Source organism: Sorex araneus, chromosome X (assembly GCF_027595985.1).
Source record: "Sorex araneus isolate mSorAra2 chromosome X, mSorAra2.pri, whole genome shotgun sequence".
NCBI classification, from domain to species: Eukaryota; Metazoa; Chordata; class Mammalia; order Eulipotyphla; family Soricidae; genus Sorex; species Sorex araneus.
The window spans coordinates 175,653,741-175,725,829 of NC_073313.1; the positions used below are offsets into that span (position 1 = coordinate 175,653,741).

At 38.8% G+C, this 72,089-nt stretch overlaps 1 protein-coding gene across 2 annotated transcripts; it reads right to left on the reverse strand.

Annotated features, from left to right (window-relative positions):
* Nucleotides 1-5,117: 5,117 nt before the first annotated feature.
* On the reverse strand, nt 5,118-59,218 carry SLC35F5 (solute carrier family 35 member F5). Of its 2 annotated transcripts, XM_055122487.1 has the most exons (16): nt 58,255-59,214; nt 56,570-56,660; nt 56,293-56,434; nt 50,044-50,187; nt 44,875-44,937; nt 41,160-41,241; nt 39,395-39,585; nt 32,417-32,498; nt 31,601-31,688; nt 26,028-26,092; nt 22,083-22,187; nt 17,487-17,646; nt 13,467-13,557; nt 9,911-10,065; nt 8,766-8,862; nt 5,118-5,937 (listed from the first exon to the last, which is right to left on the reverse strand). In XM_055122487.1, exons 1-15 carry the CDS (start codon nt 58,622-58,624, stop codon nt 8,787-8,789), a joined length of 1,905 nt encoding a protein of 634 aa, XP_054978462.1. In that variant the 5' UTR covers nt 58,625-59,214; the 3' UTR covers nt 5,118-5,937; nt 8,766-8,786. The 2 variants fall into 2 exon arrangements, with proteins under 2 accessions (XP_054978462.1, XP_054978463.1); XM_055122488.1 differs by lacking the exon at nt 22,083-22,187 and having other exon boundaries at nt 58,255-59,218.
* Between the last annotated feature and the right edge of the window lie 12,871 nt (nt 59,219-72,089).

Genomic DNA, 72,089 nt, shown 5'->3' on the forward strand with positions numbered 1-72,089 from the left:
GATGCTGTTCAGGTGCTATGGTCTGTGGATTACCCCATCACACCAGTGGTGCTTGGGGTCTCCAAGCCACATCTGGCAATGCTTGGTGGACCATGTAGTACCCAGGATTGAACTGGGGTCAGCTGCACGGAAGATCTGTGCTTAAACCACTAAATTCCCGCTCCAGCTCTGGCTTCCATTTTATAGCTAAAAGGCGAGATAGGCTCTCCGCTGAGATGCAACCCGGGTGGTCACACGTTTGTGTGGCCGCTCTGCTGCTGATTGACCATGAGTCCAGCTAGACTACTTTTGGTACCAGCAGCTGCTTGTAGCAATGTCTCTAAGCTGTGAACTAAGCCATAGCCTCATGCTGCCCCAGGAAGGGAAATGATGCAATTTCTAACAGAAATCTCCCTTGACTTAGTTACTAAAATACTAAAATCTAGAACTCCCAAACCTTCATATCTCTTCATTCTCAGCAATGGAAAACTATCAAATGCTTCCTTGTCAGCAGGGCTGTTTTTGGGAGGGAAACTCCAACAACAATAACGAGTTTTGTGTTGGAATATGGAATGTAATCAAGGTAAAGAGAAAGTGAAGTGAAATTTATCAGCTACGCGGGGGGTGGGTGGGAGGTATATTGAGGTTTTTGGTGGTGGAATATGTGCACTGGTGAAGGTGTTCGAGCATTGTGTAACTAAGACTTAAACCTGAAAGCTTTGTAACTTTCCACATGGTGATTCAATAAAATAAATTAATTAAAAATAAAAATAAAAGGCAAGATAGATAGCTCAACAGGCTAGGCACACGGCTGCATGCTAGAGGCAAAGGCCCCCCAACACCTGGTCTGTACCCACTCCTCTTCTCTAGCCCCAAACACATAAGGGACCTCTGGAAGTGACCCCTTAGCAGAGAGCTGGGGGAATAGCCTCTGAGAACCCCCATGGTAGACTCATCTATATTAAAAACACACCCCAAATAAAAATTTCCAGTGGGGTAAGGGGAAGTTTAATGTCAAAGTTAGTGGTTTCAGTTCAGGGTAATGATTCATAAAGTGCGTTCCTGAGATTAGCAGCAGGGCATTACCTGGAAACATGTTAGAAATGCAAACCCATCTCTCCTCTCCCTACTCAATCAGAAACTGAAGTGCCCTCAACAATTTGTCGTTTAATAAAGTCTTCCATGTAATACTAATGTATGATCAAGTTTAGAAGTCCCTGCTCTAACATACTATCTGACATTACAAGCATTTATATTTAAAAAAAAAAAGAGACAATTTTACACTATATAAAAAGGTCACAGTAACTTGGTGTCTTATACTTTAAAGCAGAAATGAAAAATACTTCAACAAAATTTTGCTTTGAACGTTTCATGGCCCAACACTAGATTTTCACATTAGGTCAAGAATGTGAAAGCTGTTCTAAATAAGCAAATACTGGTAGTAAGATTCTGAAGAATTGTTTTCACCTCATGTCAACGACTCTTGGAGAACAGAAATCTTCTGCATGCCTTGCAAGGACATGCTAACATTAATGAATTTTCCCGCATGAATAACTTTATTATTACTTGCCATAATTAAAACGGATATTTGAAAAACCAAGTAGAGAAATTCTGAATGCTTAGCATGCAAGATCTCAGTCATAGTTAATAAAAGGTCTTAAGAAAGAAATCATATGTAAAATTAAATTAAAACCTAAAAATTTCATCAAGTGCCTTGTTAAAAAGTTTCAATTTGGAAGCTTTAAAACTTTTATATTAGAATATGAAAGCTTTACTTTTACTATTTTAAAAACTACATAACTTAATCTTCATCTGAGTGTTTCTTTACCTCAGACCTCCAATTTAAAAATAACTCACTTGCATATTACCAAAAATTCAATATGCTCTATTGGAAATTTTTTCACCTTAACTTTTTGCTTGTTTGTTGGGGGCCACACCTGGCAGAGTTCAGGGTGTACTTCTGGCTCAATGCTCAACGGTGAAGGCTGGAAGTGTTCAGAGGATCATATGAAATGCCAGGCATTGAACCAGGCTTGACTGTGCATAAGGCAAGCACCTTAACCCTGTACTAACTCTCCAATCACTCACACTGGTATTTTGGCAAATATACCTAACACACACACACACACACACACACACACACACACACACACACACACACACACACACACACACACACACACACACATACCCCTACTTATATTCACTGCAGCACTACTTACAATAGCCAAGATCTGGAAACAGCCCATGTACCCCACAACAAATGAGTTAAAACATGATATATATACACAATGGAATACTCCGCAGCTATAAGAAAACAGAGCCTTTTCTTTTTACTAAAATGTAAATGGAAATAGTGAGTGTCCTGCTAAGCAAATCAGGAGAAAGGCAAGACTGGATGATCTCAATTACACGTGGGTACAAAAAAACAAAGTAAGAGAATAGAAACCTCCAGTGAAAACAGATACTCAAGATTCTGAAAACAGAACCAAGGTCCTGAGAGCAGTGGAGGTCTGCCTGAGAGTGGAAGGGAATTGTTCTATGAGCTATGGCTGGGTCTTCAGGGGAAATATAATATAATAACATCACTCTGATGTTAAGCATGGTATCCCTAAAATATAAAAATACATATACTCTTATAAATGCTTATACATAACCATTAATGTCGCCTCAATAATTAAAAATTTTTAAAAGTCAAAAAAATTAAGTAAAACTTTGCCATGATACACTAAATAGAAACAAACTTCAAAATCCATAAACTTGAAAACTGCAAAAGAGCCAGAATAATCATCAAATTTTAACTATATGTTAAATATGAAGGTGTAACAAATAATATTTATCTCAATTCTGTGATATCTTCCTAAATTGTGGTTCAGTTATATAGTTCAAAAGGACAGAGAAATGAAGCAGAATTATAACAACAAAAATATTTAATTTTAAGTGAAAAAAAATTTCATTTATTTACTAATCTGGCTCTGGGAAAATGTTTTCTAATTTTAATTTCATTCCTCTTTAAAGAATAAAAGATAATCAGCATACAGGGTTAATGCTATACAGACCTCACCTAGTGCTATATTGGTTTCCAGAAGGAGTCATACCTTGCAACCCCAAATTGGTTCTGTTCTGCATGACTGATTTTAAAGCAGGCATTAGCATTCTTCCTGAAACAAGGCTATTTATATATATTTGAGAACATTCACATTTAACATTGTAAGCTCACTTCTACAGAAGTATTGAACTTAATTCATTAGTTGCCAAGGGGAAAACCAGTTTAATGTAAGGAATTATGTCATGTTGATGTAGGCCATTGTATCATATTTTAAAAATCAAAATTTATATAAATATAGGTGCTTTATATATACTTATGGCTTTTCTAAGCTCGAAATAGCATTCATCTAAGCACTTTTAAGGCTGCCTCATTTTTCAGTTCTATTTTAATAGCATCTAAGAGAAAGTTTCTGAGAAAAAAAATAGACTTCCTTCAATCAAGGTCATAATAAAGGATATTAGTCAATGTGGGACTTAAATTACTTATGGGAAGAAAAGTAGAAGACTGAAAACAAGCTACTAGAAAGCCCTACTTACATTTTCAGATTCAGAGAAACATAATCACAGGCCAACACTGTTCCAAAAGAAAAGGCGAAAGCAGATCCTTGAAGGTAACTTCTGTCCAACACTGCGCTAGCCCTGTAACATGGTTGCTGTGATCCTTGGGTATCAATGTTTGTATTTCTGGGTTGTCACAAAGTGCAAGTAATCCACCACAACTTTATTTCCTGAGAATATGAATTCTTCATTACGAGAGTGCAAAAAGGAAGTCCTCAATTCTTCTCTTGAGTATCAGTGAGATAAGTAAAGCCTGAGAGAAAAGATACTGTGTGGAAAATAAAGGAGCAGTAACTCAAAATTTTCAGTCAGTTTAATAATGCTTCTTTCTTTTTTTTTTTGCTTTTTGGGTCACACCCAGTGATGCACAGGGGTTACTCCTGGCTCTGCACTCAGGAATCACCCCTGGCGGTGCTCAGGGGACCATATGGGGTGCTGGGAATCGAACCTGGGTCGGCCGCGTCCAAGGCAAACGCCCTACCCATTGTGCTACTGCTCCAGGCCTCTAATAATGCTTCTTTCTAAGCGGCAGTTCTTCAAGAAAGAACAGCCGTAGTGGAAGGTGTCCTGCTCAAGAACTATACAGTATGTCTACGGTTTACTTCTTCCAGAGTACCAAAGGACACCATATGTAAGTCAGTGGAAACAGGATATAAGAAAAAAAAAAGCACATAAATTCTTAAGTTTGCCCTCCTACCTACCAAAACTTACAAAATAATTTAAAATTATTTTAAATAAAGATGAATTTCACTTCTATTATTTTTAGATAACCTTATAAACTATTAAAGGTACTGGTGAATTGTGAAACAGCACAAACAAAGCAGAGATAGCTAAGTGGTAGCATTCAACCAAAATTAGTCTTCATAAGTAAATTAAATGTCACTTCATTAAGTTCTTTTAAAGAGAAAATTCCTCAGAAGCCCACATTGTTCACATGTCTTTTCCTTGCATCAAGCAACAAAATCGATATTATTTTTCTTTAGCTAAACAAGAATTAATGTGGCATCAGTGAATTTTTTAACTGGTTTTTAACTTGATAATCATGGTCAGACTTCATTTTAGACCATAGAAATACCAAAGAAATTTTAGAACAAGAACATGACAAACTGAAGCTAGAAAGCAGGAAAAGCTGGAAAATAAAATTTGTTAAGTTTTGAAGAAAAATGAAATAGTTTGATATCTTGAAAAAAAAAAAAGAAGTCCAATTAATCAATATCTGGGTGAATCCTGAGACATTCATTCACAGAATGATTTCAATGACAGTTCAGGGGCAAGTGTACAGTAAATATATGTAGGACTTAAGCCTAGGAGTTGCAATTAGGAGTATTTTATATTGAAGTTTGGTAGGGGAAAATTTCAACTTTAAGTTTTAAGAGCAATCTTTCCTTCCTTCTTTAGTACTATGTTTGGTCATTAAACATTTGGAGAAATGAAATTATTTAAAGAAACATTTTGGTTCTAGAGTAATTTGGCACACACACATGAAGAAAAAAGCCAGAAATCAATTGATAGATTTCTAATACACAAATATATACATATAAACATTTTATTTTAATGATCCATTTATGACTTCAATTAAAATCATTCCATTATGAAAATTTCTTAATTGAAGAGAGAATATTTATTTAAAACTCTAAAGAAAACAGAGCTTTTTATCAATTAAATTTACAGTAATACAGCCTTAGAAATACATAATTTCTCACTTTATAATACTTCCCCTTTAAAAATGGTTTGTCACAGATTTAAAATACAAGGCACCTAATGCTATGAAGGGATAATACAATAAATGTAGTACAAGTGAACCAATCTTTTTCTCAAATATTGATTCTTTTAAAAATTTCACTAAAGTTTTGCATGAACATACTTGATATAAATTAAATTTTTTTGCATTAATTTTCAATATTCTACAAAACTCAAAATATAATCTGCACCTATTATAGGCATATTATTTAGCATTTTGCCTGTAAGAAACATGGATCTATTTACTTAAATGATTTCTGGAAAATATTTTCATAATATAATCGAGAATTTAACAAATATATGTGCAAGATAAAGTCACCAGACATTAGGATTTTATTCCTTGATTAACTCAAATTATTTTACCAGTTGAATTTCTTGAGATGTGTAAGGCAGGTTGGTCCTGTGGACAGGAACTTCTTATAACTGTAGTGATATATATATATACAGCTACATAACAAAGTTCTTCATTTTGAAAATGAAGAAAACAGATACACGGAAAATATACTTTTAGAGTTCCAAAGAACTGAAACTGTTATTTTCAGACTAGGCACTGAAACATTTTTCTAAAAATCTTGCCAGAGATTGTCTCTTCGCTTTATAATGTTCCATTCTCTAAAACAAACAAACAAACAAAAACCACGGTTACATTGCAATTGTCGTAGCTCTCATTTTCTATAATTTATATTTTAAAAAGCAAATTATCATAGCATTGAAACAAATATAAAGTAATAACCGTATACTTGAATCTGAGGTGGGTCTAAGAATACATGAAAGTGAGTGTTATAATAATATCACTGTAGATGGCTTAGTAAGTTTATTCATGGTCTGTTTTACCATTATTTTCAATGAGTTAAGGACTCTTGCTCTATCTATTCCATTTTCACTCTACTGCAATCCTTCCTCTTCACGATCTTCATTACTACATTGACCATTTCCCACCCCCCTTCATACAGTTCTCATTTCCCAAACTCAGAGTTAAATAGGAGTGGGTATGAGTGTGAGTAAAGAATATGCACTAGTAAAGAACTGCACAAACTGCCACTTTAAACACTTTACAGATTACAATGTGTCTTTCTGGAAACTGAAAGGTGGCAAACTAATATATTTAGTATTACTCTGTCCCCCAACCTCAGTAAAAACAGTAAAGGGATTTTCTTTTAAAGAAATGAATCACACAAAGTAAACAGAAAAAAAAATAGCAGTTTATTCATTACTCTTAGTAATGAATAAATACCACCAGACAGCTCTGTAAGGAGAGGTAAATAAACAAATCAAAACAGGAAAATGGTACACAATTTATAGAAAATGCAACTAAGACATTCAAAAGCTCCCAACTTTTCAGCTGGTCAAGAATCTCTTAACCTAAAAGCTCTGGGATTATTCTCTAACATGGTTAGGAAAAATATTTCACACTGGGAAAATGTCAGGCATAAATCCTAATAACTCAGGTAAAAATAACATTTCTACAATGTAATAAAGTCATAACAATGCAAACTTGGATCAATCCAAAATCTTGCAATAACTCTCCTGAGATGAAGAGGAGGTGGAAACTATACAGGGTTAGAAGGCAGGTAATGAGTGGGAACAGAAAAGAGAAAAACCTGAAAGTAATTTTTCCTCAACAATCAAATGAGGAAAATCAACTGAAGATTCTTACTCTAAGAAATCAAGAAAGAAAAGTATAAGACTGATACTTAGAGGTACTGAAAAGAGTAAAGAAAAAAGGAAACAAAAGATCTGACTGAAGTGTTCTTTCTTTCAGGGATGGAGAGGCATCATACCTGCTGGTGCCCAGGGCTCACTCCTAGTTCTATGCCCAGAGATCATGCCTGGTGAGTTCAGGGGACCATATGGGATGTAGCCGACATAACTCGGGTGGGATGGATACAAAATAAGGGTTTTACCCACTGTACTATTGCTCAAGCCGTGACTAAAGAGTTTAAGAGTGATTCTTCATAAGGAAAAGAATGAAAGCAGGAGAGGTCAACCAGGGCAGGGGTTTGCTGTTTGGCCCAGCAAGTCTTACAGAACTTTGTCGATGATAACCGTCGCAATTAGAAAAGACTAGAATAAAAACTGAGCAAAGCAAACCAAAATGAAAACCAAAATACTTAGTCTTAGGTGACAGGTAAACTGAATTTGAAGGCAAAGTAACTTTTAACTTCTAAGACAATGTGAATGGTGGGGCCAGAGAAATAGTACAGTGCGTAAGGGGACTGATTAGCATGCATGTTGGCTTCCCAGGTTCAATACCGGGCACCCCAAAGGGTCCCCTAAACAACACCAGGAATGATCCCTGAGTGCAGAGCCAGGAGTAAGACCATGAGCACAGCCAGGGGGGGTCCAAAAAATAAATAAAACAAAAAAAGACAATGTGAATCCAAAGATTTTATGGAAGTTGTCCAATATTCTATGTGAGGCCTAATTATAATAAGGAAATGATTTAATGTAAATTAAACAGTTATCACAGAAGAAATGAATTTGAATCCCTAAAATTTCAGTAATCTATAATAATCTAATTATAAAACACATAAGCACTTCTACACCTGCCAAAGATATATACTAGATTTATTTCAAGCATTTATTCAGTGAAATATAAAGTATCATGTATCTGTCACATAATAAACTGTCATCCCGTTGCTCATCGATTTGCTCGAGCAGACACCAGTAACGTCTCCATTGTGAGACTTGTTGTTACTGTTTTTGACATATTGAATATGCCACAGGTAGTTTGCCAGGCTCTGCTGTGCGGGCAAGATATTCTTAGTGACTTGCTGGGCTCTCCAAGAGGGAGGAGGAATCAAACCCAGGTCAGCTGTGTGCAAGCCCTATACGCTGTGCTATCGCTCCAGCCCACATAATAAACAAAACATAAAATTTCACACAATTCTTTAAAGGTTCCTTAAACACAATTAAGTGAAAAAAAAAATCACAGATTTAGTGCCTGCACTGTGCCAATTATGAAAAATACACACATGTGCATAGAGAAAAGACTGGATATGCTTCAAAGTATTGCAGCATTTTAAACTTTATACTTATAAGAAAAAAATAACTTCCAAACTATAACATTAAGTAGAATGATGACCCTCAATACGGTAAAAGGTAGAACTTGGTATCACTTAGTGAACTCAAATTAAGTGTATGGACATGTATTTTAAAGTTGCCAAATATTTAATATTTCAACAAACTTATGAGAGAATATCTTTTGTAACCATGTTACAGATATAAGAAAACTTAAGTCAGAGAAAGGTTAAGGACTTGACAGAGGGTCATACATGGAGAAGCTGAAATGGCAACCCAAGCAGTTTGAATCTAGAGTTGGACTCATATGCCTCTTAGATATATGTTCACTCTCAAAAAATTAGTATGAAAAATCAATTCTGCATTTGAGGATTATAATCGCAAGTTTATTGAACACTAATGCAAAAGAACATACAAACCTGAGCTACAGACGGCGGCAGCTAACTAGCTCCATCCTCCTGAGAAACACCGTGCATCGGGATGAGACTCTCGCACTGCTCACTATCTTCTGGAGCCCTTAAAGAAAGAGTTCAAGAAAGCTTCAGAATTAAACAACACCTTAAATTGACCTGTTCTACTAGTAGGCTAAAGCTGCCTGGTCAGAAATAACACTAGGGCAAGTTTTTTCAATCTCTCATCTTAAGTGTGCTTTAAACATGTGGAAAGCTTTCTCTCCTAAAATGAAAATGGAAAAGACTGGAAGCAATGTTTTTTTCCCATATGTCTGTTTTGGCTTGGAGGCCATACTCAGCGATGCTCAGGGGTTACTCCTGACTCTGTACTCAGGAATCACACCCGGAGGGCTCAGGGGACCAACCAGGAAGCTGGGTCAGCCATGTGCAAGACAAGTGCCTACCTGTTGTGCACTATTATTCCAGTCCCTGGAGGCAAGTTAACATACTCTATTACTAATTTTGTTTAAAGCAGTAAATTTTCTACTTTTAAACAAAATAGTTTTTTTTGTTTGTTTTTGTTTTTTGCTTTTTGGGTCACACCTGGCAATGCACAGGGGTTACTCCTGGCTCTGCACTCAGGAATCACCCCTGGCGGTGCTCAGAGGACCATATGGGTTGTTGGGAATCAAACCCGGGTCGGCCGCGTGCAAGACAAACACCCTACCCGCTGTACTATTGCTCCAGCCCCTAAACAAAATAGTTTTATAACAAAATAGTTAAGCACTCTGATTTCACCTGTGAACCAAAACACTTACTTTGTTTTGGGGCACAGCCGGTAGTGTTCAGGGGCTTATGCCTGGCTCTATGATCATGGTTCATTCCTGGTGAGCTTAGGGGACTATATTGGGTGACAGGGATCAAACCTGGGTCAGACACATGCAAGACAAGCACCCTATTTGTTGTACTATCGTTCTGACCCCTGCTTTTCATTTTAAGCTAGACATAAATGAAACTATATTATCACTCAAAGGAACTCAACAAACTATTTTTTCTAGCATAGTAATCTCTAAAAATTAAAAAACACACATACACATGAAAACAACTCTGCCAGTAAGATTCCCAGATAATATTATTTTAGCATAAAAAAAATTTATGGGAATTACACTTACCTCTGAATTCGATGTTTCCTGCATACAAAGGCAAAAATTCGTCTGATCCCCACCATTACAGGATCCCAATTATTGTAATGGCAGAGAAGAGTTACAATAAAAAATGAAAAAAATACAGGGATAGCTCCTGCAAAAAATAGCCATGAGAACTGCACCTACAAATAAGACAGAAAAAGAACCCATAGTTAACAGTAACACAAATTTCCCTGCTAATACAAATTTTTCATTTATGACAACTCTGATTACTTATTTAAAATATCAAGAAAATAATATTTGGCAATGATGAAATATTAATTATGCTTAAATATGAGGATTAGAGCATCAATGTAAAATTACACTCAATTAAATTACCAACAAACTTATTTTTTTCTTGGAAAATAGCCTATAAGAGAGCCAAGGGAAGGGAGCAAATAAATGCTCTTTATTTATTAGGCAAAATACATTCTAGAGCAGAATTATGAAACTTTAAACTTTTATTTTCCACATCATATCACCCATTTTTTCTCTACCGATTTTGTATATTTTCAAGTTGATTCTTCTCCCCTCTAGTTTTGTAAGTCATCTTAAATAACAACAATACAAAATATTTAAGGCCAGGGATGTGGCTTATTGGTAAAGCACATGCCTGGCATGCATGAGACATGAATTTGAGCCTTGGCACCAAGACTAAAACAAACCCCCAGATTTTTCAAGAGTATCTTATTCTGTAGCGGTGATATATTATCATTCTCAGTATAGCGCTACAAGCTCTTCAATGCAGTTTTTGCAAACCTTACATTAATAATCTGTAAGAACTTCTAATCCTGATAATCAAAACTAGCTTAATTATCTATTAATAAAAATTACAAAGGAAATCGTGACTAAGTAAAATAAAGACAAAATATTTTAAGTAGGAAATATGAGTAGGAGAAATGGTAAGCAGCAAAAATGTACTTTAGCAGTAAAGAGTCCTCAGACATTAAGGTCCGACCCTCCTCTGCATCATTTTATCGGGTTGTCAGGAAGACTAAAATGAGATGCTAACCACCTTCCAAATCATCCTCCCCTTTTACTAGCTAACGTTTGATTTTTATTATCTACATTCAACTTAAAAGATAAGTGTCAGAGAAACCTGCACAATTAACTGTAATTGGACTTAGCTGCAACATACTGGTAATTTTCCCTCAAAATTATGAAAATAGTAACTCCTGGTTTTAAAATAGGGAAGAAAAGGTTCTGTCTGCTTTAAACCTTAAAAAAAAAAAAACCATTTAGAAATTTAGAATCCAAACAATGCTCCCTCTAGTGGAAAATATACACTATTCCATTTCACAGCACTTTTAGTCACATTAAAGAAATTTTGTGTCAGTAATTTTCCCCCAAATGAGGGACTCATCACAATGTCTCATATAGAATAATCACTGTCAACTTTTCACATTCACATCCTGTTAATATGGTACACCCACAAAAGGTGAGTCAGTCTAGAACATTCTGTAAAGAAAACTCAGGAAGACAAACCGAAAAGTCTTCACTTATCAAAGTGTTGGTATAACATATTCTTGGAATATCTGTCGGATACTTAATAATCTAGAAAATCAACAAAGCACTTAAGTGAGCCAAGGCCAGAAAATGTATGGAAAATTTACAACTAATGAGAACTTAAAATGTAGCCATGGTTGACAGAATAAATTCATGTATATTAACTAAAAGACCTATTTTGTAACTGAATAAAAACCAACTTAATAAAGATAAGTAAATCTTAGATGGATTTTAAAGGAAAGTTCACTTTTTACAATACAGTTATCTCTATTGCCACATAATGAAAAACTTCTAATATAGTTTTTAATAAGCTATAAAGAAACTTTAAAATAATTACAAACATTTGGATTGGGGATGCACTTGCCTTGCATGTGTGAGGCACTGGGTTTGATCCCCAGCACCTCAAAAATAAATAAAATAAAACATTTACTGAGAAAGAAAATTGCCTACCTAAGGAAAAATATGAATAATTCCTAAATACATTTAAATATAAATCTAAATACAATCAAGATGCTGATCGTCTTACACAAAACATCAATTACAATAGACTTGAATAATCAATTTACTTCAAGCACAATAAACAATGTTTAAGAATACACTATACACTTGGAAACTATATACAGTGCATTTTAATGTTGTTTATATATGTATATGAATGTATGTGTGTATATATATACATATGTATGTGTATACATACATACATACATACATATACATAATATATCTAGGGGCGGGGGAGAGAGTCCATTTTTAGAATTAAAAATCCAAATAAAATTTTCCTATCATGTTTCTATTACCTCTCTGGAGCACCCTGCTGTTCTTTCTTCTGAGTTATCTCCCTAGATTCAATTCCCACCAAAGGTCCAGCTTACTCATGTAACTGGTGCCTAGTTCTAGATTTGAAGTCAATCAAGAAGATGGTTGCTTCTGTAATTATATTTACAGACATTTTCTATTTTCCTATGTTTTGTCTTTATCTTAAGATTTCAAGTAAATATTTAATGAAATTAGTTTCCTTCTAAGAATTCTTTAAATATTTTTCCCAATAGTGACCTTCAATTTTTATTTTCCAAACCTGCAAGGGCTGATGTTTTCTATCAGAATGGCAAAATAAATTAATTTTGCCATTCTACCTTTATTAATTTAAAGGCAGTATATCACAATCCCCTAATTGGCAGCACTTCCCCAGTTGCACTAGAACTATTGTGGCTATATGTAAGATTATGATCCTGAGATGTTTGAAGCATCAGTATACTATTTAAGTCTACAAGATAATTTATTGTTGTAACTTTAATGTTACGGATATTTGATCACTCTTTGAAAATGCATGACATATAAGACAACTGTCAATGAAGAAAATCTCCCTTTTAGCCCTGACAAAAAAATACCGAAACACAAAAGAGTTTAAAAGCACTGAATTGCTTTATAAAGATGAAAACTATTACTGACAATACTGTGCTTTTATCTTGAAAACTTCCTAGACAGCTTAAGAATCTGATTAAAATATCTATATGGTACTGCACTTTCTTTGTGCTTTCAAGAATTTTCCTCTCAAATTACACTAAACTACGTATCTCCACAAATACCATTCTGTTTTGGTTACGTAATACTTGGGAATTTAAAATTTACAAATATTAAACCAGATGATAAACGGCTAGAGTAAATCTCTGAGAATCAGTCAATGGCACATCTCTAAGAGTACTGAGATTCCTCCTTACAGGCTGGTTGGAAGCACACCCATATTTCCTTTTCTGCAATGTTACCACTGCAAATATGTTACAAGAAACCAGACTAGAGCTTCACAAAAGAAAGAACACGGGCCCTCCTGAGTCCAGAAAAAAATTAACATTCATTAGAAAACAATTTTACTCCTGTGATATACCAATTTAGATTAGCATTACCATAGTATAAAAGAATCTGTGGAATGCATTTTAGATATCAAAACATATACTATATGTTAAAATATATCCCTTACTCCTCTAACTTTTACTAGTTTTGATCCAATAATATTCCTAAAGTATGAAATAGTTCGTCTTACCTTTTGCATACAGATATCGGCTATTATGGAGAGAGGTATCGTGAGGCTCAGTGCAAGTGTGCCTATCAACGATGAGGTAAGAAAGCAACCCCTATACAGAAAACAAAAGTAGATACATATTTCCACCTTAATAAAAAAGGGGTACCAAAAAAAGACATTTATCAAAGACTATCCTATGATACAGGAGGGAGATCAGGAGCAAAAACAAAAGCTTTAGATAAATTAAGACACAATAAAATTTTTATGTGATTCTTAAAGTTTATCTCCAAGTATCAGTAAATCTAATATAAAGGTGCAAAATTTTAGCTTTTAATATCTTAAACAGATAACATTCAACTTTGGATGCACAGCTTATATCTCATTAATATATTTTATAAAACTGTTGACAGTTTTAAATAATTCTGTGATAATAAAGGAAACACCTTTATTAAAAATCAGGATGTGGCTCAGTGGCAGAGCTCACACCATACTTGTATAAGGTCCTGAGTTTGATTCTTGGCATCATGAATGTGGGGGAAGACATTAATACAGGGCCAGAGTGACAGCTCAACGGGCTGAACGCACACTTCGCATGGCACAGCAAGGACCCTGAGCACCGCCAGGAATGACTTCCTGAGCTGAGCTGGGGGAAGCTCTAGAGTTCTTCTAGCTGTGTTCCAAACCCCCAAAATATTAAACTGCACACAGTATATCACAGTACGGAGTTTTTAAGAAAAATGATGCATTAGTTTGTTACTGGTTAATTTACTGAGCTGTTACCATACATACTCTTAAATGTGGGGCGGGAGTGATAGTACAGAGGGTAGGCTGATCCGGATTAGGTCCCCCGCTTCCTATATGGCCCCTAAGCACTGTCAGGAGTAATTCCTTAGTGCAGAGCCAGGAGTAACCACTGAATAGTGCCGGGTGTGGCCCCAAAATCCAACCTCCCCTCAACCCCCACACAAATAAAGAAATTGAATAACACTCTTAAATGCTTAAGTGTATAAGCATATTAAAAATAGTAAAATCTAAAAAATTCATCTGAGATAAGGCTACAAGGACCTTAGAATAGAAGATATGACTCGAGTGTCCAATTTAACTATTCAACAATAAATGCTCACAATATAATTGCGAATACAAAATGTATTCCATCTGTCATTTTCTAATAAAATTTAAAATCTTTGTGACTGAGTTATCCTACAAATGTGTGTATGTATGTATATATATATATTATATATGTAAAGACATATATGGATGTATATTTAATTTTATGATCTTTCCAAGGCGAAAGACTGAAAACTTTAAATATTCTTTTAGTAAGGAGACATTATGTTAGGACACATTATGCTCTTTTCATTAGATTATACAACGGTCTGAAATACAATATATTTAAATACTACCCAGAGGACCCAGGGTGCAGTGTAAGTAACGGAGCACGTGTCATGCATCTACAAAGCCCGGGATTGGATCCCCAGCATCACATGGCTCCTGAGCAAAGCTGAAAGTGACTCGGGTGGCCCGCAGCATTACCATGTGTCAGCTCCACAGCAACACAAAACAAGCGTTTTTTTTTTTTGAAAAAAAAATCAAATTTAAGTTGTGATATATAAAGACTTTAAGTGTGTATAAGTAAAGATTTATAAGAAAATCATTTGTAGAGGTGAAAAGCACCATATTTCTCAACAAAACAGTATCCACATAAAACTGCCATTTACATGTTAAAAACAGTAAAAAATTTGGGTAAAAATTAGAGACCGGCACATTTTTCTGTCCTGTTGTTCATCGATTTGCTCAAGCAGGCACCAGTAATGTCTCCATCGTGAAGCTTGTTACTGTTTTTGGCATATCAAATACGCCACAGGTAGCTTGCCAGGCTCTGCCATATGGGGAGGATACTCTAGGTAGCTTGCCAGGCTCTGCCATATGGGGAGGATACTCTAGGTAGCTTGCCGGGCTCTCCGAGAGGGGCAGAGGAGTCGAACCCAGGTCGGCCAAGTGCAAGCAAATGCCCTACCTGCTGTGCAATGGCTCCAGTCCGTGTTATCTATTATTTCTTTAAATAATTACCTCCAAAGCTTACATAAATTCTGTTGAACTGTACCACATATCTCTATGTTTATTACATATAAAGCTCTCAATAGAGACTGTGAATTTTGATATGTCTGTGGCATAATCCATGTTCATCATTAGTCTCAATGTAATAAGATCCTATTAAATAAACCCTTCTCGAGCCTACTTTCTGAATATGTAGAAACTCATCCTTTGAAATTTTCTAATTTAAACAGAAAACTAGAGAATATAAACTTGTATTAAAATACAGTGAGTACAAAATAATATACTGCATATAAGTCACTGCATTGAGTCATATAAAAATACAGTCAAAATGATTTAAAGATTTCATTTAAAAAATTTAGACAAGGGGCTGAAGCAATAGCACAGCGGGTAGGGCGTCTGCCTTGCATGCGGCCGACCCGGGTTCGATTCCTAGCATCCCATATGGTCCCCTGAGCACCGCCAGGAGTAATTCCTGAGTGCAGAGCCAGGAGTAACCCCTGTGCATTGCCAGGTGTGACCCAAAAAGCCAAAAAAAAAATAAATTTAGACAAATATGAGAGTGGGAGGGTGGGAGAGAGGGAGGGAGGGAGGGAGGGAGGGAGGGAGGGAGAGCGAGAGATGTTCAAGAAAGATCACAGGCTTCTCCATAGGAGAAAAAGCTGAAGGCCAATATTTCAATCCAAACACTATCAGCCCAAAATCAACAGTGGAGAGAACAAAAGAAATGATATGAAGGAGAACTAGAGATATATGACATATGTTAACAGAATACATAGAATGTGCAACTTTGAAACAGAGAACAATGAACAGTGGATTCTGATTACAAAGTTTTTTTTAGATCAGCAAAGAAATGTACGTACATAAATTTATGATAAAAAGTAAAATTTTAAGTACTACGTGAAAAGAAGTGATTGCAGAAGATATCAGGGTAGGAGGAAAAATGTATAAAAGAAAAAACTTTTACTGTTGCAAGTTTCTTGCAAAGGAAAACTAATTTAATAGACTTAATTGGCATATAATAAAATTCACAGTCTTTAAAGTACAATTTGTGCTTTTTTCCTTTTTGTTAGGGGAGTGCTGGTAGAGAGGATCAAACCTGGGTCTCTTAGCCCACTGAGCTATCCCTATTCAAGTGCCAAACAGAAAAACAACTAAGTATCAGCTGTGAAAGGCTTCTTAAACTCTATACATGATCCTATCTTCAAACTACTTAGGATATTTTATTATCACTTACTAACATATTTGATGTTATAAAGCACAGTAGCACTGTCGTCCCATTGTTCATAGATTTGCTCGAGCGGGCACCAGTCAAGTCTCCATTGCGAGACTTGTTACTGTTTTTGGCATATCGAATATGCCACCGGTAGCTTGTCAGGCTCTGCCGTGTGGCAGCATACTCTTGGTAGCTTGCCGGGCTGGCTCTCCGAGAGCGACGGAGGAATTGAACCCAGGTCAGCCACATGCAAGGCAAATGCCCTACCCACTGTGCTATCGCTCCAGTTCATTTGATGTTATATTTTATAAAAATTTTAAAAACTCACATTAGTTTAGGATTTACATATTTGTCTCTTCCATAGGCAAAGTCTCAAGAATAAAAAATGTCTACGAAAAACGAGACACTTATTAGTCTCTAAATAAGCAAAGCCCTCTGGATTCTCACTTGGAACTCCCATATGAATGCATCTCAATGGGAAGGTATGAATGTCCACTAGATAAGGACACCCTTCATCTGCATAACACTCTACTCTCTAAAACACAGTTATAAATTTCAATCACTAATATTTATTAATTTAACAAATATTTGCTGGGCTCCCTCTATATGCAAGGCACTAGTTTATAAAACTGGTATACAGGAATTAAAAACAGAAATAATGAAAGGAAGTATACATAAAATCATCAGAAGGCAGAATAAAAAGGTTAAACTTATTTAAAAAATCCACAACCTGGTAACTAATAAATCATAGTGTAATAAATAGTACATACCACAACCACAGGAACTCTGAGAGAACTGTTCCAATAAGGCCATTAATGATAATGCACATTAATACCACTTTATTGGGAAATTCAAAGTCCTCAAATCCAGTATAATGAAGCAAAAAGAAACCTGGCCATAAGAGCAGCAGATTAAACAGACCTACAAAACCTGAATATGTATAAAAGAGACAAAAGTCAGTAATAATATTCCAAATTTACAAGTCAAGTTGTTAATCATAATAGTGTCCTTAAAACTTAAAAAAGGAACCATGCATGTTTATATAGTCAACTTAATTTATTTATGTAACCGAATTTTTCCCTCTGATTCAAATCATATTTTATGTTTGAAGAACATGTGCTACAGTAGGAATCTGGTAGAAAGTTCGAAAAGGACTAAAGGGATAAAATTCTTCTTTCTTCTTCTTTTTTTTTGGGGGGGGGCACTCCTGGCAGTGCTCAGGGGTAACTCCTGGCTCTGAACTAAGAAATTACTCCTGGTGGTGCTTGGGGGACTGTAGGATTACATAGCCTCAGGTAGTTTAGGTTACTGGGTTACTCCTATCACAGTGCTCCCATTCCTCTGTGTTTATTTGTAACTTCTTTCTTAGTGTTCTGCTGACTTGTAAATATGGTTTTTCTCTTCTCCTTGAGTCCTTTGCATAGTTTATTCAGAGCCATGTCCTTTTTGTATGGACACAGGAAGACTTAGCAAATGCTGTGCTTTTGTAACCTGGGAGTCATTTGACTCTACATGATATTTTCCTCCTGGGCATCTGTTCTCTCGATCTAAGCCTCAGCTGCCCTTACTGCCTAGCACCCCCAAAAGCAGGGTCCTGACGAGGGATGAGACGGACCCAGGGCAAGCAGTGAGACAAGCTACCCTGGCATCGAGATGGGACTGGCCAAAGTGCCTAATGCTTAACTATAAGTTAAGAGCTTGGTCATGGACAAATGCTGTCATGATCCAAATAGTGATAACTAGATTTGGACCCTGCTAGGGTTAGGAATGATTAATCTGGCCTGCATGCTGTAGTCTGAGTGTGTGGCAAGATTTTGCCAGGACAGCTGCCTTGCAAGCCTCAATGTATCTCTTGCTATGTCCATACAAAAATAACTAGTATTAAGATGTTAATACTAGTATCAAGAGTGCTTGGACTAAGGGAAAAAGAAAAACACCTTAAGAGTCAGGAAGGGCTTTGGAATGCCCTGCCCTCAGAAAGGGCTTTCTTATGATGATTTTTCTACCTGGCTGTTTGTAGCCTAGGGGCAAGGGGGAGAGAGAAAGAGGGAAGAGAGAGACAAGAGAATCCAGAGAGGCTGCAGTGATCCAGAGAGAGGACGGAGCTGGGAGTGAGGGAGATGAGAAAGATGGAAGATTGAATAACAGGTAACTAATCAGCAACCAGCTTGGTCCTCGTTCTTCCTTCGCCTGTCCTTGGCCAACGGCCGTCCCAATCCAGCCCATACACAGCAGTTCCAGAGCACCGAACTCGGGAGATGAGACAGAGCCGCCCGGAGAGCCCAAGAGTGCACACGCCCCTTGGCGTGCTTTAGTTTTTTACAGCTGGCGTCCTTGGGTGGGCACAAACTACCAACTAAAGGAAGAATAGCGTTCGGTGCACCCCCACTCTAGAAAGTGAGTGGGAGAACAGGATTTTTTAATGTGCCGGGAATTAGAATCCGAACAGCAATCCCCCACTAAGATGGGGCAGATTCTGGGCCTTCCCAAGATCTTTCATATTTTCTCAAGCCAGACTGAACAGGGCAAGTCATTTATGGATTTGATTCTGTGTCTCTCTCGCAGAACAGGAGACCCGGAACTCTGCATTTCCAGAGACCAACTCTGGTCCTGCTTTAAAGTAGTTTATGAGGTTAACCCATGGTTCCCAGACAAAGGAACTCTAGAAACCAAGATTTGGGAAAAAGTTAAGAATAATGTCTCTAAGGCATCTAAGGAAGGGACTAAGATCCCCGTGCATATGGGATGCAGAACATGGAACCCACGTTGGCTGTGTGCAAGGCAAGTGCCCTGCCTGCTGTAATATTGCTCTAGCCAAAGGTTAAATTCTTAATTCCTGCCTTCCTAGAGTTCATCACTATCTGGTAAGGTAACACAGAAAGAAAATTAGTTATTCAACAAACATCTAAACACAGACTATTTGTAAAAGGAATTTGACAAATCTGATAGTCAAAAGTGTGTGCTCTAAAGTATGACTACTCTGGGCAGCCATGCTAAGTTTACAATTCGGGAATAGTGAAAAAAAAAATGTCTGAACAAAAACTTGGGTCCTTGCAAATGCAAAGCAGTGCACCCCTGACCTGTTCCTCTTGTTACCTTTTAAAGAAATAAAAAGCATGCTATGATATTATACATTATGTTTTACATACTATTATCTAATATATAACTTTTATAATCTTAAAAATATAGTGAGTCAATCTTTAAGACTGGAGGAAATGCCTTATTACAAATGTGTATTAGTATTTTCAGTTTGTATGCTTAGGTATTAAAAAGTGGGTCATTAGTATGTTTTCCTTTATCCATCTTTAGGACTCAGATTCTTTTAGGACATTGAGTCTATAACTTTCTTTTTTAGCATCAATTATTTTGGTAAACAAAATGCACAATATGTTTTATAAATCTCTTTAGCTAAAACCAGTTCACAATGAACCTGTAGTTTTATTTGTATGACTGCAAAAGGGCACATTGACCAGATGCCTTCCAAAAATGAAGATTCAACAGATAAGAAAATCTGGAGCTGAAAGTTTAAAGTATAGCTTAAAGTGAACCAGGAGACCTGGAATATAGCTGTTTTTTTTTTTTTTCAAATCTAACTTGAATCATGCGTAACTTCAATTATGTTACCCTTATTTAAAAATGAGGAAAGTGAGCTAGATGAGTAGCTTCTATTTTTTTTTTGGGGGGGGGGGTCACACCTGGTGATGTTCAGGGGTTACTCCTGGTTTAGCCCTCAGGAATCACTACTAGCGGTGCTCAGGGATGGGATGCTGGGAATCGAACCTACCCACTGTGCTATTGCTCCCGCCCTGATGAGTAGCTTCTGAACTGATTTACAGATCCTAGGAACTTTGGCAGAGGATGAGTTATATTCTTTGCTGATTTAACTTAAATTACTGTTTTTTTTTCGATCATTATTTTATACCTGCAGTGCTGCTATAAAATACAGAGAAGACTTATTTTTCTTTTTTGCTAAAAATAATTTAAATAGTTTAAATACCTGTACCTGAGGATCACCAGCAACAAGAGTTTGGAAAACTGCTAGATAGTGTGATTACTTATGTTTTTTTAAATGTAGAATTTACTAAATATATCTTAAATCTGGAACTCACTTCAATGTCTTATAATTTAGAATGATAAAAAATTCCATCAAAAACAGAATGAAATGCTAATATATTTTGAGTGTTCGTCCTTAAGATTGAAGAAAAAAATTCTATCTTTAAAGAAACTTTCCAGAAAAATAGCCTAATTTACTCTTATCAGAGAGTATGCACATAGTTTGTCATTTTTCATAAGTGACAGGATATGTTAAACAATATTGATTGGAATTTGAGAAATAGGATTGGGATAAGTTGAATTCTTTGGGCATAAAAATGTGTGCGCAGAATAGAGCAGAGTACATCCGTGATGTTCATTTTAGATAAAATGGGAAAATATTTTGAGTAGGTAATGGAGCATCAAGATAATAGCATCAAGATAATGGAGCATCAAAAGGATTTGGTCTTTAGGTCTAAGGTGCTTAATTTGTGTGTGATGCTTCCTAGAAACATAATTAAACACTGTGCTTCATTCACACTTACAGATCGCAAAAAAAAAAAAGGCCTCAGGTTTTGCTGTCTTACTCACTGAAGTTGGTGGGCTTCTACACATCTCTCCCCATGGATCAGCTGTGCTGGAGGGGGCGGAGACAGCAGGGGTCCGGAGATGTGAGGCTGGGCCTAAGATATGGCAACAGCTGGGTATGGAGGTTGCAGGGACCTACCCAGAAGGGAAGGGATTCCTCCTTGGTTCCAGAAATGCCTGAATCATTACATTTTAAAGATTGTGCGATCCAATCTCAACCATTTCTCTTGTTCTGCATAGTTGTAAACCAATGAAGCAACATTTCCTCAACGTGAGCTAAGTAAATTCCTTCTAAGACAATTTTTGCATTTTAAGTCTGTGAGTCAGATTTTTTATTTTATTTTTTTTTTGCTTTTTGGGTCACACCCGGCAATGCACAGGGGTTACTCCTGGCTCTGTACTCAGGAATCACTCCTGACAGTGCTCAGGAGACCATATGGGATGCTGGGAATCGAACCCGGGTCGGCCGCATGCAAGGCAAATGCTCTACCCACTGTGCTATTGCTCCAGCCCCTGAGTCAGATTTTTTTCTTAAGGATACGACAGATATGCTACTAAGAGCATGTGAGAATAGACCTGCAGTAGAATAAATTTTGCCTATTATGAATTATTAATAGTTTAGAGTTAACATGTAATGTTTCAAAGAATCACATTAAGAGTATGATAAAGGTCTCCTGATTTCCTCCAAAACACAAAAACAAAATGCTAAATCATACAAAATACCTTAAGGTTAAACATAATCTTACCAAAGAACATTGGAATATCCAACTTATCTTCTCTGTCTACTTTTCTTTTAATCATAACAATATAAACAGCATAGAGCATGGCTCCAACAAGAGACCAAATGGAACCTATAAAAACCAACAGGATTTAAAGCATTTTCTCTGAAACTCATTCAATGCATGCTTATTTAAAATGTAACAATGTGCCAGGTACTATTTCAAGAAAAGAGTACACAAAAATATAAGAAGATAAAACACAATCCATACTTCCCCCATGTTCTTTAGAAGTACAGGAGAAAGTTGAAAATACAAATAAAAGCAAAACATGCAACTAATGATATAAATGAACACTTTTATAATACTGAAACTCACCTATGTAATACCTTAATTTTAAAATGCATACTTCTCATTTTCCCTACACAATTTTTGATGTCGACACTGTTCAACCTAATGTTGCTTTCTTTCTATATCTAAGCTATTGCTTATATTATTCTCCCTACCACAAGGTGTCATTTTTAGTATTTGCTCAATATCATCTTCAAAGTCTTATTAAAGTCCCACCTCCACTACAAAAATCCTTTCTATTCCATTTAATTTCACCCTACTTGTGCTCTATTTTATTTTATTTTTTAGAATTTTATTTCCTTTTTTTGTGTGTGTTTTATTCATTTTTAATTTTTACATGAATCACCGTGAGGTACAGTTACAGACTTACAAACTGGGCACTGAGGAAGAAACTTTTTTTTTCTTTTTGGGTCACACCCATTGATGCACAGAGGTTACTCCTCACTCATGCACTCAGGAATTACTCCTGGCGGTGCTCAGGGGACCATATGGGATGCTGGGAACCGAACAGGGGTGTGCTCTATTTTAGACCATCTAATTTTATTAGTTACATAAACTATTATTTAGTGTCTTCATTTTTGATCATATATTGATTAAAATTAAGAAACTTAAAAGTAAAGAACTATACATTTAAATATTCTAAGATATATTCATAATGCAAGGCTTATGGTACATTCATAAGTAATATTCTTATTCCCTCTAAAAACGGTTTTCCTCTAAGTCAGCCTACAGATAGCTAAATGAATAAAGTTTCTATATTCAAATTTTTTTTTTTTTTGCTTTTTGGGTCACACCCAGCGATGCTCAGGGGTTACTCCTGGCTTTGCACTCAGGAATTACTCCTGGCGGTGCTTGGGGGACCATATGGGATGCTGGGGATCGAACCCGGGTCGGCCGCGTGCAAGGCAAACGCCCTACCCGCTGTGCTATCGCTCCGGCCCCTATATTCAAATTTTAATTTATTATCCAGAAGTCTGTTTGGAGTTCAAGGGCCACTCTCCGCAATACCTGGCCTGACAGTTAGTGTTTGCGCGGCCAGCAGTGCTCAGGAGTCACCCAAAGTACACCTAGCAGGGTTTAGAAGAGGCGGGGAGGGTACTAAAACTACACTCAGTGGTTGCTTGGGGAGCCATAAAATATTGGTGCCAGAAATCAGGCTCTGGTCCATGTTCAAGCCATAATCCATATCCTCAATCCTGTTTTATAAATATTTTTTAGATTTTTTTTTTTGCTTTTTGGGTCACACCCGGCAATGCACAGGGGTTGCTCCTGGCTCTGCACTCAGGAATCACTCCTGGTGGTGCTCAGGGGACCATATGGGATGCTGGGAATCAAACCCAGGTCGGCCACATGCAAGGCAAATGGCCTACCCACTGTGCTATTGCTCCAGCCTCTAAATATTTTTTAAAAGAAGCATTATTTAAAATTTTTTTTAATGGAATCACCATGAACTACAAAGTTATTTATCACTGAGTTTCAGGCATACAGTATTCCAACACCAATCCCTTCACCAGTGTCTAATGCCCTCCACCAATGTCTCCAGTTTCTCTCCCATCCCCAGCCTGCTCTGTGCCAGGTTCTTTTCCCTTTCACCATTGTCCTAGTGTTCCCTTCCCTGACTTATCCCTCCACACCCCTGCTCAGTGGCAAGCTTCCTACCAAAGACTAGTTCCTCTGCCTCTTAAGCTTTAGACATCCTCCTGCACCTCAAAGGAAATGATGATCAGAATACAAATCAGCCCACAGATAGGGAGAAATTATTTGTCCACCACTCTTCTGATAAAGGGTTAATATCCAAGGTATATAAAGCACTGGTAGAACTTAGGGGAAAAAAAATACAACCCTATCAGAAGATAAAAAGAAATGAACAGAAATGTTCTCAAAGAAGAAATACAAATGGCCAACAGGCATATGAAAAATATGCTCTATGTCACTTATCACCAGGGAAGTGCAAATAAAACAACAATGAGATATGACCTCACACCAGAGAGGCTAGCACTCATCAAAAAGAATTAGAATTAGCAGTGCTGGAAAGGATATGGGGAATGAGAAACCCTCATTCACTGCTGGTGAGAATGTTGATTGGTCCTGACATCTTTTTGGAAGACAACTGGACGTTCCTCAAAAAACTAGGAATTGAGCTTCCACAAGATTCAGCAATTCTACTCTTGGGAATATACTCCAAAGGCCCAAAAGCACAACCCCCAAAGGACATCTACACTCATATGTTCACTGCAGCACTATCCACAATAGCCAAGATATGGAAACAATCCAAATGTACAAAAACAGCTGACTGGATAAAGAAGCTATGGTGTATATATAATGGAATACTATTCAGCCATAAGAAAAGATGAAGTCATGGAATTTGCTGTTACATGGATGGATCTGGAGAGTATCATGTTGAGTGAAATCAGCCAGAGAGGAATAGACTTAGCATGATCTCTCTCATATGTGGGATACAAAGGAACTTCATAGGGAAACATCAAATGCCCAAAACTAATTGTTATTTTTAAAATAGCAAATGAAAAGCCTGTCTACATAATTTCACGTACATGCGCATGCACGTGCACGCACACACATACATACATACACCCCAAAGAGACATACTGTTTTATTTTGTTATATCCACTGAGTTACTCTAGGTAATAAGTGGAGGAGTAGTTCCACTCAGAGCAGTGCAGGCAATAACCAGAAGTGTAGGAAGCACTATGCTACTCAATGAACTTCAAACAGCTAAGGAAAGTGACTGACTGTCATCCCATTGCTCATCGATTTGTTCGAGCGGGCACCAGTAACTGTCTCTCATTGTGAGACCTATTGTTACTGCTTTTGGCATATCCAATACGCCATGGGTAGCTTGCCAGGCTCTGCCGTGCGGGCGCAATACTCTCGATAGCTTGCCAGGCTTTCCGAGAGGGGTGGAGGAATCGGACCCTGGTCGGCCGCGTGAAAGGCGAATGCCCTACCTCTGTGCTATCACTCCAGCCCCTAAGGAAAGTAACCAGAGAAAAATCATTAAGCTAGGTTATGGTTCATTACCTTAGCTTTTGTTTGATCTAAACAATGATTCAGAAACGAGTTATTTTTACCACAGTTAACTATTCAAGGCAAGAATCAAAATGATAATTACAAGAGAAACAACTAGCAGCTTTATAATATTTTCACAACCTGGGAGATATAACAGAATTAAGGTCACTGATGATGGGACAAATCAATAGTCTACAGAAAAGATAATATTACTATAATCAATATTAATTCATGTTTTTTACAACTAGGCTACAGTTATAAACATAGTTAATTGAGAACAGGAATGAAAGCTATGATAACTCTGAACTGTTTTTTGGAAAGTTTACTTTATTTCGAGATAAATGTTTTATTAGAATCTGTGCTTACTCTTTGTGTATGTGTATGCCCATTGTGTATGTGTATGCCCACAGATCCATGTGATGATATGTACCACACATTCTTGTCTACAGAAAGAATGTACTCAAGTTCTTACCTATTTTTTTTTATTTTTTTATTTTTCATTTTTTATTGAACCACCATGTGGAAAGTTACAAAACTTTCAGGCTTAAGTCTCACTTACACAATGCTCAAACACCCATCCCTTCACCAAGTTCTTACCTACTGTATCTCTTCCAGCAGATTTTCCAGACCCTGACAGATTTACCAGCACAACTCCTCCGATACTGAAGAACAATAATCATTAGTGAGAAACAAAATAATAAAATTCCTTAGAAGAGCTAATCAGAAAAATAAAATTTTTTGTGAGTTATCAAGACTAACATCAAATCTGGGTAAAAATGTAAAAAGATTTAGTGATTTCACAGATAATATATTACAATTTAATGAAAATATTGTAAGTATTATAGTCATATGAACTAGTTTTAATTCTCACAAAGCACAAATATTACCTTATAAGATATTATTATTACTATTATTTCCGTTATCATTCTATACATGAGAAAACCAATACAAAAAAAACAGAAAATGAAGTAATTCAACCCAAACTATATAGATGAGACTGAAATGATCTGATCTTAGAGATCAATTCTTTTACCTGCTACCACTTTTTAATTAAGAATTAACCCATTTGTCATTCTTTTCCAACCTTCTGAAGCTATATACTAAGTCATAGAAATTAGACATTAGCCCTAATTTCTTCTACTTGCTAAAACTTAACTTGTCCTTAAATTCTTAATAATAAAAAAGTATATATAGATATATGTATATATCTATATCTGTATAGATATAGATATTTTGCTTTTTGGGTCACACCCGGCATTGCACAGGGGTTACCTCCTGGCTCTGCACTCAGGAATCACTCCTGGCGGTGCTCAGGGGACCATATGGGATGCTGGGAATTGAACCTTGGTTGGCCACATGCAAGGCAAATGCCCTACCTGCTGTGCTATTGCTCCAGCCCCTAAAAATACTATTTTAATAGATAAAAAATAATACCAGATTAAGGATGTAGAGAAACTAAGATAATTCAGTTGTTACTGAGTTATATAGTGGGCCCTTGCAACACATATGATAAAATTCCTGTCCTCATAGGCTTATTGTCCATCTTTGTGCATTTTATAAATTATGTGTTTTCTAAGCAGATGAAAACTAACTTTAAAAAAAGACAAATCTGGGGGCATGGCACTGCCAGCAGGTAAACCTATGCCTGTGGGTCGAGTACATCAGCAGCCTGATGGTGCCTCCAGGCTTCCTGATGCCCCAAAATTGCCACTGTGCCTATGGCCAGACCCCAACAATTTGGCACCAAGTTTACCAAGAAATTTAATGGCCTAAAGTTAGGTATGTGGGAGCCACATACACAAACCACCACCAGCTGAAAATTTTGCAATGTGGATCTTAGCGCACCAACAGCCCTGATCCACAGACACAGCAGTAAGTCCCAGAAGACACCACAGTACAGGAGATCTCTCTGGGCCCCATACCGGACCAATTTCACCAGGGCACCCCAAATGGAGCAGGTGCAGTCTCCCCGCCTACTCCAGGTAGAATCCTGATGACCAGGAACTTCTATAAGCAAGGTCCAGGACTAAATCTCTGGGCCGCATGGCGGTAGAGGACCTGGGCTGTCCCTTGCTGGGTCCCCGCCAGCCCAGCAGACTGGCTGTCATGCCTACAATATGCCTCCAGGTGCCATCTTAGCACACCAACAGCCCTGGCCCCGAGACTCCCAATTGAATTCCAAAATGGATTAGTGCCACACAGAGATGTCTCTGGAACCCAAGCACTTACAATCTAGAAATTTACATTTACAATCCTGGCCATGCAAGCTCTTATGATATTCAAAATGACCAATGTAAAATAAATTGTCTAGCATCTGCTCCTGGCAAGCAGGCTTGAATGGTGGTGGGAAATTTCAAGCAAAACATAATGCCCCAAATCAGAGAGAGAATATTGGGGTAATTGTCTACCATATGGAGGGAGGGTAAGGACTGGGATGTGGGTGGTGGAAAATGTGCACTGGTGGAGGGATGGGTGTTCCATCATTGTATGACTGAATCTTAAACATGAAAGCTTTGTAACTCTATCTCATGGTGATACAATTTTTTAAAAAGAAAAGTAATGTGTAGTTCATGCCCAATTCAATCAGCTTAATCAATGGCTGAACAAATAGCAGTACTCCTACATAGTCAAAAATAAATAAATAAATAAATAAATAAATAGAAGATAAATCAGTCCAGTTATTTAGCCTTTAAAAAAAATGTTGTTTATTGGGCCACACCCAGTGGTGCTCAGGGATTATAACAGGCTATGCACTCAGGAATTACTTCTGGTGGTGCTTGGGAGGCTATATGAGATGCTGGGGATAGAATCCAGTCTGTTGCATGCAAGGTAAGTGTCCTATCCACTCTACTATCTCTCCAGCTTCTGATGTGGGGAGAAAGGGACCCTTCTACACTGCTGGTGGGAATGCCGACTGGTTCAGCCCTTCTGGAAAACAATATGGACGATTCTCAAAAAATTAGATATTGAGCTCCCATTTGACCCAGCAATACCTCTGCTGGGAATATATCCCAGAGAGGCAAAAAAGTATAATCGAAATGACATCTGCACATGTATGTTCATCGCAGCACTGTTTACAATAGCCAGAATCTGGAAAAAACCCGAATGCCCTAGAACGGATGACTGGTTGAGGAAACTTTGGTACATCTATACAATGGAATACTATGCAGCTATTAGAAAAAAGGAGGTCATGAATTTTGTATTTAAGTGGATCGGCATGAAAAGTTTCATGCTGAGTGAAATGAGTCAGAAAGAGAAAGACAGACATAGAAAGATTGCACTCATCTATGGTATATAGAATAACAGAGTGAGAGACTAACACCCAAGAATTGTAGAAATAAGTACCAAGAGGTTGATTCCATGGCTTGGAGGCTGGCCTCACATTCTGGGGAAAGGGCAACTCAGAGAAGGGATCACCAACTATAACGTAGTCGAAGGCCATGTGGGGGAAGGGAGTTGCGGGCTGAATGAGGGCTAGAGACTGAGCACAGTGGCCACTCAACACCTTTATTGCAAACCACAACAGCTAATTAGAGAGAGAGAACAGAAGGGAATGCCCTGCCACAGTGGCAGGGTGGGGTGGGGGGGAGATGGGATTGGGGAGGGTGGGAGGGATGCTGGGTTTACTGGTGGTGGAGAATGGGCACTGGTGAAGGGATGGGTTCCCGAACTTTGTATGAGGGAAGCATAAGCACAAAAGTGTATAAATCTGTAACTGTGCCCTCACGGTGATTCACTAATTAAAAATAAATAAATTTTTTTTTTAAAAAAAAGAAAGGAATATGAGGGCCAAACTGATAGTACAGTGGGTAGTTATTTGCCTTATACATGGCTCACCCAGGTTTGATGGCTGGCATTTCATAAAGTGCCCCAAGCACCACAAGAAATGAGCACTATCAGGAGTAATTTCTGAGTACAGAGTCAAGAGTAGCTCCTGGGCATTGCCAGGTGAGACTCAAAAACCAAAAATTAAAAGAAATGAAGATGAAGTTTTCCCTATGTAAGCGAAATCTGATCATTATTAAGTATTCATACCTTTCAATTAAATAATTTTGTTATATGAATATAATCAAATCAGTGTCCAAATTTAAGTCAGCAATTATTTTTTTAAACACACACAAAGTACCAGGAACCAGATGTTTTAATTACATTTGAATAACAGTACTAAAACTAGATAAATATATTGAACAACGACTGTGTACTACAGTGTGTGAAGTACTGTATATAAGTTTTTAATTGAGTACAATCTTTAGAGACAAATGTTATAATATTATTTTAATAATAACTTCCAATATATAGATAAGAAAACTTATACAGAGAAGAAAGAATCTTGTTCAGCATCTCATAAGTTGTAATAATGCAGGAAGTGTGGCTCAAAGTTATGCTCTATTTTATCTCTACACTTACAAAATGAGACTTTTTTAGATTACCAGGATTTTTTTTCACAATTCTTGCCATGGCTCCAGAGGTTACAGTACAAGATTTAAAGTGCTATCCTGGGGGCTGGAGCGATAGCACAGCAGGTAGGCCTTGCACATGGCCAATCCGGGTTCAATTCCCAGCATCCCATATGGTCCCCTGAGGACCGCCAGGAGTAATTCCTGAGTACATGAGCCAGGAGTAACCCCTGTGCATCGCCGGGTGTGACCCAAAAAGCAAATAATAATAATAATAATAATAAAAATAAAAATAAAGTGCTATTCTAAATATGGCTGACCTTGGTTCAATCCCAGCACTGCATGGTCTTCTAAAAATCACTAGGAAAAGCCCCCAGGCACTCACAGGTATGGTCCAAACCACCCTCCCTTCCAAAATAAATGAATGACTGCTGCCATGTCAAATCATTCTGGGGAAGATGCTAAGGAGTCAAGGCCGTGTGGTGCTCAGGAGCTAGTCCCAGATAGCTGCTTGAGGATCACTCTTGGCATTGCTCAGGGGGACTGACCACATGCAGTACCTGGGAAGAAAATGAGCCTCCTACACGCAGAGCATGTTCTCTAGCCTGATGAGCTATCTCTCTGGTCGCCAAATTCTTATTATAATTTTAAAAGTGAAACTTCATTGGATAAACATGGTGATTTCCAAAGTATTAAATAACGCTTAAAATAGTATTCTTAAGAACAATACAGAAAAAATTTAATTAATTTTTCTGAACCACAAGTCAAGCAAACTTAAGAAAAAATACTAAGTAAAAGACACTATTATCATTGTACATTGATGAAATCCTCTTAGAAAGTTTAAGTAAATTTCCTGATTTTTTCCCCTAATTTTCCTGAATCTCTGATTCAAATGCAGTTCTTATAGCTGCAACCTTCTGATAGCTAAGAAACATTTTTCTCCACTGAAATAATTCTGCTACCTTCTCTGACTGGATTCTCACAAAGCAGTTATTTCAAATCAAGAAATGCATCTCTTTTGAATACTTTGGTTACTTCAAGCAAAGGAAGCATAGGAATACTGGACCTTTGATGACACAAAGCAACACAAGGTAAGACTTTGGCTTTCAAATGTTTACAATTCCAGTATGGAAGATAAAATATGCACAAAGTTAAATAAGAATAAAGTATTTAAATATAGAAATCAACAAAATTGATAGTATGGAGTAACACAAGATTGCCAAATGGATCATAATGAAACTGAATGATCACCTGAGGATAAGACAATCAGAGAAGAATATGCTTTGCTTTGTGATGTAGAAGTTAAAAGTAAAACCAAAACAAAATGGGCAACTTGTTACAGGAAAAGGAAACACACTGAAGAGCTTTTGACTTGTTTTGGCTTTGTTTTGGCTATACCCAGCAGTGCTCAGGGCGTACCACCTGGTTCTGTGACCAGAAATCATACCAGATGAAGCTCAGGGGCTATTTATAGTGCTGAGGATTCGAAGATTCTAACCAGGATGGAAAGGATGCAAGGAAAGTATGAACCACTGTAAGATAAGAAAGCAGGCTCAAAGCTGTCTTTGGGTCTTTCCATTTACTTTTCCTAGGAAAGTTTGGAAAACTAATCTAGGATGTGATAAAAAGCTGAATAGTACATCCACTTAAAATTTTCTTTTATCCTCACTTTTCTTTGGCTATATAAATATTAGCTATCCAATATCATTACCCAAAATTTCTTAGACATCACAATTCTAAGCAGATCAAACCAGCTAATAGCTGTATTCTTACCTTAAAATTACAGCTAATAGTTTGGAAAGAGTAAATCTATCTCCACTGTTACTTGGAAACACTGCAGCAAGAATTAAAGTAAAAAGTCCTATGGAAGAGAGTTAAACAGAAATATTAGCTAAAATAATTGTCAAAGTGATTTACTATCAAATTGTTAGCTTAAATAATAAATTATATACCGAACTTTTTTAAACAAAGCTTACCATTTTTTAAAAATGCTGAGAAAAAGCTAAGAAACAAACTGTAGTTACCAAGACTGGAAGTTTTAAAACACACAAAATAGCCCCTAAACATATTTAACAACACGAATCAAGTATAGTGCTATTTAAATAAATAAGACAGCTAAATTAAGCTGTTTGAATAACATTCTGACCTCATCTTAGTCAAGAATGTGCACTAGCTACTTTTACAGCTTCGGCTTATCTTCCTGATATGAAAGGTGATTTAATTTAGGAAATAAAATAACTTACACAGGACAAATTATAGTCTGAAAGAGCAATTATTTTTAATGAAAGGACCTAGAAAAAGATCTTTAAAAGGAATATGTGAAAAAAACTACAATAGTCCGCCAATAAAAATTTCGACATATTATTTCATAAAAAATACTACAAAATATTCTGAAAGTAAGTAAATGGCAGGAGGCAATGGGATGAAACTATGAAGTTAACAAATAGTTCAATAGGCTAGTGTACATTAGAATCAAAAGTAAGTTATGAGATTAAACATAAATTCAAATTATGATATATATGTATACATACATATATATCAAAAATTAACCTTGATTTATAATGCAAAATTTGAAGACAAATTTCTTACCAGAAGTTGAAGACAAAATATTAACTATAGCAACCTGTGTGTCTGAAAGTGCTTCTTGATATGACAAATTTGCCAAAAACCACTAAAAAATAGAAAACAAAGTGAAACCCAATGGATCACATATCTAGATTTGTCATTACAATGTATAGTATCACCTTTTTCCTTCTAAACAGAAAAGGTTTTAAAAGCTTCTTTATATTGAATTTTCCCACCCCAAAACCAAATGTAGTCTATTCAATAAATTAAAAAAATAGGGGCTGAGGAGATAGTTCAGGGGTATAAGGACCCCCAGTACCCCACAAGCACCATTGTAGCCCCAGAACCACTGGGGTTCCACTTGGTTTTAGCATTGAACTTTCCAGCTCAATTTTCCAAGTACTGCTGGAAGTGGCCCCTGGGTCCCGAAACACTGCTTTAGAAGCAGCCCACACTGAACAAAGGAACATTTTGTTAATCACCGATTAAATATAAACATTTAGGTTTTTTTAATTCAGAGAAACTGAATATCAAACACACTGATATAAACATTCCAAACAAAAACCAAATTCAAAATTTTCTTTATCCACGCTAGCACTACACTAAGTTCATATGAATCAAATTTAAGTTGGGGGAAGTCTCAAACATTCCAAAAATAGCTGGCTAAGCATTCAACTGAATAATAATGTCTGTGAGAATGGATAGGTGAAGCTAGCTAGATAATAAATTATATTCATTTAGGAAATTTCACAATGTACAAGAAAACTGATTTTTTTATGTGTATGTACAGTTGTTTCTCTGTTGCTTAATATGAAGACACAATATAAATAATCTCGTAATATTATAAAGGGAGTTCTCCAGCTACAAAAAATTTTCCTTTCTTGGGTTGGAGCAATAGCACAGTGGGTAGGGTGTTTGCCTTGCATACAGCCAACTCTGGTTTGATTCCCAGCATCCCATATGGTCCCCTGAGTACCGCCAGGAGTAATTCCTGAGTGCAGAGCTAGGAGTAACCCCTGTCCATCGCCAGGTGTGACCCAAAAAGAAAAAAATTTTTTTCCTTTCTTTTTATCTAAGAGACAACATCTAAGAGACATCTTTTTATCTAAGAGACAATATTCTTGTATTACCAATCCTGCAACTACTTTGATCTAAAGAACATAAGATTCCTTTAGATAGAGTTTAAAATGAAAGTGTCTCCAAAGTTCATTTATTTTCCTTCTATCAGATACTCTTTCTGTTGGTGGATACTAGGAATATTTCAAGATATGCCACTATTAAATTATAGAATAACCTCCAGGTGCATACATGTAAGTAATTTATATACTAAGTGCAGACTGCAGTTAATCAAATAAACTGCTTGTGGTTTAACAGTATGAATGGATAATCATTTCCACAAAAGAATGAGTTATCTCTATGAATGGAAGGACATCTCTTGATCTCTCTCAGAACATGTAGATAAATGAGTAGTATTGCCATTAGTATTTACTTTTCAAAGAAGCAGCGGGAACACCTAATCAGACAACACGGACTGAAGGTAGCAGGGCTGTTTAGTCTATGAAGTGAAATCCTGGCAAAGTGATCCTGAATCCAAGGCCAGAGAGACAGAACAGCAAGGAAGCACTTGCCTTGCATGCAGCCACCCTAGGTTTGTTCCCCTGAGCACTGCCAGGAGTCATCCTTGAGCACTGAGACAGGACTGAGCCTTAGCACAGCTGTCCCCCAAACGAAACAAAACCAAAAAAAAAAAGATCCTGATTCCATCTGGTACATAGACTTCACTTTCTAGATAATTTCACTTGACTAACAAAATAAGAAAATAAGGTAGCATCTTCACCGGTGAAAATGACAATAGACAATATGAAGCATAAATTATTTTAGGAGTTACAATCTGCTTATAGGTGAAGTGCTGGAAAAAAGGGCAGAAATGGAATTTATCTTTTGGGAACTGTAAGGATGGATAATGCTTAGAGTGACAGCTTTCTTCACATACTTTCCTTTAAAATTCAGTATTTAAGGTACTGGAGTGATAGTTCAGTGGGTAGAGTGTTAGCCTTGCACACAGTTGATCCAGGATTGATCCCTGGAATCCCATAGGATCCCCCAAGATCTTCAAGAGTGATCTATGAGCATGGAGCCAGGAGAAAGCATTGAAAACTGCTGGGCATAGCTCCCAAACAAAACCAAACCATTTCCCCCCACCCCCAAAAGTAGAAAAGTTTATCAGAAAGTAGAAGAGAAAGGAAAAGGAACTCCCATGTGGGGAAGAACTTGGAATATGACAAAATTTTTTAAAAATTACTAATTTAAATTTAAATACTGTTTATTTTTCAAACCCCTACCTTACTGATGACTCAATACAAGATAACGAATTTTTTAAAAATATAAGATAACAATTTTTTTAAAAGAACAGGGGCCAGAGAGACAGCACAGTGTATAAGGTGCTTGCCTTGTCTGTGACTGACTGGGGTTCGATCCCTGACGAACCAGTCAGGAGTGATCCCTGACCACAGAGCCAGGATTAGGCCTCGAGCACAGCTGAGTATGGCCCAAAAAACAAACAAAAAATTCACTTACATGACAGGTATTTAATCATAAAAGCTCATCACTTGTTATAAATCTTTTCCAGAAATACTTTTCTATTCTCCTCATCTTCCTAACTCCATTGTTTGGTTCTCAAAACCAAAGTTTTTAGGTTCTCACATAAAAAAGACTCATCTCAATTACCAACCACCACCATAACAATTATCAGTATTACAAAAATAAAAAAAAAACAAAAAACCACCTCTTTTTACAAGTCTGTTTTTATTAGTCCAGGACTGAGGACAACCACTTACTGAAAATTAATATTTGTATATTAATTTATGAACTGGAGCAATAGCATAGCCGGTAGGGTGTTTGTCTTGCATGCGGCCAACCTGAGTTTGATTCCTCCGTCCCTCTGGGAGAACCCAGCAAGCTACCAAGAGAATCCCGCCCACATGGCAGAGCCTGGCAAGCTCCCCGTGCCACATTCAATATGCCAAAAACAGTAACAAGTCTCACAATGAAGACGTTATTGGTGCCTGCTCTAGCAAATCAATGAACAACAGGATGACAGTGCTACATGCTACAATGTGGTGCATATTAATTTACATAGTCAATTATTCCATGGGTTACCAAGGGTTTACCTTTTTAAAGTTATCAAAAAGCCCATATGATCCAAATGATATTTTACAGAAAAAAAATGAACATAAATGCCGATGAGTTAAAGATATTCAAGGAGACTGGTAAATACAGTAATTACTCCTTTTGACTTGAACTATCCACTGTGTTGGCCATTAGCTACATGTGATAACTGAAAAGTGAAATGTGGCTAGTCTCAATTGCTATGTTTAAAAATTGAAATTGAAGAGGCTTCAGAGATAGTACAGATTCAAGGCACTTGCCTTGCATGTGGCCGACCCCAGTTCAATCCATGGCACAATATACAGTTTCTGCAAGCACTACCAGAACATCCTGTTTCTACTGAATACAATTCTAAGAGTTATCTAAGCCTCTCTATTAAAAGTAGGTTTCCGGGGGCCAGAGAGACAGCACAGAGTATAAGAAGTTATTATGCCTTGCACACAGAGGTCCCATCGAGAAGCACCACACTTGAGCCCTCTCACTGAACTCCTGGCTAGTGTCAACAGGTCATCGACAGAAAAATGAATAAACAAAATGGGGTATCTACAGTGGAATATTATTCAGCCTTTTGGAAAAAAAAAGGAAATGTTAATATGTTACAGGAATGAACGTTGAGGACATGAAACTAAATGAAATTTGCCAGTAACAAAAGAAAAAAATTATTGTACAATTCCACTCCTCTGAGTCCCTAGAGTAGCCAAATTCAGAAGCAGAAAGTGGAATGAAGACTGTCAGAAGCTGGGAGACGAGGCAGAGAAAGTTAACATTTCATGGATGAGTTTCAGTTTTGCTGAAGGACAGTGGAAATGACTGCAGGACGTGCAAATGGATGGAATGACCCTGAACTGTACATTTGAAACCAGTCAGGCACTTTTGTTTGCCTGGCTGGTTTGGGGGCCATGGCCAACAGTGCTTGGGGGTACCTCCTGGCTTGGTGTTCATGGGTCATTCCCAGACCACACAGTGCCAAGACTGAACCCGAGAATTCTGAATGCAAAGCCAATACTCTACCAGTTCTTTGTGCCCTGCTCCAAAACAGCCATTTTTATGGTAGATACATTTTACCAAAATTGTTTTTTAAAAAGCTGCACATAGTGGATTCTAAATCAGTTATGCCTTATATAAGAACCAATGTAATCTTTCAGAGCTTTGAGCTTACAAAAAATTAGCTTCATCTATTAAAAAGTATCCCTTTTAATAGACAGTAGACACCATAACTTAGGTTTCCCTTTCTGCCACACAACCAGTTTGCCTAGAAACAAGTTATCACCTGAAGTAACTTCTTGCCTTTAAATCATTCCATTACCCAGCCAGTTTATCCACCACATTACTCATTGAATTTGGGTCTTATCACTTAGCCTTCTCTAATACCTTTACCATATATATGCTTTTGCTATGCCTCACCTAAAGTCTCCTTTGAAAATCAAGTAACATATAATTAATAATCTTAGTTGAACGCTTGTGCTGAAGCGAGAGCACAGAGGGTAGAGTGTTTGCCTTCCTCCATCCCTCTCAGAGAGCCTAGCAAGCTACCTAGAGTATCCCACCTGCACAGCAGAGCCTGGCAAGCTACCCATGGCGTATTCGATATGACAAAAACAATAACGACAAGTCTCACAATGGAGACGTTACTGGTGCCCGCTCAAGCAAATCGATGAACAATGGGGACAACAGTGCGACAGTGCTACAGTTGAACGCTATACTCATTAAAAAGCAAACATCGGGGCTGGAGCAATAGCACAGCGGGTAGGGCATTTGCCTTGCACGAGGCTGACCCAGGTTTGATTTCCAGAATCCCATATGGTCCCCTGTGTACCACCAGGAGTAATTCCTGAATGTAGAGCCAGGAGTAACCCCTGTGCATCTCCAGGTGTGATCCAAAAAGCAAAAAAGAACCCAAACATCTATCACAACTAAAAGCATAATACAAATAGATGAGCCTTTACATATAAATATGGATGTTTAAGTATTGCAGCTATCAAATATATGATTTGCATAGTTAAATACTAATTAGGTTATTAAATGGAGCTTATTATTCCAAAAAATAAAGAAAATGAATTCCACATTGAATTCTGTAGAAATGTTTGGTATAAGTACATTCTAAAATTGTGAAGCAAAACCTTATAATCAAACTAAAATATTGACATTAGCCATTGTATTAGCTTATGTTTAAACATGTCACCAAAAATTTTAAGTCTTAAAGGTTCATATTAAATAATTCTTATTTGGCTAATTCACACATATAATATCTATCTTTATTAACACACATACTAATTCAAATTGAATTCATATAGTCAGTATATATATATATATACTGATATTCACTTTTATTTATTTTTGGGTCTTTGGGCCACACCAGAGGTGCTCAGGATTTACTCCGGCTCTGCTCTCATCAGGGATCACTCCTGGTGAGCTTGGGGGACCATATGGGGTGCCAGGGATTGACCCCAGGGTCAGCTGAATGGAAGGCAAATGCCGTACCTACCATACTACCTCTCCAGTTCCTAAGTTTCAGAATTTCACTACTCTAATTAGATATCTCTAATTCCAACCTACTCCTAAATATTTTACTAAACATCTACGTGAAACATTATTATTAAGTTTCCATATTAAAATGATAGGGCTAAAGAGATAACACAAGGATTAAGGGGTGTGCCTTGCATGTAGCCAACCCTGGTTCGATCCCTGGCACTAGATGGTCCCCTGGGCATCATTGCTGAGTGTAGCAATGGAGATTCTAAACAGCACTGCGATGATTCCTGGTACTATATGGTCTCCCAACATCACTGATGGGTGTAGCACTGCAGGACCCAAGCAGCAACATCTCCTCGAGACCTCACATTGAACAGCTGGCCTGGTTGGCCAAGAGTTACAGGAAAGGGCCCCAGGTGTTTCCTGAGCACTGCTTGAGAAGCTACCCCAAAGTAAAATAATAGATGCTAGCAGTAAAGCCACATTAAATTATACAGAAATATTTGGCATGAATACATTCTAAAAAATGCAACCACTTTTACGTGAATGTTAAATACATCTACAAAAATTACTTAAGATATCAGCACATATAGGAAACCTTTATCCTTCCTAGCCACTGTATAAATATCAGAGTATAAAGAAAACTCAATGCATTATTCTGACCATGCGGAAATGCCAGGGTCTAGATACATCCGTAGATGCAGTGCCATTTAGTACTATTCTTTGAAATATGACATTTATTAATTTCAAGTATGAGTTTAAAGTTATGATTAAGCAAACTAAACAATTTTGACAATAATATCGAACATTCATTGTTTAGCTTTTGAAAATAACAATGAACATTTATTGCTTAGTTTTGACAATAAGAAATTAATGATAGCTTTACTATAATTCTAAAAATACAAACATAAGACAGAATATAATGAAATACTGAAATTAAGGAAAAAAATGTGTGTGTTTTTAAATGAGCAAATCTTACAAAAAAATTCATAAAGAACTTTAAATTATGCTATGTACTTGAAAAATATACTAAATACTGTTGTTCCTTGTCAGCCAACTCTCACTTGAGCTGTGTCTTATTTTCTCCTTCCAATTTTAAAGTAGTTCACAATAATTTATTAGATTCAACCAATCCCACTATCATAAAAACTTCCCACCACCATTATTTCAAATTTTCCTATCACCACCCAAGCCTGTCCTGAAAGTAGGTCCTAACTAATTCATTTTGTATGTCTTCTCAGGAGTAATGCATTAAAAATGATCCAAAAGAGTTTCCTTAGGGGAAAATGTAACTGAACAATTTTATATCCCAAAGGCATACGTTCTTATAAGTCAAATTCCAAAAATATTCAAAAAACTTACCACAAAGCAAAAAAAAAAGCTAATTTTTGCTACTTGAGTTGCAGTTAGTTTCCCCACAGTTTTGAATAATGATTCTTGATCTTTCACAGTAGGATATGACATGCGTGACAACTTAGCTTCCAATGCATGGCTTGATGGAAGCTGTCTAATCTCCATGATATTACTGAACCTTACACGTGACTTTTTGGGAGCTTAAAAAGAAAAGCATAACACAAATCACTAAATATTATTAGTTACTAATAATATTTAATTATTAAATAAGAATATACTATTTTTTAAATAATTCATACATTTAAGTTATTAAGCGCATAATACTTAATCCATCTCTATCAGACTAGGATAGTCAACAAAAAGCTAGAGTCCTATTACCAGGGATTGTTTTGTTTATTCAAAAGGCTAACAAGGGCTGGAGCAATAGCACAGCGGGTAGGGCATTTGCCTTGCACAAGACAAGACTGACCCAGGTTCAATTCCCAGCATCCCATATGGTCTCCTGAGCACCGTCAGGAGTGACTCCTGAGTGCAGAGCCAGGAGGTAACCCCTGTGCATTGCCGGGTGTGATCCAAAAAGCAAAAAAAAAAAAAAAAAGGCTTAACAGAGAAACAGGTCTTCACATATCAAAAAAAATGTTTGAAATAGTGAACTAATACTCAAACAAAGTTTCAGTAATTAAATACGTATGCAACTGCCTGCCAATTCAGGACTGTCATATGATTATCCATTTTGGCATTTAATATAAAACAGTACATGGATAGTTTCCTCATACTCAAACATATGAAAAATTTTTTTCCTGGCCAAGCAAGCAGAAAGTTCTTCTATAAGTCCACTTCTTGCATGGGAACATCTTGGATAACTGTACTACTTCACGTTGAGACTGACATTCTTTACATTCTTTATTAAATTAGAAGAACCAGAAAAACTGCTGCACTTTTTTTTTCCTTTTTGGGTCACACCTGGCAATGCACAAGGGTTATTCCTGGCTCTTCACTCAGGAATTACTCCTGGTGATGCTCAGAGGACCATATGGGATGCTGAGAATCGAACTCGGGTTGGCCTCGTGCAAGGCAAACGCCCTACCCGCTGTGCTATCGCTCCAGCCCCAAACTGCTGCACTTTTGTGATCAAGATTCTTGATGGTATGACTTCAAAGGGACACTGTTCACTGAAAATGTCTACATCTATCACAGATTTCTAGAATTTACAAATTATTACCATTATAATAAAATTTTCAATCAAACTTCTGAAAGACAGAATGTAGGCCAAGTTATTAAACAGTGGAACAGAAGAATGACCCAGTAAGCCTACTGAATCATTAAGTCTGAGGACAAGTTAAAAATAATTAAAATAGGGGATAGAAAGATAGTATGGGTAGTAAGACACTTGCCTTGCAAGTATTAACGCATGTTTGATCCCCAATACCCTGTATGTTCCCAGAGCACCACCACCAGGCATTCCTGAGAGCCAGAAATCGCCCCTGGATACCATCAACTATGGTCCCAAAACAAAATCTATTTTAAAACACTGAAAAAAACCTGTAACTCAACAATGAAAATATGTACCCAGCATTTTTTTTTTCTTTTTGGGTGACATCCAGTGATGCTCAGGGGTTACTCCTGGCTCTGAACTAAGGAATGAGTGTTCAGGGAACCATATGAGATGCCAGGGATTGAACCCGGGTCAGCTGTGTGTAAGGCAAACACCTGCCGTAGTATCGCTCCAGCCTCTATACCCAATTTTGAGTTATGAATTCTATGTTTTGCTTACTTTTTTCAGTATCAACATTTGTGTTCTCAGGCTTTTCACTTGGGAGATCATGAAATTTCACAGGAACGTACAGAGGTTCACTCTGAAATATAACAGAGACAAGAATAAATATGAACACCAAATATATCAATTTATTTTATACTAATACTTTTAGTGGATAATACATGCATATAAATATCCAAAATATGGCCACTCAACACCACATATATCCAATATCATTTTTTCAAATGAATTTCCAAGCCTTTAGAAAGAACTTAAGGGTGAGGCAGATGATTCAAAGGGCTGCATGCATTCCATGCAGGAGCTTAGAATTTGATCCCTTGTGCTGCCAAGTCATCTGAACTCCAAGCACTGCTGGGTGTGGTCCACAAATACACACAAAAAAACGACAAATGAAAATGATACACTCTGTACAGTGCAAAGAATTGTTTGAGGCTTAGAAATGTAAAAGAACAGCACTGCAGAGAAAAAAACAGATCTCTCTCTTTACGAAGAGATTACTGCCATTCTTTTTCATTCTTTTTTTTTTTTATTATTTGGGGGGAGGGGAGATGCAGGTGGCACCCCTGGCCATGCTCAAGGACTTAATCCTGGCTCTGCGCTCAGAAATCATTTCTGGGGGTTCAGGGGCAGGGGTATTAGGGGACTGTATGAGGTGCTGGGGATACAACCCTGATCGCTGCAATGCAAGGCAAGAGCCTTATCTGCTGTACTATTGCTCCAGTCACTTTTTTTTTTTGGCCACACCAGCCGTGCTCAGGGTTTAATCATGGCTCTGTAGTCAGGGATTACTCCTGGAAGGCTCAAGGAACTATAACGGGTGCCTGGGATTGAACCCAGGCTGGCTACATGCAAGCTAAATGCTCTACTCACTGCAATGATGGGCTCTTGCCCATCATTCATTCTTTTAACAGATATAATAATGAGCTCCTGCTGTGTCAGGAGCTGTTCCACATCCAGGAGATAAAATAGTGACTTTCAAGTTCCTGCCTCAATGGTCAAGAAGTTTAAAAGAGAAAACAGGTAACAGAGCATATAGCATTACATGTATGTGTGTAATATGTATTTGCTAACTGTTTCCTCTTACTGCTTAACATGCAAGTAAAATCAGACTTCCTAAAAACCTTTACAAGAGCAGTAAGAAAAAATAGATTGTTAACTCCCTATCTGCTCTTAATATTTACCAGCTACCAAATCCTCAGTACTTAAACATTTCATATTAGTCCTTATAATAACCTTATACTAATATTTCAAACAAATGTTTCTAGAAGCTAAGATTTAAAATAACCAAGTAGGAGAAAACTATTAAAACCAGGTTTGCATAACCATGCTCTAAAGGTCTACAGTTTTAAGTTGTTCTAAATCGCTCAACCAAATACATATCATCAGATAATATATATTAAAGACAATTTTTTTAAAATATTTTTAAATCACAATTATAGAGTTGTTCATGATTGGGTTTCAGTTATACTATGTCCCAACACCAATCCCTTACCAGTATATTTCCCAGCACCTATGTCCCCCTCACTCCTTCAGCCTGCCTCTATGGCAGATCTCTATCTCCCCCCCCCCTTTGAGACACAGTGGTTTGCAAAGTTGTTACTGAAAAGTATCACATGTATCCCTTTACATCTTCTCAGCACTCTGTTCTTGTCCAGAGTGATCATTTCTAATTGCCACTGCCACAGTGGTCCCTTTTCTGTTCTAACTGTACTCTCTATTTGCACTTGTGGCAAGCTTCCCACATGGGGCCAGTCCTCCCATCCCTCATTACTACCATCTCTGGGTATTATTCTCATTCTGTTTTCTTATATCCCACAAATAAGTGTGAGCATTCTAGGTCTGTCCCTCTCCTTCTAACTTATTTCACTCAGCATACTTTCCATGTCCATCAATGTATAAGCAAATTTCATGACTTAATTTTTCTGGACGGGTGAGTAGTATTCTGCCATGTAAATGTACTATAGTTCAAGATACAATTCTTAAGTCAGAGAGACAGCATAGGGATTGAGATGCTTTTTTTGCATGTGGCCAGCACTGGTTCAATCCCCTGCATCACCAGGAGTGACCACTGAGCACAGAGCCAGGAGAACACCTGAGTACCATCAGATAAGGTCCCCAAATTGGAAAATAAAAAAGAAAAAAGAAAAAAAAAGATAAAACACATTTCTCCAACGAGGCTGTTTTTATAGTAAATAAAATGTTAAATATATTTCTTGAATTTCTCTTTTTAACTCCTAATATAGAATTCTAACAACAAAAAATACTGAGACAATAAGAGGACCCAGAGCGATAGTACAATGGGTAAGGTCTTTGCCTTGCATATGGCTGACCCAGGTTCAATCCCTGGCATCTCATATTGTTCCCCAAGCACCACCACTACCAGAAGTAATTCCTGAATTCAGAGCCAGGAGTAACCCCTGAGCATTGCCAGGTGTGACCCATGAATACAGGAAAGAGAGAGAGAGAAGAGAGAGAGAGAGAGAGAGAGAGAGAGAGAGAGAGAGAGAGAGAGAGAGAGAGAGAGAAAGAGAGAGAGAAAGAGAGAGAGAATAGAATCTGAAAATCAAAATACAGTCTCTTTGTATTTATAACATCTAACTTTTTGTTAAAGTACTTGGCCTAGAACAATAAAGACATATTCTTCCTAATAAAATAGAAGGCTACAATTTCAACGCTGTTTTCTACATTTAATAACTGATATTAATCTGTTGATGTTTAAGATCCAATATGAAAATTTAAAAGACATTTTATATACTTTTCATAAACTATTCACAGCACCTGGAGACCAATTTTGCTTGCAACAGTATTTCTGAAAGCCAGACAAAGAAAAAGCTATACTGTCAATAAAGTAATAAGCAAGTCAGTGTTCGTAAATTTGTATAACATCTCAAAGAATACATTTTTACAGACTACTCTCCAATTCTATGCAATGTAGCACTGTTGTACCATTGTTTATCGATTTGCTTTAGTGGGCACCAGTAACATCTCCATTGTGAGACTTGTTACTGTTTTTGGCATATTGAATATGCCACAGGTAGCTTGCCAGGCTCTGCCATGTGGGCAGGATACTCTCGGTAGCTTGCTGGGCTCTCTGAGAGGGACGGAGGAATCGAACCTGGGTAGGCCACATGCAAGGCAAATGCACTACCCGCTGTGCTATAGCTCCAATTCTATACATAATAAAATCTTAAAATAAGAGAATATCAATTTACTTGATTTGGCTTGTTATTATATTTTATCCTCTTCCCAAAACATACTTTTACACATAAATATATGCTGTGTTTTCAGAGCCTAGAACAACTATTCTTAAAAATTTGTTGTGTTCATAAAATGTGAAATAAATAAGTACATAATCTCCTAACAAAATCTGTATCAGGCAAATATATGTTTCTCTCTGCTAATAATATACTGAACATGAAGTGACAGGCTGGTAAAAAACACAGGACAAAAGACTGTTCATTACTATTTTTATTCCTTAACCAATTTTCTTTTCCCGTCAATCCCCAGAAGTGGCTATACTGCTGACTTTTAGACTCCAGGTATCCCAAAGAGAAAAGGTAACAAATTACAGTGCAGTATGAAATGGAGGGCGCCCACTACTGAAAACATCAACATCCTAATATAGCCATAGCGCTATCAAAGCTATTTCAGTTTCTTCCTGCCAGGGTTCAACTCCACCCACTCCATTCTTGATGAGAAAAGAAGCACTTACCAAAGAGCTATTCATAGTTGTATCTGTTGTACAAGCAGCAAAGTAACCTTCAGCATCTGCAAACTACAAATAATGACACATAAAATTTTATTAAAATCACATTATAAAAATAGAATTAGTGTTAGTACTGGCTCAAAGGCATAAACTCAAAATTGTAGAATAGATCTATATTACACCAATAATTACAGCAGTAGCAAATGACAAATATTTAACCATGCAAGGTAGGTATTATTATCTTCATTTTATTGATGAAGAATTCATTTAAGTAATAGAGCCAGGAATAAAAGCCAAAGCTGTTCTAACTTAAAAACTTATATCTTTGCACAATACTACTATCACATTTTAGATTACAAGGAAAGGATGGGTATACTAGCAATAAAAAACATCTTAGTATTGTCATAATACTAATCATAATTATCACAGCATGAGACTCCAAATCTTCCCAAAATAGATCATGGAGGCTAGATCACATTTTGAGAACCTATGCTAGTATGGTATAACTTTGCCCACCTCAACCTCTATTATTACTCCTGATTAAAATCTAAAGATGTTAATTAATTTGCCCAAAGTCAATCATCAAGCAACAGACTAAGATTCAAACCCTAGACCCATGCTCATAAGAAGCCTTAAAAGGAAAAAAAAAAAACCTATGTAGAAAAAAAAAAGGAACTTCATGTAGAAAAATGGAAAAGAGACAACTTACAGATCAATTCTAATGTGTGACAGATTTTTTTAAAGTAAAAACCTGTGGATTTATGAACTATCACTGTTCACCTATCAAAGCAGGTAGGGCATTTGGACATGGTCAACCCGGGTTCGATTTCCAGCATCCCATATGGTCCCCCATGCACCGGCAGAAGTAATTCCTGAGTGCACGAGCCAGGATTAACCCCTGTGTGACCCAAAAAGAAAAAAAAAAATCCATAAAGTGGCAAATGTTGGAGTTTTGCAATGGATTCAACCTTATACATAGTAGAGAAAGAAATAGGTAGAACTACTATCACTGTCACTGTCACCCCGTTGCTCATCGATTTGCTCGAGCGGGCACCAGTGATGTCTCCATTTTTTTTTGAGACTTATTGTTACTGTTTTTGGCATATTGAATACACCACGGGTAGCTTGCCAGGCTCTGACGTGGGGGCGAAATACTCTCGGTAGCTTGCTGGGCTCTCCGAGAGGGGTGGAAGAATCGAATCCAGCTCGGCTGCATGCAAGGCAAATGCCCTACCACTGTGCTATTGCTCCAGCCCAAACTACTATAGGTAGTTCTATATTTTAGAACTACTATCATTTTAGAATTATAATTTTTTTCAAAAATCAGGCAACTTGAAAAATAGCATTATTGCTTTATCTAGCACTTATGCTTTGGGGAATTTATCCAAAGTAATTATAAATTTGAATAAAAATATTTCTATTTACTTATATCAACATAAAAATGAAAACAAATCTATCAAGGATTGGTTCAATATCATATAAAAAGATAATAAATGTCATCTTGGAAAGGTATTAATGATATTAATGTTAAATGAAATATAAAATTGGATTAGATTAGAAACTGATTTACAGCAGGAGAGATAGTGAGTAAAATGAGTGCCTTTGCTTGCATGTAGCTGATGCAGGTTCTTTCCCCTGAACTACATATAGTCCCCCGAGCACTGCCAGAAGTGATCCTGTGCACAAAACCATGAGTAAGCCCTGAGCACCGTTGAATATGGCCACATCAAGCCCCAGAACCCCAACAACAAGAAAGACAACAACAAATATTGAAGTTATGGTCATTTGTCAAGTTATGGTTAGACTATTCTTTCATTTTCAAGTGCTTCAAATTTCCCTCCCTACTTCTTTTTAAAATTGATTTACCACTGACTTACAGTATTATAGAATTTCAGGTGTACAGCTTAATCTCTACATGGGTACAGAGAATGAAAGCTGGACTATTCCCTTCCCCCCTATTGTGCTGATGGTCAGGACTTGCACACACTTGGTTCCAGTGTTTGCTCACTTGACTGTGGTGCTCAGCAGGACTGCACACTCTTGGATGCAGTTCACTGGAGATCATGCATTTAGTTGCAATGCCCCCCAAATCACAGACTTTTGGTAGGGGACAAATAATCAAAAACAGTAGTATTGCTAGGATCACACTTAGCATGTGAACAGTGCCAGGATAGAATGCAGGACCTTGTACCTACAAGGCAGGCACTCTACATGTGAGTCATTCTTGGCCCCTGGTTACACTGCTCTTATTCTTCTGTTGCCATAATTTGTTTCGACAATGAACATCACTATTGTAGTTTAAAAATATTTAACATAAGAAAAAGTTCTGATAATACTAAATTACATAGAAAGTTGCTGATGATGTACTATAGTGTTAAGTAGAAAGAGTATAATAAAACAGAACATAACTGTATAATTTTAATCTTATAAAAAATGAAAATGAATGGTAAGATAAATGCCAAATACTAGAACTGATTATTCCTTAAGTGGTAAAATTTATTGTTTTCTTCTTTTTGTTCCTTGGTACTTTCAAACTTTTCAACAATATACACATCAAATGTACACACAAAACATACATACACAGAATATCTCTACATTTAACAGCACAATGTCTATGTATTTCTACAATGTCTATTATTTTTACTAAATGAAATTAAAGATATATTCTTGATGAATTTTTATGTGAGCAAGTGCAAATTTCTAGCTTTTCCTCAAATAATTTACTAGTTAAGTCCCTGACAAAAATTCAACAAGTACATCTTATAAGAATGTATTCATTAGCAAAGATAAGAAAAATTTTGTTAACACATACTATAGCACTGTAGCACTGTCATCCTGCTCATTGATTTGCTTGAGTGGACACTAGTAATGTCACTATTGTGAGACTTGTTACTGTTTTTGGCATATTGAATACACCACGGGGAGCTTGCCAGGTGCTGCCGTGCAGGCGGGATACTCTCGGTAGCCTGCCAAGCTCTCCGAGAGGGACAGAAGAATTGAAACTGGGTTGGCTGCATGCAAGGCAAGCACCCTACCCATTGCACTATCGCTCCAGTCTGTTAACACATACAACAAAATATATACATAGAAGACTGAGAGAGACAAAAAAAGCAAATGTTACCAAAGTCTGGGAGGGATAAACATAGAATAACATATTTAATGGCTAAAATTTTCTATTTGAGAGGCTGGGGTGATAGTACAATGGGTAGGATGCTACCCAGTTTCGATCCCTGGCATCCCATATGGTCCCTAAGTCCCACCAGAAGTGATACCTAAGAACAGAGGCAGTAGTAAGTACTGAGCACTACTAGGGTAGCCCAAAACATAAAAACAAACAAAACTTTTAATTGGGGTGATAAAGACATTCTAGTTGTGATAGCTGCACTACATATTTGATGTAATTAACACCAGTAAACTATGAATAAAAATAATTAAAATAGTAAATTTGGATTTTTTTCCTATGAAAGTGGGAAAAAGGGAAAAATTCCAAGATGCTAAATATGATGTTATGTTTATTTTATCACATTTTTTAAACAAAAGAGAAACAGAATAATGAATAAAGAAAAAAGATTAATATAAGGGAGTTATATACTCTTCTGTTCCAAAAATTCAGTTTCTACTTCTACAAGGAAAATACGTCACTATCAGAAATCGCCATGTCTTTTAATAATATGAATCTACATGTTTTAACATAACAAGATTAGGTAAATATCTGAAGCATGAAAATCACTGAAATATGTGATTCTGTGATTAGGTATGTGACTAGGTAAATATCTAGAAGCATGAAAAATCACTGACATGTGATTTTTATTTAATATACAAAATCTTGAGTTATTCTGATTCCTTAATTATAAAACAAATTAAATAACATTCATCCTGTCATCAAATGTCAAAAGACACCAGATATTACTCTTCTTCCTTACTTTTAGTGCCTTCTCCCTGTCAATTGACTTGGGGTAGTTCAGTAATTTTATTTTTACTCTTTTTTTTAATTACTGAATCACCATGGGATACAGTTACAAACTTATGAACTTTCGTGCTTGCATTACAGGCACACAATGATTGTTTACCCATCCCTCCACCAGTGCCCATTCTCCACCATCAATGTTCCCAGTATCCTTCCCGCCACCCCCACCCCATCCCCCACCACCTCAACCCACCTCAGCAGCAGAGCATTTCCTTTTATTCTCTCTCCTTTTGGGTGTTGTGGTTTGCAACAGAGGTACTGAGTGGAAATTATGTTCTGTTTACAGTTTACTTTTGGCACACATCTTTCAACCTGAATGGGTGCTCCCAACATCCTTTACTTGGTGTTCCCTTCTCTTTCTGAGCTGCCTTTTCCCCTAGCATGTGAGGCCAGTTTCCAAGCCATAGAGCAGACCTTCTAGTCCTTATCTCTACTACTCTTGGGTGTTAGTCTCCCATTCTATCACCTTATATTCCACAGATGAGTGCAATCTTTCTATGCCTGTCCCTCCCTCTCATTTCTGAGAATGAATCATCTGACTCATTTAACTTAACACGATACTTTCTGTTTTGATCCACTTATATGCAAATTTCATGACTTCATATTTTCTAACAGCTGCATAGTATTCCATTGTGTAGATGTACCAAAGTTTCTTTAACCAGTCATCTGTTCTTGGGCACTTAGGTTTTTTCCAGATTTTGGCTATTGTAAACAGTGCAACAACGAATATACAAGTGCAGATGTCATTTCTACTATACCTTTTTGCCTCTCGGGATATATTCCCAGGAGTAGTATAGGTGGGTCAAATGGCTCAATTTCTAATTTTTTTTTTTTTTTTTTTTGCTTTTTGGGTCACACCCAGCAATGCTCAGGGGTTACTCCTGGCTTTGCACTCAGGAATTGCTCCTGGCAGTGCTTGGGGGACCATATGGGATGCCGGGGATCGAACCCAGGTCGGCCGCGTGCAAAGCAAACGCCCTACACGCTGTGCTATCGCTCCGGCCCATCAATTTCTAATTTTTTGAGAATCATCCATAGTGTTTTCCAAAAGGTAGTTCATTAATTTTTAACAACACAGAAGAGCCCATGAGGTGAGGTAAAGGAAGTGCTGTACTTGAATCTGATTCAATTTCAAGAAACTTAACAGTCTTTAAACTAAAAACAATTTAAAATCTGTCCATTCTTCAATATTGAGATTAAAAACTTACAAAAGCTGCATGCTTTCCTCGAAATCCTCTTGTACATTGCTGTCTCCAAGGCTTCCAAACAATAAAGCCCAAGAGATACAAAACAAACATAGATGTTTTTGCAAAGGTGCTGAAGAATGGTTTGTTGTACTGAGTGAAAACATACTGTAGAGAAAAAAAAAATCACATAAACTAGAAGAAGACTTTAAATGTTATTACTTATCCCTCATAAAGTAAAGTCAGCATTTTTTTTTATTTCTTTAAACATTTACTTGAAAGGAAATATCTACAGGAACTGTACAAATAGTCTAAATACCTTTCTGAGTACTGTATTTGTCTTGAATACAAGAGATAATAATCCCAAACAAAGTAGCAGCTTCTGAAAGTTTTGTTTAACATTTACTGAAAACCTGCTATGCAGGAGTACTTTGTGTCACAGAGCAAGGAAAAAGGAAGGCTTTCATGAAAACTATAAAGCGTCTAAAACATAATGTATAAGTATCACCACAACAGCGTATGCCAGATATTATGAGCGTATCAGAAGAGAGACCATTGGAAAGTTATGAAAATTCACAAGAAAAGCAACTCTTGGATTGTGTGTGAAGAGCTGGATAGGCAGGAATGAAGTAAGTTAAGCAACATAAAAAATAGGGCAATGAAACATTTTTATGAAGAAAACTGCATGAAGATCAATGTTATTAGGAAGTTATATAAAACCTTTGTTCATTTAAGTTGGAAATATCAGTATGCACTCATGTTTTTTTTTCTTTATTTAAAAAATTAATCCTAATTATATGCAACAAAAGTTCAAGAAAAATGAGAATCCAGGGGCCAAAGCAATAGTACAGTGAGTAGATACTAGCCTTGTATACAGCTGACCTGGGTTAGATCCCCAGCACCCATCTGGTTCCCCAAGCCCGCGAGGAATAATTTCTGAGCACAGAGCTAGGAGTAAGCCCTTAGCACAGTTGGGTGTGATCAAAAAAATAAAGGGGGGGAGCTGGAGCGATAGCACAGCAGGTAGGGCATTTGCCTTGCAGGAGGCCAACCCGGGTTCAATTTCCAGCATCCCATATGGTCCCTCGAGCACCACCAGGAGTAATTCCTGAGCGCATGAACCAGGAGTAACCCCTATGAATCACCGGGTGTGACCCAAAAAGAAAAAAAAAAGAAAGAGAAACAGAAATGACAAATCAGGCTGAGCACCTCTAAAATCTACATGGTCATTTCTACCATGTAACATGAAAAACAAATTATGAATACTTGAAGAAATGGCTAAGTCCAACTATGGGACAGGAAATGTACAATATAAGCCTGGGCAATTTGTGCCAGAAAGTAAGCAGAATGCATAAGTCTAATGGGGTAACACTGAAAAGCGACTTGAAACAATTGAGAGGGCCTCTACTCATCATGGATAGAATAGCATAAGTATGAAAAGAATTAATAACATAATTACTTGAAATATATCAATATACAAATAATCATGAATGTAAAGATATTTTAAACATTCCTGTATGGGAAGCCCGGGATAGCCGATGGGCGGGAATCCCGGATCCGCCCTGTGCCGGCCGACATTTAAGCACAGAGCCATGTGGGGACGCTCCTTTGCGGCCCCGCGCGAGATCGACCCCGGAGGCAACTGAACCACTTTGGACACGAGCGGCGCCCCCAAAATGCCTCCAAACTGTGTGCTGGGAGCTTCTGGCCCAGGCGCTGCCAGTGAGTGATGCAATTACCAAAAGAATTTTCCTTAGACTTCATATAGAAATCCAAAACCTAATATCTCTTGATTGTCAGCAACGTGTAAATGTTCCTTTTTGGCAGGGCTTAACGTGGGGGGAAACTCCAAACAATAGTACTAAGTTTTTTTGGTAAAGGGTATAAGATTGTAGCGATAGAATTTTAGGCAGAATTTTCCCTGGACTTTATATAGAAACCCAAAACCGCGCGGCCGCGGCAGCCTAATGTCATCTAATCATCAGCAATATGAAATGGTTCCTTTGTAATGGATTGGACTTTGGGGAGACCATAATAGGGTTAAAGTTTGTAGCGATGTGTAATTTCTGGCTGTACTTTCCCTGGACTTTATACAGAAATTCAAAACCGCGAGGCTGCTGCCATGGCCGCACAACCTATTGTCATTTAATCAGCACCAATATGAAATAGTTCCCTTTTAACGGGTCGGACTTTGGTGGGAAATCCTAACAAGAATAGTAAGTCTTTTGCTGAAATATTGAAGGCCACCAAAGTGGTAGCCATCTCTATAGACTGAACTAAGCCATATCCCCACGCCGGCTGAGAAGAAATATCCTTCTTTCTCGGGAAGAAACGCGGCGTGGCGTTAACCATAGTATGATGTCCATTAAGCTGACACGGACCTGGTGGCGTGGGAATGGGATACAAGGGAATAAATTATTATGTACTTGGAACAGCGGGGCGCTGGTGGAATCTTGAGCCGGGGCCGATACCAGCGTATTACTTTTGGTTCCAGAAACTGCTTGCAGACATTCTACCAGACTATCAACTAAGCCAGAGCCCCAAAGCCGGCTGATGACGAGAAATAACCATCTCTTTTGGTTTGTTTTCCCTTTGTCAGGCAGCGTGGTGATTACTAAACAGGCGTGATCTCGGTGGCGCGGGACGAGGGGGGAAAAAATAGAAAAGTTATGTAACAAACAGCAGGACTTAATATCTCTACATTTTCAGCAATGGAGAGCCATCAAATGCTTCCTTGACAGTGGGACTGTCTTCTCTTTTTTGGGGGGAAACCCTAGCAACAATAGTGAATTATGTGTTGAAACATGGACTGTAACCAAGATAAAGCGTAAACGAAGTGAAACTTATCACTTACAAGGGCGGGGACTGGGGGGGCAGGAGGGGGCGGGAGGTATAATGGGGGGGTTGGTGATGGAAAATGGGCACGGGTGAAGGGAAGGGTGTTTGAGTACTGTATAACTGACATAATCCTGAGAACTTTGTAACCCTCCACATGGTGATTCAATAAAATTTAAATTAAAAAATAAATAAATAAATAAAATAAAAATAAAAAAAATAAATAAACATTCCTGTATGGTCTTTAATGGAAGTTACTAGGCAACAATACTCTAAAGTAAATAAAGAAAATCAATCAATTTAATCAATCAAATTTCCCTATATGAAACATCTATCAAGATAACCAAAGAGCAGCTATGTAAAAGTTCTACTTAGAGAATTCCAGCTAATAAATACAGAACTGATCCTTGGAAAATCACTGTTCACAATCTCTAATGCAATGTAGGGGCAATACCTATATGAATATTCAATTATCATCTCAAAGTAGATAAGGAACTTTCTAGTACTCAAACTGGCGCCAAGGGTAAAACTGGTGGTTGCCATGTGCCTCATGTTGTGATGTTATGGGAAGTACTCAGCACCACCAAAGTGAACTTATATAATATCAAGACTTCAGTCTATCACATTACCCAAAAAAGAAAAAGGTACAATTTCAATGATATACCAAGAAAGTAAGCAGCCAAATGTATATGCCTATTATAACTGAAAATCAGCTCCACCACCCCTCAGCGAAACTCAAGTGATGGTAAGAGAGGGTGGGAGTGGGAAAATTCCATGGTCATTGTGGAGTGTTTTTGATGAGCTCAACTGTAAAAGGGATCTCTGAAGGCTCTCCAGCACCTGTCTAGTGAAAACACGATTTTTTAAATAAAATCCACAACAATAAATCCCTGAAATCTTGAAATCAAGGAAGCAGGTCTGTAAACACCAATTCCATCAGACCCCTGATCCCAGAGTTTCTAGATCTCAGAGTCTCAGAGAGGTTTGCTGTTTAAGCCTCTGTGTCTACAGTATTATTATAGCAGCAAGCACTTTAAAAAAACAAAGACAGTTTGATACATACATACACACACACATACACATACTACAAGAGAAATGATTGCCTCAACAAATTAATGTCATAAAAAAAGAGGGGAAGTGTGAGGGAAATATCTAAAGTATGAACATGACTTAAAAGATACAATAGGGATGAAGAAAGATCTTAGCGGGGTTAAGGTAAATGCCTTGCATGCAGCTGACCCCAACTTAATCTCTGGCAACATATACTCCCCCCACACCAAGCAGCACTGAATCCCCAGCAGAGCACAGCTGGTGCAAAAAGGCCCCCTGAATGCTGCTTAGGAAACTCACTCCGCTCCTACCACTTCACCCTACAAAAAATACAGCAGAGAGAGGGATATGGTAGGGTGGCAGATCACAGGCCTGGCATGTACAAGGCCTGTGTCAGAGCTCTCGTGCCAATGCTTTCCCACCTCAGCACCACCAGGTACGCCTTGGTGGTTTTCAAACACCACTGGGCCTGAGCACCAAGCTCCTATTAAAAATATTAATGGCAATGATAAAGAGAAAGAGAAATTTTGTTTAGAAAGATGTGCTTGACACATCAAGAAAATCTGAATCTGAATTATGTATATTTTTTATCATTTTTTTGGTCTGTGTTTGTTTTCAGGCCATACCCAGTGGCATTCAGGGATTATTCCTCACTTCAAATTCAGGGTTCAGTCCTGGCAGGCTCAGGGAACCAAATAGGGTTCCGGAGATAGAACCCAAGTTAGCCACAGGAAAGGCAAATGCTCTACCCACTTTACTATCCTCCTGGCCCCTATTTGTCATCATCTTTAAAAATCTTAAAGGCGGGTCTGGAGCAATAGCACAACGGGTAGGGCATTTGCCTTGCACACGGCCGACCCGGGTTCGATTCCCAGCATCCCATATGGTCCCCAGAGCACTGACAGGAGTAATTCCTGGGTGCAAAGCCAGGAGTAACCCCTGTGCATCGCCAGGTGTGACCCAAAAAGGAAAAGAAAAAAATCTTAAAGGCCCTTTTAATTTAGATGAAAGAACATAGAGGTGTTAGTGACTACACAATAAAATTGGCTTTAAAATACTTCAGGAATGGACAAAAACACACTGGGTTCAATTCCAGCATGGTGTGGCCTCAACTAGCACCACTGAGAATAACCTCCAAAACAAACAAACAAACAAACAAACAAACACTCCACAAAAAATATGAGAACTGAGAAGATCAGAAAAAGTTAAGAATTGTTAAAGGCAAGTGAGGGGTACAAGGAGATCCATTATATCATTCTCTAGACTTTTTCTGTTAACAATAACAAGATTTCTTTATGGTTAGAGCATGGAACATTAATCTTAAAAGGTTATCAAGGGCTGGAGACAGAGAGTACAGAGTCAGTCCTTCACTTGCACACTTATCACTATCAAGGGTTTGATCACATATGGCCCCCAAGCACTGCCAGGAGTGATCACAGAGCACACAGCCAGGAAGGACAAAGCTTTGAGCACCCCTGAGTAGGGCTCCTCACACAAAACAAAACAAAACAAAATTTTGAAAGGTTACAAAAGAGAAAAAAGTTATATAATACTGGAAAATAAATAGCATTTGTATTTCACAGCAAATTTTTTTTAAAAAGGCAAAAAGTTTATGTATTCATCAGATTACATGTCAATGTCAACTACTGGCTATGATGTGACATGACCAACATTGTCATACTGCTTCTTTTGACACAGAAGTTCATTTTTGAAAGAACTTATTGCCTTTGGTTTAAAACTAAAACATGAAAGTTAAATTGCAGTTAGTTTTGAAAATAAGTTGCTTGTCTTTTTATATTTCTCAGTAACCAAAACCAATAAAATATACAAGTAAAAAAGTGAGCTTCTTACACTCAGAATGCCTCGACACTGCTAGTGTATCATCAATAAAGAGAAAATAAAATTTAACTAAAAAAATTATTATGTACTTCACAAAAAGCTTGAATCAGAAAACATACAAATGTGCAACCATGTTACTACAGTGACCTGGAAACAGAAAGGCAGACTCAAACAAAATCACTTTCACTTGTTTCTTCAAAACATTGTTACTAACTGGTGGCAAGTGGCTTTGCCTCTTGGCTGGCTGTTCACTGAAAAAATAAAACTCATACAGAAAGAAACTGAATTTTGAAAAACAAAACAGAAATACCTTCTATGTATTAATAAGCACACTGTTCCATTCTGGAAAGAAACATGCCTGAAAGATACATGAGTACTCTTTCAGTTTCCACTAGAATGGACATACCCGGGGAGCAAAGATAATCTAGATAATCCAACAATATTACAATACTGCTTTAAATATGCATGAAAGAATAAGGACTAGAGGAATTATGAAGTGTAAGTTAAGTTCATACAATGCTGTATCATTCCTAAATAAGAATTACATACCGAAGTAAGTTCTGAGGATGCCACCCAGATCACATCAACAAGTAGGAGAATAACAATCCCAAGAGCCAGTCGCCGGCGCTGAGTGAAACCACTGCTCTGGGAATTCATTCGGTTCATGATAAATACACATACCATTTGAAGTCTGTTTTTTAGAGAACACAGATCACATTAGAAGAAATTCTTGAAAAACTAGTCACAAACACAAAGAGAAAACTCCAATGACCACAAACTAACATTTGCTAGAGAAAATCAGACAGTAAAACTGTGTGGAATTTACCTTATTTTCAAGGCCTTCCTGAGGTCTTCAAGAGCCAGGCCTGAAAACTTGGCAGAGCCGAGTCTAAAAGGAGGTGAAGAAGTCAGCGCACCTGCGACCACAAAATGATGATCACCCATTCAAAATAACATCCAGCACATCATTTAGTATAAACAACTTTAAATGAAGGAAAAAATAAAATCTGAGTGTGTTAAACCTGGTCAGTTTCTTTTGACTTAAAACGTTAACTCTAGTGCACTTGAAATACCCTTAGAAGTATTCAGGATAAGCTACTATCCCCCACCCCACTCCTAGCTAACTAACGTCATTTATTAACCACTGCAGGAAAACAGTTCCTTCGAGTTTCGTAAATACAGAATTTATTCTCCTTTTCCTCCTGGGGAATCTACTCCCGGGAAACCGTCTAGACAGGAGCGTGGGGCTGGGTCTCTGTAGTGCGTAGCTCGGCTCCAATGAAATCTGGGTCTTGGGGAGAAGTGTTTCGCTGTCTCCGGGAGCACCTAAGCAATCACCTATGAGAAAAGGGGGGGACCCTCCACGCTCCCCCCGCCGCCGACCCCCAGTCACTCCATCGTCACTGTAGATATTCCGGAGTGGAGCGAGGAACCAGCCGTTTGCCTCCTCTCTTTTGGTAATTAAAAAAAAAAAAGTTGGGGCAGTGACGTGTGTCCCCCTCTCCCCAGCCCCCCAGAGATGCAGCCCTGCGGCGGCGGTGGCCAGGCTGCTTCTTCGATCACGGCCTACACGCTGTGATCGAAGTGTGGAACGGCCTACACGCCCCCAGGCGCATCTCCCACAGATGGGCTTCAATCTAGGCGAGTGTGGACCGGGCTGCACGCCCCCAGCAGCATCCCGAACGTCACTCCGCTGCCTGCAAAGATCGGCTCCTAGTGTGGACCGAGCAGCATGCCTCCCGCCCCCTCCCCACCCCCCTCCAGCAGCGTCTGTACAGATCGGCTTCTTGCAGGGCGAGTGTGGACCGGGCAGCACGCCCCCCCAGCCCCCCCACCCCCTCGAGCAGCGTCCGCACATATCCACTCCTAGCAGGGTGAGTGTGGACCGGACTGGGCTGCACGCCCCCAGCAGCGTCCCGACAGTCACCCCACCCTCACAGATCGGCTCCTATCTGGGCGAGTGTGGACCGGGGAGCACGCCCCGCCCCCCCCCGGCCCCAAACCCTCCAGCAGCGTCTCCATCACTCCACCCCCACAGATCGGCTCCTTGCAGGGCCAGTGTGGACGTGGCTGCACGCCCCCAGCTGCATCCCCGTCACTGCGCCCGCATACATCGGCTCCATTCCCAGCCAATGTGGACCCAGCTGCACGCCCCCAACGGCATCCCCGTCATTGAGCCCGCACACATCGGTTCTATTCCCCGCCAGTGTGGACCCGGCTGCACGCCCCCAGCGGCATCCCCGTCACTGCGCCCGCACACATCGGCTCCATTCCCCGCCGCTGTGGACCGGGCAGCACGCCCCCCACCAGAGTCCCCGTCACTCCGCCCCCACACATGGGCTCCATTCCCCGCCAGTGTGGCCCGGGCTGCACGCCCCCAGCAGCGTCCCCGTCACTCCGCCCCCAGACTCGGCTAGGTTCCCGGCCCGGCGACTCCGCGGGCGCGGACAGGCCGCCGCGCTCGGCGTTCCGACGGCGCCCAGGTGCCCGGGCCCCGCCTGCCCCGCCTACCTGGCCTTCCTGCCCCGCGATGGCGTCGTGGCGGCACCATGAGCGGACTCGACCCGGACTGGCCGCCGCCGCCGCCGCCCAGCGCCACGGCCGCGGCCTCGGCTTCACACGGCGGTCGCAAGGCCTGACATTGCGCTACGCTGGAGGCCCAGCCCCCTAAGCCACCTTCAGGAGGCGATGCCACCTGGCTGCAGGCGGCCCGGGACGGCGCCGAGCGGGACGGGCGAGCACAGACGAACGGGCAGCGATGGCCGCGGAGGCCTCGAGCGAGAGACCCTGGCCCCGGCCCCGCCCCCGGCCGGCCAGTCAGCGCTGGCGGCCCCGCCCCCCGCCCGACCGTGGCGGTGGCGGCGCACGGGACTGACGTCATCGCGGCGCGCGGGTGGCGTCACGGCGCCGGCGGGGCGGCCGGCGCGGGGACGTCTCCTTGGTGACGCGGCGCCGGGGTCGCCCGCTAAGGGTTTCCATAGTGAAGTGGGGAGTAGAGGGGTGGGGAGAGTCGGGCTGTCTCGCCCGAGCGGAGCCAACCCGGACGCGGTGGAGGCAGAAAAGGGAAGCGGGCGTCGAAGGTGGTAGCAGAACGGGGAACCAGGGAGGTGGCGCAACCTAGGACGGAATCCGGCTGCTCCTCTTCCTTCGTGTGTCCCGCCGCAGAACTCTCTGGAAACCCCTTTTTCGAGCGGAGGGCGGAAGAGCAGGTGTAAGCGCGTAGGAGGAATTTTGCTGTCCGCAACCCTGTTATGTATCCGTCAAGTCGACCCAGCTCTGGAACCGGGCTTATCTGCCTGTTTGTTGTATATGTGTCGGGATCAAACGCGTGCACAGGTGTGTCCGCTTTCAGTTCGCGACAGAGAAGTGTCAGTTCCGCAGGTGTTAAGAATTATTGTTACAGGGTTTTTCTTCACTATCATTTTTCTTTTATTAAAGCACCATGATTTACAAAGCTATTCATAGTTGAGTTTTAGACATACCGTATTCAGCACTGATTCCACCACCAATGTCAACTTCCCTCCACCCTCCCGGCTCCCTTCACCCCGACCCCTCCTGCCTGACCTCTAGACAGGCGCTTTTCTAAGTTCGGTTGTTTGGGTTTCTTGATTTCAGTGTTATTGACTCTTATGTTTTAGTAACATAAAAAGAAACACTTTGCCAACGACCTGATTTGTTATTTAGAAAACAAAATTGAGGCTAAATGATTCTGTAATCGTAGTGGCCTTGTCTACCATCAGTGTATTTGTGGTATCTTTATCTGATGGTACAAAGGAATTGTCTTCTATAACCACAAATATCTTCTGTCTAAAATTGAATATTTATTAAATTGACTAGTAAGGGTAGCTCGCAGCTTGCCCTGGGTCCATTCCGTCCCTCGTTAGGACTCTGCTTTTGGGGTGCTAGGAACTAAGAACAACTGAGTGAAGATAGCAGATGCCCAGGAGTAACTATTATTGCAGTCAGTCAGCTCCCAAGTTACAAAGCATAATATTAACTGTCATCCTGTGTCCATACAGAAAGGACATTGCTTTAAGGTAAACTAAGTTCCCTGGGACAAGGCTAAAAGGACAAATGCAATGTTGTCCTACAGTTGTGGGTCAAAGTTCTATTTTTTTAATTTTTTAATAAATTAATAATCTGGCCATTATTCTTTGTATATTCAGTATCTCTCAGAATCTGCTTTGTAAATCATCATATGCTCTATGGTATCTATCAGAATTCTGTGCACATATTTTAATACATATTTTATTCGACTTTTTCTTAAGTCTTGGCCTCAGATTAGGTGTCATCATTTTTTAATTATTATATATAAATAAGTGTTTTTTAATCTTACCCCTGAATGCATTTTATGAGATAGACCATGCTACAGTAGAAGTCATAAACTTGGGAGTTTAAGGGGCTGGAGTGATAGCACAGTGGGTAGGGCGTTTGCCTTGCACGTGGCCAACCCCGGTTCGATTCCCAGCATCCCATATAGTCCCCTGAGCACCGCCAGGACTAATTCCTGAGTGCAGAGCCAGGAGTAACCCTTGTGCATTGCCAGGTGTGACCCAAAAAGAAACAAACAAAAAAAAGATACAAAGGAACTAAAGGCTATTGTATATAATCAGGTCTTAGATTTTTAGAGTCACAGGCTGGATGGAGGAGCAAAATATCAGCAACTATTTTAATCAAATGCTCATTAGAATAAGCATCCTACAGTCCTTTTTGATTGTTGGTTATTCACTGTGGTGTTCTTGTGGGACTAACCAGAGTCCTAAGACATGAGGACATACTAGCTTTAGGTTGATTATTGGATGTTTCTATTCAGAAAATAAGACGCATTTAAACATCATTTTAATTATGGGTAGGATTTTGATTTGGGTGGAGAGAAGTGTTTTCCCCCAAAATAGTAGGTATAAGGGAAGAAATTTTTTTTTCCTCTTACATGGGACCTATAAAATTAAACCGGCAAAAAGCAGTTAATAAAAAGGGAACACTAACACATTCAATGCATATCACTTGGGGAAAAAAGTTGATAATAACTCCAAAGGAATGTAACTAATATAGTATCTTAACAGAACAATAATTTGTAGAGAACTCTCAAAATAAAGGGTGTTAGAGTTTCAACATAGACATATGACAGAAATTAATGGAATAAAGCTTTGTGCAGATTATCATGACACTTTCCATTTTCCTCATGGCCAAAAAACTTAACTAAGAACAGGATTTATGGCAGGTCTATTTTTTTTTTTCAGAGTTTCTGGAGAAAAATTATCAAATGAAGGAAGCTCCAGGAAGACTTTTCTTCTATATATGTCCATTTTCATTTGCTCAAAATAATCCTTTTTTTTCAGAGTGGTATATTTGGAGGGGGATAAATTCAGAACACCTGCCTGAGAAACAAAATATAGTGTGTCCAGAAACAAATTATAAAATCCATTTGGGCCTATATAAACAGTACAGTGGGTAAGGTGCTTGCTTTTCATGTAGCCAGACTGGATCTGATCCTGAGCACCTTATATGTTCCTCTCAAGTCCCACCAGGAGTGATCTCTGAGTGCAAATCCAAGAGTAAGCCTTGAGCATATCCAGGTGTATCCCCAAAACAAAACAACACACCAAAATAACATAAGTGAAGAACAAGAAGGCCTCAGACAGGGGCTGTCTCTGGAAGAATATCTGCTTCAGTGCATGTAGTCACAGGTATTCTGGCTCCATCTCACATTACCAAGTGCAATCCACAGGTCTTCCAGTGCTATCCCCAAGAGCTCTAAGTGTATCTCCAAGCACACTAGAGAAAAGTATACATCTCAGCCCACAGTAACAAAGGAAATGGTGTATATTAAAATGAGCAGTGAAAAATAGAGTTAAAGGGAGATTGCTGCATGCTCTGAAAACTAAGCCAAGGGACTTTGGATTTTTACTTTGAATGTGATGTAACCTAAAGCTTTTAAATATGAAAGCTTTTATTAAGTCGGAAACCGCTGACTGCACACATGATGTCTATCAATATAGGGCCCCATTTAAGATGTGGCTTCAAGGAAATCATGTCACAGTAAAAACTGGTTATCTAAGGAAGGTGCTGAACCATATTTTACTTCTCTAGTATCCTATCTTAGCACACTGTACAATTTAGTGCTTCAAACTAATGTTCTTTCTGAAAATAGTATAATGTGAGCATGACTTTTTTGTTGTTTTACCATAAAATATAAATGAATGTTTATTAGTTTTTACCATGTCCATTTTTCATTAATTAGTTATGAACAGAATTAATTCATGATTTATTCTGTCAAATCTTTAAAATGTTTATACATTCAAAATATTGTTGATTTTTTAAATCTTTTGGTGATATCACAGTAAAAAAGCATATTTTATAACTTTCACATGAATGTTCTGCCAGACCATTATTTATTTTTAAATTTTTTTAAATTGAATCACAGTGAGATACACAGTTACAAGGTTGTTGATAATTGGGTTTCAAGCATATAATGTTCCAACACCCATCCCTTCACCAGTGTACATTTTCCCTCACCAGTGTCCTCAGTTTCCCTCCTACCCCATGCCTGCCCTCTGTGACAGGCACTTCTCTCTCTCTCTCTCTCTCTCTCTCTCTCTCTCTCTCTCTCTGTTTTGTTGTTTGCAATACAGATACTGAAATACTGAAAGGTTCTCATGTATGTCCCTTTACCTACTTCAACATTTCTATTTTTAATCTTACTGTTGTCTGAGTGACCCAGTACTCACAGACTAGATCACTGTGCCTCAAACACCAGCCCAAGGACCAGTATCAGCCAGAAGGTACGCTGGTTTTATTGCTATAATAATAATTGACAGATGCAGAAAGATTGAAAAACACTGATCTGCAGCAGGTCTGTGGACTGATAGATAACAGGTGCTGTCCACAGGTGTAGAAAGGTAAATGCTTGATTACAGCATGAATAAAGAACTCAATGAGAGCCAACCCTTATCCAATGTGATCTTCACCTCCTTAGACTCTAAGTTTTTCTCTTATCGACCATCTTGGGTTTGTTCTCTGCTCCTGATACTTGATTCCTGATACTCTATCATCTTGGTTCTTATCATTTGCACCAACACCTGAACTCCCATCAGCTGTTACGTATGAAATGAATAACCCAGGCTGAATCTTCCAGCCCTGGAAATCCTAACCTTAATTCATGTGGTCTATGCACAATCCAGGTCACCTTAACTCCCAAGTGAGAAAATTGAAAAAAAAAACAGACTAAGGTTATTTGATATATAACAAGCTATTAGATGTGGCATCCTCCTATTTCTTGCTTTGAGCAAAGGTCCCCAAACAATAGCAATGATAGATTCCTGGTAACTATTACAAGGGATTTTGAAAGAGGATATCAACTCAGTTTTACCATAGCACATGACTTTTATTTATTTTTCTTTGGGGGCTCTAATCAGCGGGGCTCAGGGCTCACTTCTAACTGTGAGCTTAGAGATCATTCCTGGTTTAGGGGACTAGATAGGATGCCAGGGATGGAACCTGGGTCAGCCACATGCAAGGAAAGCACCTGATCCATGGTGCTATCACTTGCCCCAAGCACACCACTTTGTGCATGTAAAGAGTCCATGAGCAGTCAAGAAGTGGGACATAAAAGCTTGAAAAGGAAATAGCACATGATGTAACTACAGCTGCATCCCACAGAGATTTGATCGGCAGGCTTTTCTCCTTCAACTAAAGAGAGGAAGTAGATACTTCAAGGGAGTCACTCGAGGATTTTGGCACATGTCTCCAAGTTTATAAGCACACGCAGACAACGCAAGAACCTGGGGCTGAAAAGATGCACATGGAGCCTTAAGGAGGCTTAATACTGACTATAGGGGGGAGTAAGGGAAGGCTAATGGACAGTTTAGACTTTCAGGATAAATGAAGATGAATTTCTTATAAGTCAGAAATGGACCTCCAAAAAGAACCATCTTGTGTTTCTTAAGAGGGACTTTGTCCACTAAGGCTACCAAATTAAAATGAAAAATATATGAGATTATCTATATTGAAAACCATAATGCCCATAAGAGAGAGAGTAAGAGGGAAATTATCATAGAGGCGGGGGGATGAAATAGGGGGAAAGAGGAGGTATAATTGGGACATTGGTGGTGGAAATGTACACTGGTGGAGGAATGGGTGTTCGATCATAAAAGCTTTGTAAGTGTAGCTCACGGTGATTTTTAAAAATAATAATTTTAAAAAAATATTTAAAGAAAGAAAAGTGTATGAGAAATTTGTAAGTTGTCAGTGCATGAGACAGGACCATATCAACAGAACAATAACAAAATGAACAACAAAACTATTTCTTGAGCTGGGACAACAGATCAGTGTAGAGCATGACAAGCTTAGCTTTACCAAACACCACAGGGACCCCTGAGTACTGCTGAGTGTAGCTCAGCAGGCCCCCAGCACTTCTAGGTGTAGCGATGGATGTCTCTCGTGATCCTAGCAGCATTGCATCCTCTGAATTGAAACATCTGGTCCAGTTGACTGAACTTTGTCAGGAGTTTTCTCCAGGCTCCCAGAGAAACCTCTCCCCTAAAGAAGTAAAAATCTATCAGAAGAAGTACTCCATGGAACAAATATTTGGAATGGTATTCTGACAACCCAGGGCTGAGATCTCCAAGGCTGCTTGGATCAGGACTGGGCCTCTTCCACCCAGATCCCCCATTTTCTAGTAGCTAGGCAGTCGCACCCAGAAACTGTCCCAGGAACCCTGTAATCTCATCAACAGCCAACATCCAGAGACTATAAAACCAAGCTTCCAAAAAAGAGCTATACAGAGTTTCTTGCCCCTGCACCTGGCTGTCTTCACTGGGGCCCCTTGGAGGGGATGCACGATGCCCTGTGACATCTAATAGCCTAGTTCTCCCTCTTGGAGAACCTGACATGCTACTGTTAGTCTATTGCCCACTCAAGAGAGCCTGGCAAGCTCCCTGTGCTGTATTCATATCCCAAATACAGTAACAGGTATATACATACCTCTTGGAGAGTCCGACGAGCTACTGAGAGTATCCCACCTGCTCGGCAGAGCCTGGCGAGCTACCTGTGGCATATTCATTATGCCAAAAACAGTAACGATAGGTCTCATTCTCCTGACCCCAAAAGAGCCTCCAATCATTGGGAAAGACGAGTAAGGCGAGGCTGCTAAAATCTCAGAACTGAGTGCAATAGAGACATTACTGGTGCCTGCTTGAGTAAATCGACAAAGGGATGACAGTGATACAGTGATTCTGACAACCAAATTTTCAGCACAATTTATGACTTGGTGTGACTGCATAGTTCCTGATTTGCTCCATAGCCAACTTCAAACTATCAATATGACATCATGGAGATGAAGATAAGAAAAGGTGCATAGTCTGACATCATTATAAAGAATTTCCACTATACAAATATAGTAGACCTCAGTAAACACAAACATGCATAACAGTAACATATTGTTAAACAATTAGGAGATGAATTTTATAACCTTTATTTCCAATTATTTAATTGTAAGTTATATAGAACTTTGTTTTTAATATATTTAATGGTATATTTAACAACCACCAAAAATTCCTGATAATTGGATAATTAACTCTTGCATGTTAATGCAGGCAAGCTCCAGCACACCACTATACCATTCCCAGAAGATGCAAATGTCAAATTGCAGTCAAACCAGTCAAGATCTTTCTGTCCCTTGTTCAACTGACTTCCTTCCAGACTATCCTCTGATTCTGGACACATCAGACAACTCAGTGACTAGAAATAGAACTTGGGGAATAAAGAATCCAGCCAAGTTTCTATCCCAACAGAGGCTCTCAAACCTAAAATATCTTCTGCTGGCAGAGGGGTGAAGTTTATTGAATGAGGGTAAGGAATTTTATTATTATTACATGAAAGCAGCCTACTTTAAATGTCCTAAGATTGTTCAAAATGATTAAGCAAAATAGCTACTCTTTCTGGATCTGGAAAGTATTGTGCTAAGTGAAATGAGTCAAATGGAGAGTGGGGGGAGAGGGGATGGGTCAGGGAAGGGACTACTCAGACAATGATAGAAGGGAGTGGTCACGCTCGAAAAGGACTGGGAATGAAAGGAGATAAAGTGACATGTATGATGTCCTATCACAAATAGTATTTAAGCCAAAGTGCCAAACAGAGGAAAGTGGGGGAATGACTGCCAGAGAAGCAGACTGGGGCATGGGAAGGAAACTGGGAACACTGGTGGAGGGAAGTGGGCACGATAAAAAGATTAGTGACTGAACATTGTACCCCTGGAACTCTATCATGAATAATATTGTAACTTTATAATTCATGGTATTAAAAAAATCATAGTTGTCCTTTCCTACCGGGGCAGCAAAGAACAAAGGGAGAAAGCAAGGTTAGAAGGAAAAGGGAAATAGGAATAATGACATTTTTTGGCTTGTACCCCTCAAATCCATTTCATTTAATAAATACAGTTATGAATTATACATTCTACATACCAAATAACTTTTTTACTTAACAGCTTTAAAATGATCATTTAGTTTCTACAGGTCAGAAAAAATTGAGCAGTTTCTAACTCTGGGTTTAAGAGTGTTAAGGTGGTAAGTTGAGATGTTGGCTGGGCTGTGAGCACTGGAAGGCTTGACTGGGGCTTGGGGTCTGCTGAGACATCGTCCTCCCGTGACTTTTGGCAGAATTATTCAGTTGCTTGTTAGTTGTTGGCAGTAGGCCTCAATCTTCCACAACTAGGCCTTTCCCCAAGCTGCTTAAGTCTCATGATAACATGGTAGCTTGCTAACCACACTTGGCACAAGCAATATATGTATAAGAATAAGATCAAAGGAGAAGTCACATGCCTTCTATGCTCTATTCTTAAAAATCAAACCTGCTCTTTCACTACATTCAACACATTAGAATCGAGTCATTAAGTTTTACCCACACATAATTGGGAGCAAAAGGCTGTTAATAGTGAGGTGGGAGTTACAGAACTTCTTTTCTTCACACCCAAGTATATCAACATGTTCTACCAGCCCCACCTTTTAAATATGCCTTTAGTACCCATGGCTGTGGCAAACATATCTGTCTTGCAAATATAAAGCCCCAAGTTTTAGTTCTATTGCTTCCCCCATATGATAAGCATAGTCCCTGTCACTCTGTTATTTGGGACCTTTTGTGCTACAACATAGTGTACAAACCACAGTGGGCATACATGTGTGAGCTCATGCAAACTGTAGCACTGTAGCACTGTCATCTCGTTGTTCATCAATTTGCTCGAGCGGGCACCAGTAATGTCTCCATTGTGAGACTTGTGTTACTGTTTTAGGCATATTGAATACACCAATGGTAGCTTGCCAGGCTCGGCATTGCATATGAGATACTCTTAGTAGCTTGCCAGGCTCTCTGAGAGGGATGGAGAAATCGAACTCTGGTTGGCCCCATGCAAGGCAAACGCCCTACCCACTGTGCTATCGCTCCAGTCCCCCATGCAAACATGCAAGTATAATATGTGTGAACTATGATGAACACTTCAGTTGAGCGAGCCGAACATGCAAGTGTAGTGTTTAAACTATGTATGCAAACATGAAAGTGTAGTGTGTATAAACTTGTATGCAAACGTTCAAGTGTAGTGTGTGAACTATGATAAACACCTCAGTTGAGTGAGCCCAACAACCTAACATGTGACTCCTGTCATGGAAACAAGAGAAAAAGGGTAGAAAAATTAACTAATTCATAGAGAAATAATAGAGTAAATTGTATTTTTATCTTGTTACTTCTCACTGTCCCACCACCAGACTCTGACCCAGGGTCCTAGCCCCTCTCACCTTACCAGAATTGTGTGACTTATGAAGCCGCTTCCACTCTTGCTCAATGTGACTTGCTCTACAAATTGCACTTAGCTTCCTTTAGTAAATAAATAGCTTTATTTATTCAATAAGTATTTGTTAAGTAAATGATAGATTCTGTTTACTGAGTCATTTTCATTGCTATTCATTGAAGTCTCTACAAACATCAATCAGCTCATATCACTGCCATCCACAGATCTCTCCCATGGTTCCCATCACACTGAATACCCAATATCCCTATTGAGGCCTACACCATCTTCTTGCTATTTTCCCTAGCTATTCATGTTCGAAAGCGTCTATTTTCCATTTACTTTCCCTAAGACAATTGCTAATGTGCTCCCGGTCATTACAGAGAATTCTCCCCAATCATCTCTGTCCCTCACCATTGTGCACGCATGTGCATGGACACATGTACGTACATGCATTACTCATCATTCTACCTTACAAAATATACTTTTTACAACAATTCACCTCTAGTCAAAAATATAGTAAATATATATGTGTTTCCACCAGAATATCATTCCCAGAGAATAGGATTTCCTTCCTTCCTACCTTCCTTCCTTCCTTCCTTCCTTCCTTCCTTCCTTCCTCCCTCCCTCCCTCCCTTCTTTCCTTCCTCCCTCCCTTCCTTCCTTCCTTCCTTCCTTTTTTCCTTCCTTCCTTCCTTCCTTCCTTCCTTCCTTCCTTCCTTCCTTCCTTCCTTCCTTCCTTCCTTCCTTTTTTCCTTCCTTCCTTCCTTCCTTTTTTCCTTTTTTCCTTCCTTCCTTCCTTCCTTTTTTCCTTTTTTCCTTCCTTCCTTCCTTTTTTCCTTCCTTCCTTCCTCCCTCCCTCCCTTCCTTCCTCCATCCCTTCCTTCCTTCCTTCCTTTTTTCCTTCCTTCCTTCCTTCCTTCCTTCCTTCCTTCCTTCCTTCCTTCCTTCCTTCCTTCCTTCCTTCCTTCCTTCCTTCCTCTGGGAATATCATTCCCAGAGAATAGGATTTCCTTCCTTCCTCCCTCCCTCCCTCCCTACCTCCATCCCTCCCTCCGTCCCTTCCTCCCTCCCTCCCTCCCTCCCTCTCTCCCTCCGTCCCTTCCTCCCTTCCTCCCTCCCTCCCTCCCTCCCTCCCTCCCTCCCTCCCTCCCTTCCTTCCTTCCTTCCTTCCTTCCTTCCTTCCTTCCTTCCTTCCTTCCATCCTTCCTTCCTTCCTTCTTTCCCTTTCAAGTCATGTCCAGTAATAATCAGGAATACTTTAGCTGAAGTGTTTGGAATTTGCTCGGTAGTGCTCTGGGGACCATGTGTTGTCAGTGGTTGAACTTGAACTTCTCACATGTAAAACGTGCCCCAGTTCTTTGCACCATCTCTCTGATCACAAGAACCAATACCTTTTCTAAACTTTTTTGCTAATGTAACCCCAGTGCCTAGATTCATGTCTAAAGCTCAGAAGTAGCTAAATTGTAAGTTACTGAAGTAATTATTACATGAAAATTTCTGACAATTTTTCTTAAAGAAGCATCTTGCTTCAAAGTTGATGTTCTTCTTGAGGTCCTTGTGCTCAGCTTTCCAGATACTCTGCATTGCTACTGCTTGCTTGTTTTCCTAGGAATTCTTAAAGGCCAAGAATATGAGAATTCAGAGAAAGAAATTAAGTTTCAAGGGGATGGGCTCACTTTGCAGGTTTAGCATCACATAGTGGTAGTAGATACCTAAACACATGGCATCATTTTTAGATAATGAGAAAGGCTACTGTGACCAAAAAAAAAAAAAAAAGAAAAAAGATCATCTGTGTAAGACTATTGTATAACCTGAAATTCTACTCTTGAGGATTTAATTATTAAACCATTTACATCAAGGTAATGATTCTTTTTCAATTATTCAGGCCATGACAAGTTCTTAATAAAGAGTGTTCTGGATCCTGAGTGAACACATGCATGTATTCAATAAATATTTGTTGAGTAAATGAATACATTCTATTTACTTCTCATTTTCATTGCCATTCATTTAAGTCTCTATTCTGCATCTTTCCTTTACAACTTGAAGCTCATAAATCTTTTCCTACTTTTATCATCTGTCTGCATCTTTTTCTACAAAGAGACATACTAGCTACTAGTGAATAGCAGAGACTCGGGCAGCTGAAACGTATACTTTCCTGAAATCTAATCTCTTCAACCTAACACTCAAACCTTACAAGAGATTCTGCCCTGTGGGTTCAAACTGAATCTTCCCAGCATTCCAGCCAACGTCCTCCATTGCTAAATGGCTAGCCTCCTTAGTGTTTCTCATGTCTGACTCACAATGGGCTTGTAACTTTTCTCATTTTCCTATGCCCTCTTCATTCTTCAACCCACAGATAAGACACTCTTCACATTTGAATCAAGGAATAATTTCTCCTAGTTCCTGAGAAGGAATAAATCCATTGCAGGCCATGTTGAACTAATTAATCCTTCTCCTCTAAAAATCCTAGAGTAATATGTATCAGTTTCCCCTTGTTTAGTCAAATCATTCATATTAACCTGAATCATAATCTATTTTTCACATATTCATCTTCTTTATACAGATTGTATGAATAGAGAATATATTTTCTTTCTCTCATGCATTACATATTTTACAAAATACAGCTGATTCCTTTTGTAAAACCCAATTTGTACTGTTCAATTGCACTCAGCAATGGATTTAATTTTAAAATAAGAAAGATGTAACTTATGTCCAGAAATTTTGGACAAGCCTAAACAGAATTCTAGTTCTTAATATTGACTTCAAGATGCCACATTCTATAGAGGCTCCTGTTTCCAGACTAGAGTGGGACTGGAGAAAGGCATTGGACTTTCATGTGACTTACCCTGATTCAAATTCCTGGCCTCCCATATGTTCTCCCAAATACCACGGGGGGAAGGGTTAATCCTGAGCACAGAGCCAAGAGTAATCTCTGAGCACCAACAGGTGTGGGAAGGAAGAAATGAAGCAATAAAAGGAAAGAAGGAAAATAATTGTGGGCGAGGGTGTAGGATAACATAGCCTCAGGTAGTTTAGGTTTATTGGATTGATTGTTCCCATCACAGCGCTCCCTTTCCTCTGTGCTTATTTGTGACTTATGTCTTTGCGCTCGGTTGACTTGTAAATATTGTTTTTCTCTTCTTAAATTCTTTGTATAGTATATTCAGAGCAATGTCCTTTTCATATGGGCACAGGAAGACAGTAGCAAATGCTATGCTTTTGTTATGTGGGAGTCATTTGACTTGAAATGATACTTTCCTCCTGGACACCTGTTCTCTCAACCTAAGCCTCAGCTGCCCTTACTTCCTAGCACCCCCAAAAGCAGGGTCCCGATGAGGAACTGGATGGAGCCAGGGTAAGCAGTGAGCTATGTGCTACCCTGGCATCTAGATGGGCCTGGCAAAAGTGCATAATGCTTAACTATAAGTTAAGAGCTTGGTTATGGACAGATGATGTCATGATCCAAATAGTAATAACGAGATTTGGACCCTGCTAGGGTTTGAATGATTAATCTGGCTTGAGCTGTGTAGTATGAGTCTGTGGCAAGATGTTCCCAGGAGAGCTGCCCTACAAGCTTCAATGTAACTCTTACTGATTCTATACAAAAATAAGTAAAGGAGAAAAACACCTTAAGTGATATTTTGCCCACAGGCCATCAGGAAGGGCTTCGATCAAAAAATGAGGATCTGGGAAATGGGGAAATGGGGAGAGAGAGAGAGAGAGAGAGAGAGAGAGAGAGAGAGAGAGAGAGAGAGAGAGCCTCTGCATACCACCAATATCACCCTGTTGGTATTCAGATATTCAGAAGAGGATAGGATTGGGTGGGGGTGGTTCCCATGAGGTGCCGATGGGACCTGAACTTCTCCTGGGCACACATCCCAGCCCAGCAAGGACTGGGATGTCAGGGTGGCTGGCACCTGCCAGCATGCTGTCATTAAACTTGGGAGCAGATGGCCCTGGGAATGAGCACGACAGATCACCCTCACATAGGCTTCTTGCTGAGCCATGCTGTTCTCAGTTCCCTCACTGTCTTCTGCACTCAAGTCTCCTACTAGATCTGGGTCTTCTCCATCCCATCATCTTTCCTTCTGCCTCCCAATGGCTGTGTTTCACAGTTGTCTGTGCCTCTCAGTGATGCTCCATAAAGTGTGTTCAACAACAAAGCAAACAAAAAAAATTAAACAAAGAAACCATTGATCACCAGCAATACAGGACCTGAGAGCACTACATTCATGCACCCTAGTATTCAATTTTCTGGACCCATAGACTGAGAATTATCAGGACTGATCCCCAGCTTTCTGATCATTACTTGAAAGCACCACCAAAAGAAAGAGAAATTCTAATGGAGAGAGTGGGGCCAAGAACATAGATGTGTGTAAAAACACATAGGAGGGAACTGATTGAGTCCTGTTCTCCACCTCAGGAGACTGTAATAGATGCTAGACTGAGTTTGGAAGAGAGAAGACTTCTCCCTTCAGGACATCTAACCATCAAAGACTTGTGATTGCTTATGGCAAGGTCTGAAAAGAATTTCAGCCTAGAGCCTGTCTGACTCTACCTCCCTCAGAGA

Excerpts from the sequence above, each read along its gene's own strand:
- SLC35F5 (XM_055122487.1), bottom strand. The coding sequence starts at position 58,624 with ATGACGTCAGTCCCGTGCGCCGCCACCGCCACGGTCGGGCGGGGGGCG. Across the intron at positions 50,188-56,292 it reads CATCCTCAGAACTTACTTCG|TATGTTTTCACTCAGTACAA; the intron begins GTATGTAATTCT and ends TTTTCTCTACAG. Across the intron at positions 17,647-22,082 it reads GGATATTCCAATGTTCTTTG|GTTTTGTAGGTCTGTTTAAT; the intron begins GTAAGATTATGT and ends ATACATATTCAG.